The following is a 72,089-nucleotide window of genomic DNA, read 5'->3' as shown; positions in this document are numbered from 1 at the left end:
CCATCCCATCACAGATTTTTGCTGTTTGGTTCTGTGTGGTGGATCTGTAAATAAAGGTGTGATTGATAGTTAAAGTGTAAAGCGCATAGGAACGCTCCAACATGGCTGTTCTGTTGTACGGGGTTCATAAAGGGGGTGGGGCTCCAGGGTGCTGTTGTTCTGTGTACGGGGCTCACAAAGTGGGGGCTCCAGGGCGTGGCTGTTCTGTGTACAGGGGTTCGCAGAGCTAGACAGCATTTGGGACCGGGCAGGTGTTCGAGTTCAACCCACTGTGTGATGTTTTTATTTGTGAATCCATCACGTTAAATGCTTTTACAGAAGGAAGAGGATTAGAGGTGCAGCTAGCTCTGTGGTGAAAAGCTTTCCGGAATGCAAAAGGCAGTCAATGCAAAGAAAAAGTTGTCTGATGACTTTTGTTAACTCTCCTGCCGAAAGAGACAGTCATAGGGCTCACGGCTATCCGTGCGCAGAGGGGCAGGGTTCCACCGGCTAATGTTTATGAAGCACTTAAGAGCAAACATGCAACCGATAAACTGAAAGTTGAAAGCTTGAAAGCACAGACTCCCCTGCGAAGTCTATAACGTCATGCATTCCTGATGACAGGTCCAGAGCAGGTTCCTCTCCTGCCCCATTCCATAGGTGGAAAACCGGCAGCTCAGGCATGCCTTGGAAACTCTCATAGAAACTCTCATAGAAACGGCAGGCATGCCGCTCATAGAAACACTCCCCTTGACCAAACTTCAGGCAGACTCCTCCTCGGAGGCCCAGGGGTGCGTTCTCTTCACCCAGTTCTAACTAGAACAAGTCAGTTTAGCCACAACCCCCATCATCCCATGTATGATCAACCCCTCCCATGCCTGTCGGCTGCTTGTCCTCCCATGGCTTTCAAAGCAAGGTCTGATCACCCCAGTCTATCCGTACAGGAATCCAGTTAGATCAGTATATCTGGTTTTCCCTCTGGTCCCTGGATCCCCCTCGGTCATTTCCCACCCGTTGACCCCCATTCTGCCTCCAGGCTGTAAATCCCCAGTGGCTCAGGCTGTACTGGGAGTTGTGCCCGACCTGTTTTCTTACCCCAAGTCCTACCTATCCCAATAGATTCTGCCTGGCAATGTCCCTCTCTTCATAACTTCAACTGCCATTTTTAACAAAATCATTCTCAGAAGTCTGAGGCTGTAAGATTTGGGCCCTACTGTAAGTGGGATTCCGTGTGCTTCTCAATCCAATGAGAGGCTTGTCTCTCTTCTGTGAGTCCCTACAGCGGGAGGCAAGACCGAACATGCTCTGAGGATGGTATTTCCAGAGTGTGACCTGAGCCCTCAGCCAGGCGGAGGGTTATTAATAGTCTGGCTTTAGTGCCCTGTGGGGCACTGGTGCCTGGAGTGGACTCTGCGGGAGGCAGAGGGAGGGCGGGGCGGAGCAGAGCAGGAGCAGGAGGAGCAGGAGGAGGAGGAGGAGGAGGAGGAGGAGGAGGAGGAGGAGGAGGAGGAGGAGGAGGAGTGCCTGATAGGCTGCCTGGATTCGGAAGCCACGGCCACTCCTAGCTCCCCACCCCCACTGTGATGGGACAGTGGGGCCCTGTGTGGTACAATGGGGCATTGTGATGGGACAATAGGACACTGTGATGGGACAATAGGGCATTGTGATGGGAGAGTGGGGCATTGTGATGGAACAATGGGGAATTGTGATGGACAAGTGAGACATTGTGATGGGACAATGGGGCATTATGATGTGACAATGTGTCATTGTGATCGGACAGTGGGAAATTGTGATGGGACAGTGGGGCACTGTGATGGGACAGTGGGGCATTGTGATGGGACAGTGGGGCATGTTTATGGGATAGTGGGGCACTGTGATGGGACAGTGGGGCACTGTGATGGGATAGTGGTGCATTATGATGGGATAGTGGGGCACTATGATCAGAGAGTGGGACATTGTGATGAGACAGTGGGGCACTGTGATTGGACAGTGGGACACTGTGATGGGACAGTGGAACATTGTGATAGGACAAAATAACAGTATGCCAACACAGAACACAACAAAAGTGTTTACAAATGTGTAATGTTTCCAAACTATGAAGACCCCTTGTGTATGGCTCTTGCCTTAATAGCCTTCTGTTTCTCTGCATTCACAGCTGTGGTACTCTGTGTCTTTGTCAAGCACCATGACATTCCTATTGTGAGGGCCAATAACAGAATCCTCAGCTCCATATTACTCATTTCCCTCATGTTCTGTTTTCTGTGCTCCTTTTCCTTCATTGGCCATCCTAAAAAAGCAACCTGTATCTTGGAGCAAATTACATTTGGAATTGTGTTCACGGTGGCTGTTTCCATAGTTCTGGCCAAAACAGTCACTGTGGTTCTGGCTTTCAAAGTCACAGACCCCAGAAGAAGGTTGAGAAAATTCCTTGTATCTGGAACATCCAACTACATTATTTCCATATGTTCCCTATTCCAATGTATTCTGTGTGCAATAAGACTAGCAGTTTCTCCTCCCTTTGTTGATATGGATGAACACTCTGAGAATGGCCACATCATCATTGTGTGCAACAAGGGCTCAGTTACTGCATTCTACTGTGTCCTTGGATACTTGGCCTGCCTAGCACTTGGAAGCTTCACTGTTGCTTTCTTTTCAAGGAATCTGCCTGAACATTCAATGAAGCCAAGTACTTGACCTTCAGCCTGCTAGTGTTCTGCAGTGTCTGGGTCACCTTCCTCCCTGTCTACCATAGCACCAAAGGCAAGGTCATGGTTGCTGTGGAGATCTTCTCCATCTTAGCATCCAGTGCAGGGCTGCTTGGATGCATCTTTGTACTCAAGATCTACATCATTTTAATAAGACCAGACAGAAATTCTATCCAAAATGTCAGGGAGAAATCATATTTTTGAATAAATAATTCAGGAACTCTATCAAATGTTGACACAAACCTATCAATTATTGGATTATAGTGCATGTATCTACTTTTGAAATCACTCTCACTGGCTCCTCTATTGATGACTAGAAGTATCATATCTGACAATCTTGTGTACATTCTCCATAAAATCTTTACCCCTTTACTTGCTTTGTTTACTCTGGAAGAAATAAAATTCTCAAATCCTTATTACAAATTTATTCATCATATTGCTTTTGCGGATATTTCCCCCCTTATAACTTCTAATAAAATTTGATAAGGCAGTTGAATCTATGCCCTTATATAGGAAGTGAGTTCCAGAACAGACATGTCTATAAGTAGAAACCATCTATCAAGTCAAATAAACAAATTAACTAAATAATTTACAAAGGTGAAATCAGATCACATTTTCTTATTTCCAGTAGGACCACATATATGATAATGCACTGCCTATTTTTTCACCTAGTCTTCAATTTATTGGCCAGTAGTCTGAGGCAGAAAATTTCTTTTTCTTCTCACAAGTACAAAATATTATATTGAACAATGGATAGAAGCTGTGGAACCCAGTGGTTGAATTATGGAATAGTTGGAATAGGCTGACGAATAGGGTGACCCATAGGAAGACCAACAATCTCAAACACCCCATACAGCAAAGATCTCTCTCACATTATACCACTAACCACGCAGCATAAACCAGCTGACATGAGGCCCTCACATATATGGTATAGGATGGCCTGGTTTGGCCTCAGAAGGAGAAGACACATTTACCCCCTGAGAATTGTTAGGACCCAGGAATTGTTAAGGTCTGAGAGTTGTGAGGTGTGGATATCCTCTTGGAGATGGGAGAGGTGGTATGAGAAGAGGAAGTGTCAGGGGTAAAACAAGGAGGGGGGATAACAACATAAGTTAAAATAATAAAGACTGAAGAATTAAAATATACAGAATGAAACAAAGAAGATTGTAGATATGTGAACATGCTATTATAATGTAAGTATGGAAGAGATTGTTAAAACTACTGATATAGGCATGTAGCTATTTTTTTTTTCTCAGAGCATGCCCTTGGTGTGCAGTTCTGACTGAGGTCCTTAACTCAGAAAATTCTGGGAGGATGGAATGGGAGCCACCTGCTCCCAAGACAGTGATATTCCCAAAAAGACAATTGAGTGTTTGTGATTGTATTAAATCCATAACATTCATCAACTCTGTTCTCATAATGGAATGAAGAATGGATCTAAAATGCATCAACATTAACAAATATTATCACTTCTCTAAGTAAGTCTTCATGCAAATATGCAAATATGATCATTAACAATGTCCCTTTAAGACCCATTCTTCAGTAACATCCACATTGTATTCATTGAAAATTCACGGAAGATGTCACTTCAAAAAGAAATATATATATATATATATATATATATTCAAACTGGAGTTTAAAGGAAGTCTACACAACTTTATTATAATAACTGATCTCCTCTGAAATTACATTTATATTCCAACATTGAATTTTAGTAACATTTACTTATTTTTTTCATATTTAATTTTGTGTCCCTAAATATTTTCTAGTCACCATATAAGTGCAGGAGATGGTGGAGAAGAGAAATTGGCAACAGGTCAACTGGACTGTAGTAGTTGGATGGTGGTATTCAAGATTCAATGTCTCTGTGTGATTAATGAAGAGGACAAATGATTACTTGTAACATTAAAAATAAACTGATAACGAAATGACTAAAGATGTTATTCATGAGCTAGATCCCACATTTTAAAAATTCACATGATTTTTTATCTATGAATTTGTGGATAATTTTTGACTCATGATTTATAGAATGTGAAGAATCTTATATTTTATATTTTAATACACATACAGTTGCTGCAATGTTATGAGGTAAAATGTTATTGCACAGTTAGTCAAAATTATTAAAATTATGTTGTCAACTACAGAACCAGTAGTACTCAAAAGATTATTTGTTTACAAAAATTGCTCCCTACATAAAAAAGGGAGATTGGTAGATTTAGCTTGTAATCATTTACAAAGAAATCAATGTCTTTAAAGGACACCTGTGGCCAGCCATGGCTAAGCAGCTATATCCATTAACACTAAATATGATAAAATGAACCCATCACCAGGATTATATAATAAGTGAGATTACATAACCCTAGGAGGTGTCTGCTGAAATCCATACATTTTCACATAATACTTGCTCAAAATTATTATGAAATGAATTATAAAATTATTTCTAATAAAATGAGTGATAATCAACCCATTTAGAACAATAAATTTAACAAAATTTCAACAAAATGTTTATATTATTTTACTTATGTGTATGTGTGTGCTATAGGTACACAGGTGCTTGTAAGTGCATACAAGTGTAGCTGCAAGTGAGAGGCATTCATTGATCCTTGAGTTAGACACAGAGACAGCTCTGAAAAACCTGACATGGATAGAGGAACAGAACTCAGATGTTCAGAATGGGCAGTACATTCTCTGCACAGTTGAACTGAATGCCCAGGCACATAAAAACATTAACCTATAATTGCTTTCCAAAAATGCATTTCATAGAGAAAAATAAACAACACGATGGAAGCACATCTTCACTCTCTGCACATATCCCAAGATTCAGTCCAATTGAAATAATGTTTCTCTTTTTTCCTGTTTTAATTTTCTTACTTTAATCCTTTGTTTTATAGGCCAGATTTTATTTCCCCTCGCGGCCTACCTTCTGACTGTTCCACATCCAATAACTTCTCCCCTTCTCCACAAGGTGGCGCCACCCCACCCACATCCCTCACCCTACCAAACCTCCCCACTTCCTGGGGCCTCCAGTCTCTTGAGGAATAGGTGTGCCTTCTCTGACTGAGTCAGACCTGTTAGTCCTCTGCTGTATACGTGTTGTGGGACTCATATCAGCTGGCGTGTACTGCCTGGTTGATGTTCCAGTGTCTGAGAGATCTAGGCGTTCCAGTTTACTTGAGACTGCTGGTCCTGGAAAATAATACACATGAAATTAAAGACATATTAATGATTTCTAAATTAATTGATTGGTAAGTAGAAGTTTTCTGGTAAAATTGAATAGTTCCATGGAAAATATTTCTGATTAAATTAAAGAAATATATAGAAAAAACTAAACTACACGGCAGTGGTAAGTAGAAATAATTTCAAATTGTCAATTTTAAAACATTTTCTCAGGATATTTCTTCAATTTTATCAGAATTATTTTACATGTACCTTTCATTTTATCAGAAAATGTGTGTCCTTCCTCCTTCAATTTATTTAGAAATGTGTTTTAAATAAACAAATTTTTCGCTATTATTATCCATGAAAATGGTCACTTTTAACACTTAAAAATACTTTCCTTGTTAACCTTCAATTTTTTCATATAATGATTTTTCTTTCTTTTTCAATTAATTTAGTAAAATATTTATGCCTACATTTTTATCAGTATAATTTTCCATGAAAATTGACAATTTTAACAGGATTCTCTACATATTTCTCCCATTTTATCAGACACACTCTCCATGGAAATGTTGCATTTTGATATAAAATGTTTATTATTTCACTTTCAATCAATTTACTAATGCTTTTTGTCTAAAATTTAATCTGTATAATTTTTTTCTTTTTTTGAATTAATTTAGCAATGATTTTTATTTTTACCATTTTATCTGTATACTTTTCCTTGAATTCAGAAATTTTAATGTGTTTTTGATATATTTCATCAAATTTATCTGAAATATTTTCCATGTAAATCTCTACCTGTGTCAGTAAATATTTATAATTCCACTTTCAATTAATTTAGAAATATTTTTATGCCTTTCATTTTATCTGTATAATTTTCTATGATATTCTTCTATTTTAACATGTTTTCCTATAAATGTTTTCAACTTATCATAAGTATTTTCTAGATAAATCTTCAATTGTATAATAAAGTGATTCTACTTCATTTATCAACTAATTTAGCAACGTTTTTTATGTATACCATTTTATCTGTATAATTTCCCTAGACAATAGTGTATTTTAATTTGTTTTTCGATGTATTTCATTTTTTTCTGATTTTATTTCCATCTAATTCTGTAATAGTGTCAGTAAATACTTATAAATCTACTTCAATTAATTTAGAAATATTTTTATGCCTACCATTTTATCTGTATGATATTCCATGATAATCTTCAATTTTATTTTTTCCTGATATTTCTTCAATTTTTCTTCAGTTTTCATAAATATTTTTGATGTAACTTTTCTATTATTTTAGCCATGATTTTATGTATACCATTTTATCTGAATAATGTGCCATGAAAATCATCAGTTTTTCTGTGCATTTCTTCAATTTTATCTGAAATATTTTCCACTTAAATCATCCATTTTATCAAAAAATGTGTATTTCCTCCTTCAATTAATTTGGAAATATTTTCAATTCAACCAATATATCCATATTATTTTGCATACTAATCTTAATTTTATCAGAAAATGTTTATAATTCCACTTTCAATTAATTTAGAAATGTTTTTGATGTCAAACAATTTATTGATATTATTTTCCATGAAAATCGTCAAATTTAATACCTTTTTCTAGTTTACCAAGCATACTTTCTACATAAATAATCTATTTTTTCACAAAATATTTCTACTTCATTTCCAATTAATTTAGAAAAGTTTTTATGCCTACCATTTTATCTGAAAATTTTTCAATGAAAAACATCCATTTTAACATGTATTTCTATGTTTTTTCAATTTATTAAAAATATTATCTATGTATCTTTAGCTTTATGAGAAAACGCTTTACTTCCCCTTTCAATTATATAAGCAATGTTTTTATGTCTACCATTTATTTGCATAATTTTCTCTGAAAGTTGTGAAATTTAATGTATCTTTCTATATATTTCTTTAATTTTGTCAGAAATGTTTTCCATGTAAATCTCTAATTGTGTCAGGAAATACTTATAATTACACTTTTAGTTAATTTAGAAATATTTTATGAGTACAAATATAATTGTATAATTTTCTATGATAAGCTTCAATTTTTAACATGTTTTCCTGTGTATTTCATCACTTTTATTTTCCACGTTTCTTCAAATCTGTCAGAAAATATTTATACTTTCTTCCTCAATTATTGTCCAGATGTCAACCAATTGATCTATATTATTTTCCATTATAATCTTAAATTTCAATATTGTTCTCTATATTTCTTCAGTTTATCAGAAATGTTTCCCTTTACTTTTTCAAGTTTATCAGAAAATGTTTATAATTTGCTATCAATTAACTTAGAATAGTTTATATCATCCAATTGATCTGTATTACTGTTCAAGAAAATCGCAAAACTTAACACTATTTCCTATATTTTCTTCAATTTTTTCCAGAATAATATCCATGGAAATCTTTAGTTTTGACACAAAATATTTCTAATTCCACTTTCAGTTAATTTAGTAATGTTTTATGTCTACAATTTTATGTGTATAATTTTTCATGAAAATCTTAGATTTAAATATGATTTTCTATTAATTTCTTCAATTGTGTCAAATTTTCCATGTAAATCTTCTTTTTATCACAAAACATTCCTACTTCATTTTTCAGTTAATTTAGCCATATATTTTATGTCTACCAAATAATCTGTATAATTTTGCATAAAAATTGTCACTTTTAACATGTTTTTATATTTATTTTTTCACTTTTATCAAAAATATATGCCATGTAAATATTCAATTTTATCAAAAATGTTTATAATTCCTCTTCAAATTAATTTGGAAATGTTTCTATGCCTACCATTTTATTTGTATAGTTTTCTGTGAAAATTGTGATTTTTAATGTGATGTCTATATATTTCTTCTATTTGATCAGAACTATTTTCCATGTAAATCTCTAGTTATGTCAGTAATATTTATAATTTGACTCTTGATTGATTAAGAAATATTTATGTGCCTGCAATTTTATCTGTATAATTTTCCATGATTATCTTAAATTTAAAAAAATTCTATATACTTCTTCAATTTTGTCATATTTTCCTTGTAAATCTTCTATTTTATTACAAAATATTTGTACTTAATTTGGCAATTAATTTAGAAATGATTTTAGGCCTACTATTTTATCTGTATAATTTTCAATGAAATTTCTCAATTTTAAAGTTTTAGAGTTTCATTAGGGGAGGGATGTGGACACTGACATGCTTCATAGCAACAAAAGATTGGCTCATCCACTAGGATTTCTTATCTTATTTCCCAGTAAAGGGCAGAGTGGAAGTGTGGGTAAAAGTAGCAGGGGTTTGGGTTGTGGGGATCTGTGGGTTCTGCAGGTTACATCTACAAGAAAGGAACAATTTGAATTCAGAACTTAGGAACTGGCTACAAAGAGAAGACAGGATATCAGGTCCAGGCAAGAACAAAACACTTCCTTTAAGCCACCATCATTTCAGATGTTACTGTGTAAGGTTGACTGCCAGAGCCATGAAATGGGGCTCATGGAGGGTATCCGAGGAAGAGCAAAAGGTCTCTACGGTTTGTAATTGAATAAGGATTTCCAGAGCCAGGCATGCTTGTGCACACCTTTAATCCTAGCACAGTAGAGGCAGACAGGTCTCTGAGTTCAAGGTCAGTTTGGTCTACAGAGTAAATTCTAAAAGAACAAGGACTGCATAGTGAGACACTGTCTGAAATGAAATTCCTATATATATAAGATTTAATTATTAAACATAAGTACACTGTAGCTGTCTTCAGACACACCAAAAGAGGGCATCAGATCTCATTACAGAAGGTTCTTAGCCACCTTGTGGTTGCTGGGATTGGAACTCAGGACCTTCAGAAGAGAAGTCAGTGGTCTTAACTGCTGAGCCATCTCTCCAGCCCCAAGAGATTCTTTTCATGTTGGGTAGACAGATTCACTGATAAAATTTCAGGTGGTCAGGTTCTTTGATGATCCAAGCACTCACAAGGGTGTGGGGTGGTGAGAAGGTGAAGGTGGGGCAGAGAGAAGGAGAAGAAAAGTATCAACTCTCAGAACAAGGAAATAAATCCCTTAGGAAGTAGATTTTAGAGGAATGGTCTGTGAGCTGGTCAGATCAGTGAAGGAATAGGACACAAGGTAAACAGCAACAGAGGCAGCTAATCATACTGTCCCACTCTAGGACACACGTGAGTTCCACGTCTACAGGAGTGAAACAGCCTAGGTCAGTTGTCAGATAGGATGTAGACATGGCCACTCCCTCTGCAACAGCAGCCTCTGGGGTTTGACAGTTCAGAGATGCTTGACTTAGAAGGGGCCTGGAACTCCACACACTCTGGTTGCTCAGATGAGATCTGCATACCTGGGTTCTGTAGGTGGGTAAATTATTTTGTTTTGTATTTGTTTGTATTATCTCTGTGTGTCCTTGGTTGTCCTGGCTGATTTTTCTCTAGAACCTTTTTTTAAAAAACAAAATCCCCTGGCAGGGATTGCAGCCATCATTTAAAGGGGCAGGAGCTTGCTTCCATGAAAATCCTTCCACTTGCTCATGAGAGTCCTGCCTACTTCTCTCTATGTTCTTGATGGATGGCTTTCAAGATATTGCCTTGACTGTCAGAGGAGACTTTAGAACTTTGAACCTTGCAAGAGGTCCTAAAGACTGTTAGGATCACAGAAGACCGAATGCATTTTCACCACAGGATTAGCATGAATCTATCATGACCAGGGCCACAATGCAATTGATTGAAACAAAAAGCATCTAGATAGAATAATGTCTTTGAATGCTTGCATGTCCTGTCTGTCTTTCTTTGTGGAGTTTGTGGAAAGTCATGTATGAGAGACTTTGCCAGAAATAAATTAATAAATAAATAAAATAAATAAATAAGTAAATAACCCCCTTAAAGAAACACAGGAGAACACAGGTAAACAGTGTCTGCTTTCAAAGTCACCACCTGAAAAAGTTGCTCAGGTGAGGAAGGATGGAGAACTATTCTGCACATCAGAATGAGTTTTCCTTTTACTTTATAGATTGTTAGGTGCTTGATGTGGGAATGTTAGGGTGGTAGTAGCTGGGCTGGGAATGGTATCTGAGCTGCATCCCACAGGTCTGTATCTCTATGTGTAATGTGTATGTTTTGCCTGCATGAACTTATATTCACTACACACACAGGAGTTCAGATGTGGGAATAGGATTGAATAAATGTTGAGTTCCACAGAGCTGGAAGGATAAGAGCCTACAGGTTGGTAGCAGGAACGAATCCTAGTGCTCTAAAAGCATAGCAAGGGCTCTAATCTGTTGGACAATCTCTATTGCCTCTAAGGTGTCCAATTTTGAGGTAGGATACACAACAGAAAGCACAGTACTCAATCGTATATGAATAGTAAATGAGTTTGCTCTATAGGCTGGCACCATCTGGACAACACAACCTAAAACACATTATGCATGTGCTTGTGTAACAAAACAGTCCTGAGGTGCTGAGTCAGAGCTACAATGCTGAGGAAACAGTTTTGACATGGAGCTGTATCCAGAGTCAATGAACCAGAAGATGCAGAATGAATTCCCTCCATAGAGGACTTCATTGCAAAAATCATGCCATTGTCTTTTTTTTTTTTTTTTTTGGTGGGGGATTTTGATTTTTTGAGACAGGGTTTCTCTCTGTTGCCCTGGATGTCCTTGAACTCACTCTGTAGACCAGGCTGGCCCCAAACTCAGAAATCCTCCTGCCTATGCCTGCCATGTGCTGGGATTAAAGGCGTGCACCACCACTGCCCACTGCCATTGTCTTAAAAAACACTAGTAGCCCCTTCTCCATTTTTGTCCCTGCAGTTCTTTTCTATAACTGGGGGGCTGGGGTGCAAGCCAAGGCTAGATTATAAATCAAGAAATAAAATAATATAATAATGATAATAACAACAACAATAATAGGACACTGTTAGCACATGGAGAACATCAATCCCCAGTGGGTTTGAGGCATAACAAACCTGCTTATCCTGTCTCTACCTTTCTGTGGGTGAAGTGACCTGGAAGACAGACAGCCCTCAGGAGATGGATAGAGTATGCATTCTACTTGTGGAATAAGTTGTATTGTGGGACCACACTTTCACAGATAAAACTATTCAACATTATGGAAGAGCAAGAAGATAGACTATGGTCATAGTAAGTCTTATGATAGCCCATGTCTGGGAAAAATGATACTTTTAACAACTCCCCCACACCCCATTTCTAGAGTGTGTGTGACTTCAGGGTCTAGTGTAGGAATGACACTGAGTCCACAATCACATCATATCACATCACAAGGAAGGTTCTGGACAGATGTTGGTTTTCAAGAGCCACTCACAATTAGTTTGACAATTCTGCGTACATACCAAGGAGCCAAAGAGTGGGAAGCAAAGAGTAAAATACAATGTCTTAATTGACTTTAATGCTACCAATATGTCTTACATGATAATTTCTTTGATCATATATCATGATGTCATAGGATAATATGAACATAAACCTAAAACTGAGGTCAGTGACTCAGTAGCACATGAGAGGAGAACATTCATAAATTGGCCATATATTTACAACATGGGGAAGTCACTGGCGATTCTGTCCCGATGGGGGCACATTTAGAAACGCAGTACCGTCTTTCTGATTCTACAAGACACCTGATGTTATTATCTTATTCTTCATTTCAAGTGACCCTTGTGGTCTCCATACACAGAACACCATTTTGATTCCAATGGATTTGAAACCACAAAGTTCCGGAACCCCATGATGAACGTACTTCCTCAGATATCATGTCCTAGCATCTAGAATCAACCTCTTCTTTACCGCCAGCAACGGCAAAGTCTGGTCTTCATATCATAGATGCAGCGACTCCAACAATAACGGCAGGTTTCTGAAGCAAATGTGATTGTCTTGGGCTGCCTTCTGGCCCTGAGAATGTCCATGAGATTTTGACACAGTTGGGAAAATCTGTCCACTATAAGATAACCCTCGTGATCATAGCACTCTAGTGGGGCAGGGTACTGCTCAACAACCAGCTTGCTTTGATTGGCCATGCATTGCAGAAGGTCCTTTATTACAGCAGTGGAGAAGTCATTCTCATAGAAATTGACAGAGGTGAGCTGTGAGCACTGGCCCAGAGCAGGCAAAAGGATTTTGAGCTGAGAGTCATTCATCCTGCTGTTCTCTAACTGCAGGGTTTGCAGAGTTTCAGATTCATTCTCTAGGAGAATTCAGAGACTCTTGGAACAGGACTTGGGAAGCACTACATCATCGAAGTGCAGGTGTTTCAGTTGATAGAGCCTCTGACACACTGACGTGTGTTTCAAGTCTGACTTGGAGAGTTGGCAGACAGTCATAGACAAGGACTCCAAGGGACTCTTCAGGCATCTAGAGAAAGAACAAGAAAAATTTTCTGACTCATGGTGCTGGAGGACTCTAGTAAGATTGATACTGACACAGAGAATCCACATATGTAGAGTCAATCTATGCTTATGTTGAAGGTCCACCCTGGGGAAACAGCATGTTGGTGTCTCCTCATAGCATTGTTTACTGAAGCATATTACACTCAGGTAGGGTGGGATCAGACCGCATGTCTGCAACAACCCTTCCTCACTCTGTCAGAGAACTAGAGTTTGCACCATCAAGCTAGGAGAGCACACCTAGAAAGAACTAGCACAGAAGGGTTCTGGCAATATCTTGGCCTATGTCCTGCAGACTTTATCCATGTCCCGGCAATCTCCACAATCTTTATCCCTGATCACAGTGTTTCACCTCTGACACTGATGACCCCCACCACAGTGTCACAGATTTCCCGTCTACTTAGTCATAACTTGTGTTCAAATCTTTATGGAGAAGTAGAGGCTTACTGACTCCAATAGAGGAACAAACGGGTTCCTGTTCTCACAAATCTTTGTAGAGGGTAGTTGTGGAGCCTCCCCATATCTGTCCATTTACCTTGAATCAGTTTTGCCTGGATCCCAAAGGGTAATATGGAAAGCACACTTACAGCATCTGACCCACACAATGGACATGCTTACAAGACAGCTTTCTCAATATTCCTTACCCCAGCCCATACTCTTCCACATAAGTGGGGACTGAATCAAGTGAGCTCCATTAAGAAGGAAACAGTCCACACATTGATAGTGTAATAAGTGCATCACTGTAACATCCTCTATGACCGTCACACCTGAGATGCCCACAAATGATTGAAGTAAAGGGAAAGGTTGTTGCTATAACAGAAACAGATCACTATCCTTCCTTACCTGAACAACAGTTTCATGTTGTCACTGGAAAAGTAGCCACCATTCATGGAGAGGTGTTGGAGATAGTTGAGTTTGGAGAACTGAGAAAGGAGTTTGGCAGCACAGTCCTTTACATCTGCAAAATGAAGCACACCACTAACTGAGATCCTCAATCTTATTTCCCTTAGATGGAATTTGCGAAGATTTCTCATCAGGCCAAAGCAAGGTGCAAAGCAACCTAGAAAGGATAGGTCCTGTTTTGTGTATATTTCCAATTCCTCAATATAGTTTGGCTGAAAAATGTTCAAGATCTCCCTGATAATCTCCACTGGGAAGTGACAAATCTTCATCTTCAGACAGCATAGCCTCAAAGAGTCTTTTCTCTGCTGGGCCCATTGTAGTAAGTATGTTTGATGTTGTTGCAGAGAGAAGTCAAGGCTCAGGTCAGTGACCACCTTCAAACACTGCCTCAGTGCATATCTAGGAATGTGCTTTGCAACTTGTTTCTCATTCCCAGTCTTTGCTGAGCAGACTTCATCCTTTCTTCCAGCCCATACATCCCAAAAATCCTGGTGCACATCTCTCAAGTCCAGGACTTGAAGCTTCCTGCTTCTGTGAAAGATAAAGGCAAAGTTTCATAATGTAAAATGAACCAACATGGAGTTAGCCTGGATCCCACATGTCTAAGATCAGCTCCATCAAAGTACATTGCACCAAGCAGGCAAGGAGCTGCATCTGGAGACATGACCCACATCCCTTCATTCGTTTGCTCTTGACTTGTGTCTATTCCATATCTAGTGCCTGTAGGAAAGGCACAGAAAGGTTCATCCTAACATGGTTCCTTGTACCCTGAGCTGTCCTGACCTATGACTATCATTTAGGTCAGTTTTCAAATTGAATAGTATTTCCACATATCCCCATGTCAATGGCATCATTATCCCCTGTGCTGTTTCCCCCATTCTTCCTGCCCTAATGTTTGTCTTACCACTATCCCCATGATTCCCCATTTAGCCTCCTTGGGCCTTGCTTACCTGGGACTAACATTCTGTGTCAGCACTATATCTATGCCATCCAGCACAGCTTGCAAGTCCTCCACATCAGGGGTTTTCATCAGCGCCCCCACAGGGAGGCAGGTAAAGGGCCAGGCTGCCACCATTGCCTTCAATATCTGTGTGTGTCTTCCATTGAAGGCCTCTAGGAAGAGTGGTGGGGAAAGCACAGTGGGCAGGTAGACCAGATCAGAGGAGTTTATGGCATCTTTCCTCAGCAGCACATCCAATGCCAGCTACTGGAGTGTGGGAGGGTTGTAGGTGCTCATCCTGCTAGATATTCAGTCAGAAGCAACCTGGTGAAGCATTTAGGAGACATAATTTCAGGCTAAGTTTTCAGAAGTCCTATTTCTCACATATTGCATGAACCAGAAGTATAGAGCCCATGCTCTGGCAATAATGGAGAACACAGTCTGCCCAATTATACAGTCCTGTGGTCTCCAAGCCACAAATTCATCACCCTCAGCATGTGGATTCTCTTTTAAGCACCCACAGTAGAAAAAGTTATCCACTGTTGCATGGAATATCAACCCATGCTTCTCTTAATCTCATGTCTAGTATAAAGCAAAGGTTCAGACTGGACAAAGTCTTGTGTCAGGAAAAAGGACACTGAACATCTTTGCAGGCCCTGAAAAAAATATTCTGCTTATGTCGCAGATGCAACCAGGCTTATTGTCCTTGCAATAGATTGATCCCTCCAGGGAAGGGCTAAGGAGATCCTATGAGATGCCTGTATGTATGTATCACTTAACTCTTTGAAGGCCAGGGTGAGAAATCTGGGCTATATTATATTGTTTTGGGAAATGAGGTAAAATTCATAGCCACCTGGATATATAATCAGACCACATCTAAAATGTAAAACCTATGCCAGGTGGTTCTGGCACATGCCTTTAATCCCAGTACTTGGGAGGCAGAAGCAGGCAGATATCTGAGTTAGAGGCCAGCCAGGGCTACACAGAGAAACCCTGTCTCAAAAAACCAAAACAAATAAATATAAATTAATTAATTAATTAAAGAAGTAAATAAAAATAAATACATAAATACATAAAATGCAAAACCTAACTAAAACCTGCAACTTTCCCCAGAGATTTGAAAAGCCATGCTATTGAATGAGAGCGCCTGCTCATGTGAGTCTTAGAGGAGAAGCCAAGTTTACATAGGCTACAGGGAGGGGAGTTTCCCATGACAAGTTAGAGTTCAGACAAAGAAAGAGATGAGACATTATACCTATCAGTACTTCCAAATGTTTGTTTATACTTTAAAATATGTTATTGCCTAGAAAAGATGCTTCCGTTCAGTTGGCTCTCCTTCCAATCTTGAATGGAACTCATTATGTAGCCCAGGCTTACTGTCACACACTATGCTCCTGTGTGTGGTTAGCAGCCTTGGATTTTCTTTTTTTCCTCCACTATACATGCCTAGAGCCCTTTGCTTTTAGAACTCTGCGTAGATGCCAAACAAGCCTCTAAAACAACATAACTGAAGCCCTTTAAAGGAAGAGTTGGGAGAATTTCACACCAGTCTAATCTATAAAGTATATTTCATGCTAGTTCAGGTTCAGGAAAATCAAGTAAAGTAGGATTTTAGGGGCTGGAGAGATGGCTCAGTGGTTAAGAGCACTGCTCTTCTGGAGGTCATGAGTTCAAATCTCAGCAACCTTATGGTGGATCACAACCATCTGTAATGAGATCTGATGCCCTCTTTTGATGAGTCTGAAGACAGCTACAGAGTACTCACATATAATAAATAAATCTTTAAAAAAATAGTATTTTAAATGTCTTCATTGAAGTTATTCCGTAGTGGGGTCTGTTTCCACTACACAAATGCTCTTCCATTCAGCAAAAATTCCAGATAATCTACTTCTTTTTTTTTATTTCATGTAATGATGAGGTGTCTTCTTGTAGCCAAGTCTTGCCTGCATTGTGATATTTTGCACCCAGTACATTCATTTGGCTTCCAGGTGTGGTTGCTATATACATTTTTTTTACATTCCTGGATATTTACATACATACACACATACATATCTTACACAATGTCTAATCATCTGGACAACAATGAAGCAACCACATTTCCACAGCTTTACATCCTGGGTGAGCTGTGGCTTCAGGGACACAAGCCAAAAGCCAGAATTTCCGGCTTGTGTTCCTGAAACCTTCTCAAGTGTAATTTGTAAGGTCTACTTTAGAAGAAATTCTAGTTCATATACTTGCAAAACCATAATCTGTGAAACATAGTTTAAGAGACTACAGACGGATTAAATTATAAAGATGAACCTAACTGAAATTCCAGATAAAGTCTAGAAAACTGGATGAAACCAGAAGGACCAAGAGTTCCAGCCCTCCTATGGAGCTCTGAGGGATTAAACCACCAATCAAGAGCACACATGGAGGGACCCATGGCTCCAGCTGCATATACAGCAGAGGATGGCCTTGTTGGACATCAATGGGAGGAGAGGTGCTGGATCCTGTGAAGGCTCAGTGTCCCAGTGTGTGTGTGTGTGGGGGGGGGGGGGAAATGACAGACCAGGGAAGCAGAAGTGAGTGGGTTGGCCAGCAGGGGGAGGGGAATGGATAGGGGACTTTCAGAGGAGAAAAGAGGAAAGGGAATAGCCTTTGAAATGTAAATAAACACCAGGCAGTGGTGGCACATGCCTTTAATCTCAGCACTTGGGAGGCAGAAGCAGTGGCAGAGGCAGGCAGATTTCTGAGTTCAAGGGCAGCCTGGTCTATAGAGTGAGCTCCAGGACAGCCAGGACTACACAGAGAAACCCTGTCTCGAAAAACCAAAATAAATTTTTAAAAAAGTAAATAAACAAAATATCTAAAATATCTTGTAATAAAAAAAGAGTTCAAGCCCAGATTCTTCAATGACATTCTATCTTTAAAACCTCAGCAATTCCCATGTAATCCGATTTCTCATTAAAACTGAAGTCTATCCTATTTAAACAATATACACTGGAAATGAAGTTATAGCTAGATCATGATAAGGCTAGGCCAGCTTGCAGGAAACCTCCTTATGGAGGTAAATTTCTTACCTGATATGGACACTGGCTCCAGGGTTCCTACTCCCAGCAGGACCAGGCAGTGATCCAAGCTTGAGGACACTGACATCTCTTTGCCTTCCTCTGAGCCTTTTATACAGTTTTCTTCTCTCACCTCCCCATAGCCCTACCTTCCTCACACAAGCTTCTTCTTTCTCATTGGTCCATTGAATCCCCACCCACTCAATCCTGTTAAAGAATTCCCCCACCCCCCACCCAAGACAGGGTTTCCCCCTGTAGCCCTGGCTGTTCTGGAACTCACTTTGTAGACCAGGCTGGCCTCAAACTCAGAAATCTGCCTGCCTCTGCCTCACAGGTGCTGGGATTAAAGGGGTGTGCCACCACTGCCTGGCTTTTTTGTTTGTTTGTTTGTTTTTGTAAAGATTCACATTTCCTGCTGTTGGTTGATTGAATCAGAGTTTCTGATTCAGTCCTCCAAGGAGGATCTTCTTGTGTGAAATCAAAAACACAGAATTAAAAAGTCCAGATTCCACTGTCTGCTTGACTGACTTATGTTGTGTTAGTTCATATCTACACTTGTTTATATATGGATATAATTACTCTATGTGGTTTTAATGTCTCTGTTTGTGCATTTGTTTCAGTGTATTCATTACTGTGAACATGTACTTGACTGTGTAGGGAGTTGCATTTTAGCAAAAGTTTAAATACCGAGGTTTTCTCTCAAAACAACAAGACCACAATAATTAAAAGCCAAATACAAAACAAAGAAAGGAAGAAACAAAACCCATATGCTCATGTTGATGACGTGAAAGTGTTGCAGTTGGTTGCATGAACCTGCAAGCCTTGCTACAGAGAAGTTTAGTTGGGATAATGTTTGGTCAAGGAGTTTAGAACCATCATGATCAAGATGGGTACTTAGTTATAAGTGTGAAAACCAAGATCAAAGCATTATGAGATGGAAGTCAAAGAAATAATAAGGCTCTAACAACACAGCTGTGCAATCCCTGCACGTGGTACACACCATTGAACTCTAGCAGTAAAGGCAGGAACATGTCTATGAGTTTCAGGGCAGCCTGATCCAGACAGTGAGAACAAATTTCTTTAGCCATGCATAGAGGTACACCCCTTTAATCATAGCACTCAGAAGGCAAAGGGAGGTAGATCTCTTTGAGTTCCTAGCCAGGATGCTCTAGAGAGAGAATTCAAGGACCCCCCAGAGCTGTACAAGGTGATACTATTTTAGAGATGACAGGGGCCTGGGGGCTGGCAGGCAAAGCTTTAATAAGCACCCATGCATTCTCAGTATTTGGTGCCTACCTTTGATTCTAGTAGTCCAAAAGCAAAGACAGGAGGATCTCTGTGGGTTTCAGGCCAACTGGATCCACACAGTGAGAACTTGTCCAACAACATCAAATTCCAAACACAAAACAGTGGTACCTTTCTCGAAGAAAACTGTAGAAACCTCAGTTCATCAAATGGACCTTGAGAACCTATTTAACCAGTGACCCTAGACAGGTTTAGAGTTAAAAGTACTGGTTCCAAACTCGAAGACCACAGTTGTATTTCTAGATCCCAGGAAGATAACACATCTGAAAGGTTTTCTCCCACCTCCACACGTGCACCATGACAAATGGCCCAATCACCAGTAATTAGAAATCAAAACTTGCTGGGAATTTGGTACCTGCCTTTAGTCTTAGAACTTATGAGGCAGAGGCAGGCAAATGTCTATGAAATATGGATCCCCTGTGTATTATCTTGGGTTCTCTAGAGTCAGAGAATGTATGGGCAGACTCTATATAGTTAGAAAATTTGTCGATGACTTACAGTCTGTAATCCAACTCCCCCAAAATGGGCAGCAGCAGCTGTGGATGGAAGTCCAAGGATCTAGCAGTTGCTCAGTCCCACAAGGCAAGCAGGCAAGGAAGAGTGAGTAAATCTTCCTTCTTCCAATGTCCTTATATATCTGAAGTAGAGGGTATAGCCCGGATTAAAGGCTGTAGGTCTCCAACAGAGTGTGTGGACAAGATTAAAGGCATGTGGGTCTCCTACAGAGGGTGTGGCTTAGATTAAAGGCATGCACCTCTATGCCTTTAATCCCAGATGACCTTGAACTGGGAGATCTACTTGTCTTAATCTTCTGGAATTCATAGCCTGGACATCCCTTCATTGAAGGGGTTCTGCATCTGTAAACTGGCTCAAGACTGTAAATGGATTCACTGGCTGAGGTTGCCTTTTGCCATGATCCAATGCAGCCTTTCTATTATTTGAGGATTTTTCTGCTTATACAGATCAAACAGATATGCAGTAGGTTTCCTATGTATTTCATCCCTGGAAACACCATGATTGATTAGCCAGCACCAAAGGTTCAAACGACTTATATCATTATAAATTCCACCTCTCTGCCCATTACAGGGTATGTTATTATAAACATTGTTTTGTTTACGCTGTCCATTATAATAACTACAATCACCTTGTCTCTGGCAATTCAATGCTGCCACCTGGCCCTTGTTAACTCGGGGCCCAATTAAACCCATTGAATTTAATTCATCTAATTGAGCAGCAGCATCTCCAACCCTAAGTTCTGGCACAAGGAAAAGGGCAAGAACAAAACTCTTTAAATGTGCTGGTGCCCCTCTCACCAGTTTGGGTCTTATAGGACTGGTGAAGGGCATATCTTCAGGACCTTCCCACTGTGGAGGATTGGGGTTTACACAATGTATCCACTCTAACATTGAAATTTCCCTAAGCCTTAAAATACCTTCATCAACACTAAGCCAAGGGATATCAGGCATCTCCAACTCCTTTTCAGTAGGCCATCTTTTGATAAATACTTCAACCAACCCATCAAACAAGCTTTTGATACCTTTTTTTTAACTGTGCGAACTTCCATGTTAAAACTAGAATCTCCACTCAGAGGGCCCATGCCAATAAACTCAGCCTGCTCTACTTTTATGTTCCTTTCACCATTATTCCACACTCTTAAAATCCATCCCCATGCATATTACCCAGACTTCTGCTTGAATGAATTAGCAAACTCATTAAGCTCCTTATTAGTATAGTGTATTTCCTCATGGACTACACTTTCTATCTCCCCTTTAGGGGCCTGCTTTGCCTTGAGTCTGGTTATAGGTCTAGAAGAAACTATTGGTGGGCCCTGAGAAACATTAGTATTTTCAGCAAAAGTCACTGCTAGTTTATCAGGCTCTGAGGGATTAATATCCTCAAGTGGAGAAGGCATTATTTCAAGGGGTGGGGCTGAGGGTACTACTTCTTCAGGTGGAGCAAATTCTTAAAAATCTGAAGATTCAAAGTTCTCAATTTCAACAGGGTCTTCCCACACATCCCCATCCCAAGTTATAGGATCCCATTCTTTGCCAATTAATGCCCTTACTTTAACTGCTGACACCTTCTGAGGTTGAGACTTAAATTTTCGCTGTAATTCAGCCAACCTTATAATGAGGACTTCAGTTTGATTTTCTGCTACTTGAGGTCTATGGCTGCTAGAGAGTAGATTCTTTTCAAGGGCACACTTAGCAACTTTTAGATTGTTTACTTGAGTCTGGAGTTCTTCAATTTTATCACACAACTCCTTCCTTTCCTTCATTGTTTTTTCCCCCCGGGATGCTAAGAGCAACCAGCCAGCAAAATCATTTTCTGATTTTTTTCCCCAACTTGGAGAAAGTATTGTATACCACCAAATCACCTAATTCATCAAGATAATCAAAGGCATTAGCTTCTTTAATCTTAAGATATAGTTTCATCCATGGGTCTTCAATATTCCCCGAGCTCCCAGGAGGGAGAGAATCTGGAGAAGTTTCAGTAGTTGAAGGTGATATTGGATCAACCAACCAACTCCAAAATTTTGAAACATTCATCCTTATACTTCTGCTTCTCTAGAACCACTCCCGGTACCAACTTAGTTTGGGTTCTCTAGAGTCACAGAACATATGGATAGTCTTTATATAGTTATGGAATTTGTCAATGACTTACAGTCTATAGTCCAACTCCCCAACAATGATCAGCAGCAGCTGTGGATGGAAGTCCAAGGATCTAGCAGTTTCTCAGCCCCACGAGGCAAGCAGGTAAGGAAGAGTGAGAGAGAATCTTCTTTCTTCCAATGTCCTTATATATCTCCAGCAGAGGGTGTAGTCCAGATTAAAGGCTGTAGGTCTCCAACAGAGGGTGTGGCCCAGATTATTAGCTTGTGGGTCTCCAGCAGAGGATGTGGCCCAGATTAAAGGCATGTGCATCCATACCTTTAATCCCAAATGATCTTGAACTCGGAGATCTCCTTGTCTTAGCCACTATGCTTCAAGTTCTCCATGCCAAGATCCAGATCAGAAACTTATATCTCTGAGCCTCCAAATTAGGTTCATAGGTGAGCCTTCCAATTCTAGTCTGTAGTTCATTCCAGATATAGTCAATTTGACAACCAGGAATAGCCACTAAAATATCCAAGATTATTTTATAGTTTCTTATTCAACTGTACTGTAATCTAGTTAAAGGGTGGCATTGAGAGATAGAACTACGTATCAATTTACATGTATAGAAAATTTTTCATATCATATCTAGTGTCTTACATCTATGAATTCTTAAATTATATTTATCTCTAAAGATCCCTCATTAATTATGATTATTTCAAGACATTTATTTAGAAATTTAGTATGTCTCATAGTAAAAACTTTATTGCAATTGAAATTTTAAGTTTCAAATATCTTCCTTAATGAGTATTATGCCTTGTTTTAGAATACCAGCAAGAAGTTATGAGCTTTTTCTGGTAATGTTTTTTGCTACTGATGAGATCAACAAGAATCCTTATCTTTTACCCAATATGTCTTTGATGTTCTCCATCATTGTTGGTTTGTGCCAAGATACATTGGGAGTTCTGGATATATTATATTCACAACAAAACAATAGCATGGATTTTATTAATTATATCTGTTTAAAATATGAAATTTGTGATGTAGATATTAGAGGACCATCTTGGAAAACACCCTTAAAACTTGCCGTTCATTCTAGGACACCAAAGGTAAGAATGTATGACACTGAATAAATCAACAACATTAAATTCCATTTAAATGTGCCAACAATAAAAATTTTAAAGCATGAATTTATGAGTGTTCTGCTACAAATACACACAGACAGACACAGACACAATATATATCACTATATAAACATATCACAATATAGATAGATAGATAGATAGATAGATAGATAGATAGATAGTTATAAAGGAATTAAACAATCAGGTCATAAATGTACAGGACAAACAGTTGAAACTGTGTTCTAGAAAATTCAGACTTGTTAGGAACAGACTAGAATATAAATGGAATAATACATGCTATTTAGAATAAAATCATACTATACTTGAGAGGAGTTTGGAAAGGTGTGCAACATTATTTCTATATAATTCCAAAGATTCTAATAATCATATTCCACATGCAGATATTTCATCTACTCTTTTACATCCTTTAGGTTTTCTTTGGACCATTTAATCCTAACCTAAGTGACCATGACCAGTTTTCTTATGTCCACCAGGTAGCCTCCAAGGACACACATTTGTCCCTTGGCATGGTCACCTTGATGCTTCATTTTAGATGGACTTGGATAGGACTGGTCATCTCAGATGATGACCAGGACATTCAGTTTCTCTCAGATTTAAGAGAAGAAATGCAAAGTCATGAAATCTGTTTAGCTTTTGTAAATGTGATTCCAGAAACCTTGCAGACATACCTGACAGAGTCTTTGATATATGATAAGCAAATTATGGCATCTTCAGCAAAGGTTGTTATCATTTATGGTGAAATGAACTCCACTTTAGAAGTCAGCTTTGGAAGATGGGAATATTTAGGTGCTCAGAGCATCTGGATCACAACTTCACAATGGGATGTTATCACAAATAAAAAGGAATTCAGTCTTGATTTCTTCCATGGGACTGTCACTTTGGCACATCAAGGTAGTGAGATGACTAAATTTAGGAATTTTATGCAAACTGTGGATACTAACAAATACCCAATATACATTTCTGAGTCTATACTGTGTTGGAATTATTTCAATAGTTCAATCTCTAAAAACAGAAATAATATGGAACATTTCAAATTCAACAACACATTGGAATGGATAGCACTGCACAAATATGACACGGCCCTGAGTGAAGAAGGTTACAATTTATATAATGCTGTTTACACTGTGGCCCACACCTACCATGAACTAATTCTTCAACAAGTACAACACAAATACTATACAAATACAGATACCAGCAGAATACAAAGGAATATTTACTGACTGTCAGCAGGTTAAGTTTCTTATATTTCATTATGCGTAGTTATGCCAATATGATCTTTAAAGTGGACCCAGAGAAACACATGTACATTTGTTAGAGATTATTCTCTCAGTAGAAATATTTCTACACTACAAAACTCCCTAATTAATCTTTTACATGGATGAACATCATGCACAAGGAGAACATTTAATAGGAAACAATCTTATTTTAAGATATCAGAGAGTTCTGTGAAAACACATCTCAACATTTCATCAAATTTTTTCAAAAGTCAAAATAATATCCAAGGGTTATATAATAAAGACTTATGTGATGACTAGAGTAGAATATTTTTCTAAAGAGTGATTTCTCCAGAATCAGTACATGTGCTGTAACTAATAGTTACTCATTTAAATTAACAATGATTTACAAAGCCACAAATGATTAAGACTGTACACATTATTAAGTTTATTTTTATCTCATATTTGTTTATTGACTATACATGAAAGGTCAACAGACATTCTTTATTTTCACACATATTCAGAATTCCTGTTCATTTGCTCATTCATGGCTACATTTTTAAAAATGTATTTTAGACTAACATGGACATACACATGCACTCATACACATTCACTCACACCATGTTACTTGTTATATGGTAATCATTTTTCTAGACCATTTAAACATGCATTATTAATATGAAGTATATGAATTTTCAGATATAAATGAGTTATATTTTACTACACGGGATCACTTCAATGCAGCTGTTTTTGTGAAAGTCATTAAGAAATTGGGGGAAATTCTCAATTTGGCTCTCCCTTTATTGATATGCATATGTAAGCATCTAATGAAGGATTTCATTTAGGTGTCTTCCTTGCTGAAGACCAGGGTATTTGTTAACCCTGTTGGAGAATTGGTTAACATGAACCATAGGGAATATCAGTGTACAGAATTTTCATCATTTGGAATTTTCCACAAGGCTTTGGATTAAAAGTGAAAATAGGAAGCTATTATCCTTGCATCCCACAGATGCAACAACTTCATATATCTAAAGATGTGGAGTGGGCCACAGGAGAAACTTTGGTTGGTATTCTACAATTTTTAGCTTTTTTCAAGATATTTAATTTTTAAATATGAGGCACTCGAGTAATATCTCTGTGGTTAAGACCAATTGCTACTCTTGCAAAAGAACATTCTCAGTTATAAGCATCAGAATGTGATTACTCCTAACTTCATGTAAATCTGGTGTTAGGGATCAAAGGCCTCTGGATTCCATGTTTGTACCCAAATGCCAATTTACCCCTTGCCCGTCCACTGTCACTGCCCTGAGCACAGAGAGGGTTTGCACTCCATCCCCCTGCAAACTTTCCTGAGCGGTTAGCCCGTGTCTTGCCAGGCCTCTCCAAACTCACAGACTTCATCTGCGGAGACGACAAGAGGACAGCGTGGAGTTACTCCAGCGTTCAAAAAAAAAAAAAAAAAAAAAAAAAAAAAAAACCCGCAGCATGGAGCACTATCTTCATCTGAATGCGCAAGTGAATGCGGTTCCATTCCACAATGCTTGGAGCCCGGGAAGCTCAGCAATCGCAGCAGTCGCTAAATGCGCGCACTCACCTCCTTCTCGCCTCTGCCAGACCTCTGACCAATGCGCACATTCAAACTCCCAGCCCACTTTCATTCACAAAAATTAAAGACAGGAAATGACAACAGTCCAGGAGGCTGGATGCAGGGCGGGCGCTGTGGTGATGTCAGGGGTGGTGCCAGCAGTTGCTGGGTGACGGACAGGGACGCCAACATGGCGCCTGCCAGGGGCTGAGGTTCACAATCACGGGGTGGTGGCGGGGCTCGGTGGACATCAGGGGGCATGGCCAGAGGTTGCTGGATAACAGTCAGGGAATCCAACATGGCTGAAAAAAGCACATGAAACAAAATAAAAGAGCAAAAGGGAATGAGGGGGTGAAAATATGTGTGGCCATTATGGACGAAGTATGGAGGTTCTTCATAACCTCAAAAAATAGGACTGTCCTATCCAGCTACATCAATCCTATGTATATACCCAAAAGAATCCAAAAACAGCATTACCACAAAAGGTACCTGTGCGCATAATACTTACTGAAATTCTATTCACTATTAAAGATGCAAGTCAGCTTAAATGTCCATCAATAGATGAAGCCAAATAAAATGTAATTATGTTTACAAAATGGAATTTTATTCAGCTATAAAGGATACAATGGCTTAAAGGGCAAAGTACTTGTCATACAAGACCAACAGCAATTTTAATAAGCAGAATCAACATGAAAGTGAAAGAAGAAAATCAACTTGACAAACTTGTTCTCTGACTTCTATAGGCACTCTGTAGTACAACTGTGCAAATACTTACCCATAAAATATAACAGTTTCAAAAAAGTAATAATTTAACATTTTAAAAAAGGAGTGAAATATGTAACTTGCAAGATAATAAGGAAATAGAACCCATCATATGTTGAGTGAAATAAGCTAAACTAAGATAAATATTTAATGTTTTGTCTTATAAATCTCTCAAGACTTTATTATGCATGTATTTGTGCACATAAGTATATTTGCATGTGTTTGTATATCATGAATATAGAAGGAATACTATTTGAGAAGTGGAAGGAAACAAGCAGTAGGGGAGAGGAAAGAGAACAATAGAAGTGGTCATAGTGCAAGTGCAAAAACCAAAACAACTTAACAATGAGCAAAGCCATAAAAAAAAGCACACATTAAGATTGTTTTCATGGGACTGGAGAGATGGCTCAGCAGTTAAGAGCATTGAGTGCTCTTCCAAAGGTCCTGAGTTCAAATTCCAGCAACCACAAGGTGGTTCCCAACCATCTGTAATGAAATCTGATGCCCTCTCTTCTAGTGTGTATGAAGACAGCTATAGTGTACTTAGATATAATAAATAAATCTTTTTTTTTAAAAAAAGATTGCTCTTATGTTAGCTCAGTGGGCTCATGCTAACATACATAAAGGCAAAACACACATACACATAAATATAAGCCAAAAAAAAAAAAAAAACCCTCAGCTGGGAGGTAGTGATGCAAACCTCTATTTGCAGTACTTGGGAGGCAAAAACAGGCCTATATCTTGAGTTCCAGGCCAGCCTGGTCTACAGAGGGAGTACCAGGACAACCAGGGCTACACAGAGAAACAAACACTGTCTTGGGGGTAGGGGAAAGGAGATTGTTTCTATGCAAGAGAAAAGTGAAGGTGAAGATGATTTACACATTTTCTGAAAACAAGTGGTAATTTGCCCCACAGATTTATAGACACAATCAATATGGACACTGCTGAGCACTGCATGAAGAACAGTTGTTCAGTATCTTCATAGTTCTAAAAGACAAAAGATAAGTTGCAAAGCAAGCCATGAATTATTTGAGAAGATTAAAAATTATACCTGGAGGCTAAGAGGATGGTTCCACACTTGACTTATAAGCACCAGAACCTAAGTTTGATCCCAGAACCCACAAAGAATTACCAGGGTTACAAAACGGCACATAGTTAGTTGTAATCCCAGTCTTGAAGAGGCCGAATCCCTGTGGCTCTCTGATCACCTATCTCAAAGGAAATAGAAAGTGTCCTGAAGACAACATGTAAGGTTGTTCTCTGGCCTTCACATGCACACATATGCACTGGTATGTTATGTGTACATACACATATACACTTTTTTTAAAATAAAAAAAAAATATTTTTTGAGACAGGGTCTCTGGCTGGCCTTGAACTCAAGAGATCCACCAGCCTCTGCCTCTGAAATGTTGGGATTAAAAGGATATACCATCATCCCCAACCTTAAGATATTTTTAAAATAATCCATAAGGGAGACTGGACAGATGGCACATTGGTCCTTGCTGCTCTTGCATAGTATACAGCACACACATGGAAGCTCACAATCACTTGTAATTCCAATTCAAGGGAACCCAATGCTCTTTTCTGGCTTTCTTAAGACACTAGGCCTACACATGGTATGTATGTATACATATATACACACATACATGCAGGCAAACCCTCATTGTTAACAAATAATTCTTAATATATAATTAACTTTTAGAAACCTACAGGTAAACACTGTAGCACAGAAAGACCTATAATTCCAGCAACTAGCAAGCCTGATGGAGAATACCTAGGCTTCAAATCCAATCTGGGCTACAGAGTGAATTCAAAGCCAGTTTTGGCGTTAGAAAAGAGGAGGAAGGAAGGAAGGAAGGAAGGAAGGAAGGAAGGAAGGAAGGAAGGAAGGAAGGAAGGAAAAGAAAAGAAAAGAGAGAGAGAGAAAGAAAGAAAGAAAGAAAGAAAGAAAGAAAGAAAGAAAGAAAGAAAGAAAGAAAGAAAGAAAGAAAGAAAGGAAGGAAGGAAGGAAGAAAGAAAGAAAGGAAGGAAGGAAGAAAGAAAGGAAGAAAGGGGAAAGACAGAATGCCCCTCTAGCTCTTGCAAACTTGCCTAGCATGTTTAAGGACATAAGTTCAACCCCTGGTACCACAAAGCAAACAAATCTACAAGAATATTTAAAAGTCAGTGATAAAGCAGTTTACACAGTTAGCACAACTGTAATAGACTTCCCAGCTAACTATAGAAAACAATTATTAAACATGAAAATATTTAAAAAATAAATTTGGGGAATCTGGAGAGATGGTTCAGCAGTTAAGAGCACTGACTGCTCTTCCAGAGGTCCTGAGTTCAATTCCCAGCAACCACAGGGTGGCTTACAATTATGTGTAATGGGATCTGATACCCTCTTCTGGTGTGTCTGAAGACAGCTACAATGTGCTCATATATTAATTAATTAGCTAATTAATTAATACGTCTATCTTTTTTAAAAAAAGGTGAATTTGAAGTAGTGAGATGGCTCAGTAGACTGCCACCAAGTCTGATGATCTGAATTCAAGCCCTGAAACCATTACATGGTAGAAGGAAGAGTACCAATTTCCACAAGTTGTCCTCTAACCTCCACATGAGCACATTAAACACACAATAAAAACATTGGGGTGGTTTAAACTAAAATGTCCCCAACAGGCTCATGTATTTGAATACTTGGTTACCAGCTGTTGTTGCCATTTTGAAGATGTTATGAAAACTTTATGAGGTTTGACTTTGCTAAAAGAAGTCTATCACTAAGAGATAATTCCTATTTTGGCCATGTGCTGCTATGTTCCACAGCCCCACACCCTTGACATTATATTCTTCTGGAACCACAGTCAAAATAAATTCTTCTCTAAGTTGCATTTGGCCAAGGTATTTTATCACAGCTAAAGAAAACTAATACATGGATAAATATAACAAAAAAATTTAAATGAATTTACAATCCCAACAAAAAATTTACAAAGTCTTCTAGCGGAAACACATGTGGAAATAAACATAGTCTAAGAATTTGAATAGGCCACCATAAACCAAGTTAGAGTAAGAAAGGAAAAAACTTGCACAACTTTTTTAAAAAGTAAAGGACTTTCTGTGCCTCTATTCTCTTATGGGGTGTAACCAAATTTCTTTGACAAACCAAACCCGTCCTCTAAGATTTTACTGTATCTCAATCCTATTCATCCTCTACTGATCTGGACTCCTGACATTCTCACGTTGCCTCACAGTTTCTTCCATCATTAAACCCTTCCAAATTGGAGGGCAACTCTTCAAGACATGGAATGAGACAAAAGAAAGTGAAACCATATGATTTAAGACAGGACATTTATAGAGAAGTTAAACATTGTATGCAGCAAGGACACTCCTTAAATTGTGGGAGTAAACTACTCAAAACACCTTCAAGAAGTCCTTGAAACTCATTAGATTCACTAGGCTCCTCTTTTCCCAAGCATATGTATAAGGTAAAGACTGCTGAGAGTTACTCTCACACATTCCGAGTTACCTAGAAGAGGCAGACACCAGCTAAAATGAATGCCCCCAGGGGGAGGGGGACGACGACTAGAAAGGACACCCCCAAATTGCTGAACTGCTATCAGGTTATACAATGAAGCCCAGGTTTACAATTTTCATGAGCTGTCACCCGTCTGGGAAGGCTTTACTGATATAGTGTCTTCTGAGTCATTTCTGCTTTATCACTGACTTTTAATTTAAATATTCTTGTAGGTTTGTTTGCTTTGTGGTCATTTTTGAGCCCCCATAAAATTTTTTTTAAAAGCTAGGGTGGTAGTTCATGCCTGTAATCTCAGCACTCAGGAGGCTAAGACAGAATGATCTCCAAGCCAAAGCTGAGAGCTACAAATTAAGTTTTGGGCCAGCCTAAGCAAAGACTTTCTTTATATTTATGTGAATATATCTATGTGAGTTCCTCCTGTAGCTTCTGTGGCACTTCTCCCTATGTAAAATGTTCTTTTTTTTTAAGATTTATTTATTTATTATATGTAAGTACACTGTACCTGTCTTCAGAAGACACTCCAGAAGAGGGCATTGAATCCCATTACAGATGGTTGTGAACCACCATGTGGTTGCTGCTATTTGAACTCAGGGCCTCTGGAAGAGCAGTCAGTGCTCTTAAACACTGAGCCATCTCACCAGTCCCAGAAAGGTTCATTTTAATCTCATTGATAAAGACATTGAAAGCAGAAATAACTTCACATGGATACAAACATTAAATTCCCCTAACTTGCAAGCCATTCTTTACAGAGTGAGGAAATCAAAGCCTCCATTAGAATAATGGTGGTTACTCTGGCTGTCCTGCTAAGAAACAAAGCTAGAGTATTACAATGCTGAGCAAACTTAGAAACACATTTTATAAATTAATTTTTAAATAAAAGTAAATAAATACATATTTTTAAGTAAACAAGTAAATTATAGGATACTCTTTCAACATATTTGGGTATCTATTAAAAGTACTTTAATACCTTGTGGGTATTGTTTAAAAGCCTTCCCTGAATTGAATGATTCAGTAAGCATGATAATGGTAAGTGTGCAGTGGCCTAACAAATATTAACTAACAAAAGATACAACAATGTCTAAGATCCTGTTCTAAATTCATTGTCCTGTTCCCTGACCATAAGAGGTGCAGGTGAAAAAAACAGAAGCAAAGGAAGCTGACCTGTAAAACCTTTCTAAAGCAATCAAAACTTTTAAAGCCTATTTTCTTGACTTAGAAATGGCTATTCCTAGAAGAGAAATAACTGGAACATAAAATTATTTTCGCTGGAAAAATTCAATAATAATTCAAGTAATTTTAATTACAACTTTAAAAACTCAAAATGAAAGAAATATTATAGTACCAGGATATGAAAAAAAATTACATACCTATTTAGTATACTTTGAAAGAGTAGATGCTGGCATGAGAAAATTTAATTGTTTGAAGAATGAAATATGGCAAATATATCATCTATCTCTTTAAAAAACAGAAAGTGGGGTTGCAGAGATGGCTCAGTTGTCAAGATCACTTGCTGCTCTTGCAGAGAACCTGGGTTCAGTTCCCAGCATTGGCATAGTGGCTAACAAGCATCTCTAACTTCAACTCCAGGTCATCTGACAGCCTCTTCTGACTTACTTGAACTCCAGGCACACAGGTGTACAGACATACATTCAGGCAAAGCATTCATGTATGCAAAATAACAAATCTTCAAAACATTTTAATAGCAAAACAAAAACTAAATTCTTCAAGTGTATACATATAAAAAAAAAAAAACCCTTTGACCTAATATTCTAGTCTATTATTCAAGACTTCCAAAGTGCCAATATGAACCTAAGCCAATAAAAATTCTTAATTTTTTTTTCAAAAACTACATAGTTTGCCCATGGTTCTGAAGGATGGAGACAGATGGAAGAACATGAACTGGTCAGCAAAGTGTAGGGAGCAAAATCCTCACAGAGGGGCTGAGGCGAAGGAGGAAGGCTAAATCTTCTGGGCAGAACCCCAGAGAGGCGCCAAGTCAGTGACCGATGAACAAGGAAGGTCAGTAGTGAGAAGTGGGACTGAAAACATCTGTCATAGCAAGAAGTCAAGAGAGAATGTCTAAAGTTGATAAACCAAAAACACAGACACTATAAACATATCATTTAGAAGCATGGAGTTAAATCCCCAGGAAATCTGAACCAAAAATATTTTATGAAAGCAGTTGTCCCTAGGGAGCAGCAACAACTCTTTAGTAGCAGTTTATTAGTAGAATTTTAGGTATTTAATTTTTAAGCTTTTATTATTTGTAATTTACATTTTATTCATTTTGTCTGAATATACAACCATAATTTTACTTATTAAGTCAGGGCTATAACTTATTTGACAGTGTTAGTCACCAACAAGATGTGGAATCAAACAAATCTACTGTAATTTGACCAGAATTACTTTCTCCTAACAGAAACAAAAAATAGTATTGTTAGTAAATGTATCGTTTCAGTTATAAAACATTTGCTTATATGTGTATACTAAAATGCTAGCCAAAATACCTTCCTGTTATTTTGTTTTGTTTATTTTATGAGACAGGGTGTCTGTGTGTATCTCTGGCTGTTCTAGAACTTGTTCTACAGACCAAGCTGACCTCAAATCCAGAGATCTGCCTATCTCTGCTTTCCCGAGTGCTGGGAAGACTTCCACTTCCACCTAGCCTACCTTACTGTTTCTATGATCAATTTAGCAGCCAGAGAAACCCCTATAAACCTAAATCGTGTTGCTGTTCATATGGAAGCCTAATCTCACTTGGTGAGGGCCTTAAAAAGTCCTTCAGAATTTACCAGTATCTCACTCTCACCTTCTGTCTCTGGGTTCAGCTACTCTATCATTTTCCTGCAACATTCTCATCTATATCCCCGTTGCAGATGCTGCACTTGTGGTACCCTTCACACATTCACATTCACTCCCTCACCAAGCATTCTTAAATGTCACCCTAACTTTAATTATGACTCCCATGTTCTTAGGAAATGTAAACTTTTCCTTTCCACTTAGTATTCTACTACATTTTATTGATTGTGTTTCACTCCTTTACTTCACCTAGAATGCTAGTTTGAAGGAACATGAATTTTTGTTTATTAAAGCCCCAGGATCTATTATCTATGGCAATAAGTGTTTGACAAGCTAATGGTTGGTTAAAAACAAAACAAACAAACAAACAAACAAAAAAAAACCCAGAAACATCACAGGAAGCAGTCACAATATTGATAATTAAGCAAAATAGTTTAGAATCCTTAAGAGATTCTGAGATGTATATTTGCACCTCAGGGGGAAGAAGACAGAAAATTAACACAAACTTGCTCATGAGAGGACCTGCTCCATTAACAAGTGAAATGGCCTTTTTTATTCAAAGTCAGAGTAATAATCTCACACATTAACAACAACTAGTCACAGTCCCATTGTCCACTACAGCCTTCAAGTCTGAATAAAGATCAGGAGCACATTGTTCACCATCTTCAGTTTCCCACCCAGAACAAACACAAAGAACAAATTGGTACTCTGGAGAAATTCTTACAAAAGAACTTTTCATTGTGGTACACATGAGTGATAGAGAATACATCAGTCATAACGTCAAAGAATTTCATCTATTCTGCATGGTAACTTACTCAATAAAAAATAACCTTTATAGACTTTTAATGACTATAAGTAAAAAGTAATTAATCATAAGTAAAAAGTAATTAATCATCCTTTATTGATACACAGAAACATACACAACAAACAGAATTCTACTATGTGCAAGCAGTTTATACATCTTCAGAAAGAATTATCATTGAGCTTTTACCAAATCTCAAGTCATTAACAAAACACAAAATCTGACACAAAGACTTAATCAAAATCATTTGTTTTTGTGTTCACAGAGAATAGATTTTGACATGGCTACTCTACAACTGTTTTGAACCCATCTTCTCAAAAACAACATAGCTTCACCTTTTGACATTACAAGTACTAAAAGCATTTGTAAATAGAAGGTAAATTGAAAATCCTGCTCACAGACATACATAACAAAACTGAATGAAGTGGTGAAGCCACTATCAAAATGAAACTAACAAACAAAACAAATCCACATTATAAGTAGTAGTCCTAATACTGAAGAGAACAAACTTAGTAAAGATTATCAAGAAAATAACATATCAGAACAGAACAAAGGAAGCATTTAGTAAATAATGAAATGGAGCCGGAAATGAAGATGGGCAATTATATAACTAATGCTTAAGAAAGAATTCCAAAAATTAAAGCATATAAGATATCTAAGAAATTTTCCTGAACCCACCAATCGAGATGGCTTACCACTAACAGGAAAAATGTAATAGAGAATCACACCAAGAGCGAGATAAAAAAGAGAGTCTAATAAAGTTACCGAACTTCAAGGATAAAGAAAGAAATCTGCCAATACTCAGGCAGAAGTAGGTCGCCTACAAAGGGAAAAAAAAAAGTCAGGCTGGTCCCAGACTTCCCTATAGTAACCCTATAGGCCAATAGATAGGGGAACAGTCTGTTGGGTTTTAAGGAAAAAGAAGTGTAGCTCCAATTCCGACTTTTAATTTAAATATTAAAATATTGTCAGACAAAACATCCTTTCACTTGAAAGCCATGAATAGTACTTCAAAGCTAAGAATGCTGAGAATATTGCCTTCATGCAACCGCTCTCAGAAAAGATACTTGATAAATATAATAGACTGAAGTGTATTAAGGCTTCGGCTTTTCAGTAACAACAGGTTACTGTAAAGGTCAAGTACAAACAGCAAAGGACCATCATTCTAAAATGCACTCAATTTCACGTTTTAGCTTATTTGAAATCAGCATCCATATTACAACTGATGATGTCATGGTTTGACAACATTTATCCATGTTAGCAGTTTATTACATGTTGGCTTTATTAAAGGAAAATAAAACATTAAAACATTGATGGTATCCTAAACAAAATGAAATAAAGTATTTTTGTAAGATGAGAAGAACAATGAGAGCAAATTAAAAAGTAATTTTAAAAGATGATAAAAAACCAGGCAGAAACACAAGCAACAACAACAAAAAATGACTAATATTACAGAAGTAAACCCACATTATGTGAACCAGTAAAAGCATTTTAAATTGGGTCCCCCCCCCCAAAAAAAAAAAAAACGAAAAAACAAAAAAAACTAATCCTGATCCATCTACATGGATCCATCTACAGGGTCTACATGAGACAAACCTAAAAAGGTGACTTTAAGAAGTTAAAAGTAAAGGTTAGACAAAAAAAAATGTATCAGGCTGATATAAACATTTTTGAAACTCATTAAAGAAAAAAAAACAATGAAACATTGAGAGCCAAAGGACAGAGTTACTTTTTCTAGTGATCAAACTCCAGCCAGACATCGTGACCAACACCTCTAATCCCAGACTTCTAGAAGGTAGAAGCAAATAGATTCAGAGTTCAAGGCCAGCCAGGGATACAACATGGAAAACTTCCAACATTTTTTAAGACCCACAATCTAAGTCCTTTCAACTGATCATAAATTAAAATTAAGTACTGAGCATTCAATTAAATGTTAGAAAATAAAAAGGCTAAAAAACAGAATAAAGGAATTTCAAGATGTCTTAAATTACTTAGAGAACAGATGCCTCCATAATTTTAACTCTCACTGGAGCTGAAGCCAGTGAGAAGTCTAGGCAGGTAAGGGTGTTTTGTTGCTAAACTTTGGGACCTGAGTTCAAAACCGACAACTGATTTCCACTACACATGTGCCCATGGTACATATTAGCTCACATACACACAAACCTACACAAAATAAATGTGTAATTAAAAGCAACATGTGACAGCACACACCTTGAATCCCAGTGCTCTGGAGGCATAAGTAGGCTGATCTCTTTGGGGCCATCTCAGTCTAACAAAGGAAATACCAGGCCAGCCAAGCATACATAGTTAAGACTCAGTGTTTCAAAACAATAAAGGAGCTATATTTGATGGCTCAATATTTGAGATGGCTCAATATTTGAGAGCACTGGTTTTTCTTCCATAGGACCGAGGTTCCATTCACAGCACCCACACGGTTGTCTGTAGTTCCAGTTTCCAGAGAATCTGACACTCTCACACAGGCATACATGCAGGGGGAAAAAATCTAGGTGAGGTGGTACACACCCTTGATCCTAGCACTCAGGAGGAAGAGACAGGTAGATCTCTGAGTTAGAAGCCAGCCTGGTCTTGAGTAAATTCCAGGACAGCCAGAACAACTCAGAGAAATCCTGTCTCAAAAAAATAAGTGTTTTTTTTTTTTTTTAAGTTAAAGTTCATCATTAGCTACATAGTGGGTTGAAAGTCAGTCTGAGCTATATGAGACCCTATTTCATATATTGATAAATAGAAAATACAAATATCAACTTATTGCCCATCAATTTGATATTGTAAGGGTGGAGTGTTTACTGAATCATGAGAGCTAGAAGTTCAGATCATAGTCACCCACATAACAAGCCAGGTATCCTGCACACACATGTAACTTACCCCAGCTTCAAAAGAATCACTGAAGCTTACTGACTTACACCCTGGCCAAAAAAACATGAGCTCTAAGTCCAAGGCCTTTTTGGAATAAGTGTGGTCTCGTTAGAGGAGTGTGTCGCTAGGGGTTTGGCTTTGAAGTTTCAAATGCTCAAACAAGTCTCAGTGTTTTTCTCTTTCTGCTGCCTGCCAATCCACATGTAGAACTCTCAGCAACACTTAACACTATGTCTACATGCCTGCCTGCAAACATGCGTCCCAACATGACAATAGATTAAACAAGCTCCAATTAAATGCTTTTTTTTTATAAATAGTTGCCATGGTAATGGTATTTCTTCACAGCAACAGAAAACTGACACAGGCATACAATGACAGACACACACACGTGCACACACACACACACCCCTCTTTAAAAATTCTGTGAGTAAACAGTGTGTAAGAGCATCTGATGCGCAAACATGAGAACCGATGTTTAAGTCCCCAACACCAACAAAAAAGCCAGGCAAGAGCCAAATGTATCTGAAACCTGAGTGTGGAGTAGAGACAGATAGGTCTAAGAAGCAAGCTGGCCAGATAGCCTAGGCAAAAGAAGAGATTTGTTGGGCTGGGTAGCACACATCTTTAATTGTAGCACAGCAAAGACAGGCAGGTAGCTATTTGTAAAAATCTAGACCAACTTGATTTGCACAGAAAGTTTCAGCTAAGTGAGGGCTACACGGTGAGAACCTGTCCCCTCCCATCATAAGAAAGAGAGAGGGTGAGGGAGGGAGGGAGGGAAGAGAACAAAGGAAAAAAAAGAGAAAGAAAAAGAAAAAGAAAAAAACCTCTTCATGCCTGTGGTACATTTTCACTTTGCTATTTGGTCCTTGTGCTGATTAAGTTTTTAAAAAAAATTATTTTAAAACTTTCTTTCTTTAAGGACTGTCTTAAAGTTTGGTTTGATACTGCAATTTTTTGAGGAAAATATTTGCTTTGATTCACACAGTTTGAAAGCATAACATCCATTAAGATTTAAAAAAAAAAGTCAGTGGCAAGAATCTAAGGTGAGGAAGACACAGTGGGAAGAATCTAAGGCAACTGGTCATACATACAGTGTCTACCACAGTCAAGAAATAGAACAGAGAAACATTAATGCTATAGTTCCTACAATTCTTTAATAAAATTTTTATTCACAGTATTTCCTTCTATACTTAAACTTTTTACAGTCTATGTTCCTGAGCTTTTCAAGCATGTTCTCTTCCATAATTTTATTAAAGTACATTTTATATATGTTTGTGCTTCACTTTCAACTTTTCCTTTACATAAACCATAAAAATTTTTTTTTGAGACAATGTTACTGAATACTCTTGGCTAGCTAGAACCTTGACATGTAGACCATTTCCTTCTGCCTTTCAAGTGCTGGTTAACTTACAAACTTGTAAGAACTCATTGGGGGATTGAGATATATACGCTGCTTTGAAATTTTTCCTTTATTTGTATTTAATTTTAACTTGAACTATTCATATCCTGTACAGACAGATACTACGCTTTCCTATCTAAAAGAGCACACTGTTAACTGAAATATTGCCTACAAATGTAGTCTCCTCATTAATATTGGCATTGTAATTTTTTTGTCTTCCTTACAGCCCTTCCCTTATATTAATGTTTTTGTAGACTACAGGATCCATTTAACTCATTTACAATAAATACTGTTTTTCAAATGTTGACTATTTTTATTAACAAATGAAGTATTTTGGAAAGCATTAATTCATTAAAATAATTTAGTTCTGTGGGTATACTTAAAATACTATATTTTACTAAAGATTGTTTGCTTAAATTATTTATATTTACTTGTGTCCACCTGTGAAAATGCAACTTTGAGTGTGTGGAGGTCAGAGGACAACTTGTGGAAGTTAGTTCCCTCCTTCTACCATGAAGGTTCGAACAAGCTATGATTTAAACACTATAAGGCTTGGTGACAAGTAAGTGCCTTTATCTACTGATCCATTGGTCCCTCAAATAGCATTTCACATATCTTTAACTACTTTTAAGTTATTGGCCTTTGATTCAAATCCAATTCTTCTCTAATTGTCCTCTTTAAGTTTCCAACCTCTCTGTGTTTTTTTTTTTTTTTTTTTTGAATTTGGTTTTTTTGAGACAAGGTTTCTCTGTATAGCCCTGGCTGTCCTGGAACTCATTTTGTAGACCAGGCTGGCCTTGAACTCAGAAATCCGCCTGCCTCTGCCTCCCAGAGTGCTGGGATTATAGGCATGCGCCACCACTGTCCGGCTATTCTCTGTGTTCTAAAAAGAGGTTTTGACCCTAGATCTTCTTTACAAATCTACCTTAGACCTATCACTTCTTTCCCAATAACCCAACAGAAACCTCACTAAGATCTATCTGATTCTCCTTTAACCACTATCTCTCTAAAATATGTCCTGAGCTTATACACTAAACTGATACTGAGTTTAACTTTCTACATGTTTTAAAAAAGACATTTAAAATTTTTATATGTAAGAGTGTTTTGCCTGCATGTATGTCGGAATAACACATGCTTATCTGGTACCAGAGGAGCCCAGAAAACGGTGTCAGATCCCTTGGGACCAGACTTACAGACAATTGTGAGCTATCCTGTATGTAGGTGGTACTGAGAATGAGGCTAAGTCATCTGGAAGAACAGCCAGTGCTCTGAAAAACTGAGCCATCTCTCCAGTCTCTTAAAAAAAAAACCTTATTTTTATGATGTTTAATTATGGGAATGGAGTGAGAGGTATAAGTGCAAGTCCCCAGAGAGTCTAGAAGAAACCATCAAATCCCCTCAATCTAGACTTACAGGCAATTATAAGCCATCTCATGTGGGTGTTGGCAAACTGAATTCCAGTCCTCTGAAATAGTAAGCACTCATAACTGCTGAGCCAAGTATCCAGTCCCTAATTTTCCAATCCTAGTTTAAAATAGGAATGAGTGCACGTATTCAAAGTCAGGGAGACTCTAGATAGACTTCCCAAGTATTTCCTGTTTCCAACTCTACAAAACGTATGTGACCTGCTCCAGCTTTACAATCAATCCTACAACTATAATTACAACTTTTTTTGTTGGTGGTGGTATTGTTTTTGTTTTTTGGACTTGGTTTTTTTGAGACAGGGTTTCTCTGTATAGCCCTGACTGTCCTGGAACTCACTCTGTAGACCAGGCTGGCCTCGAACTCAGAAATCCACCTGCCTCTGCCTCCCAGAGTGCTGGGATTACAGGCGTGCTCCACACTGCCCGGCTTATAATTAACTCAACTTATATGTAATTTCTCTACTACTTCTTTCTATTCAATACTGATAAGGAATTCAACTTTCTATTACACAGTTACAATTTCACTATAAGAACCTTTATTTAGATATTGAACACTAAACATCCTTTAAGGCCTTAAAAATCATCTGTTTCAGATTAAAACTATAAAACTCGTTGTCTTTCTGGGATATGCTTTAATAGTCTAGGTAGGTGGAACCTGTGGAGGCTAACACCTTGGGAAAGAAAAGATGACTTACCTACAAGTTTTGAACTCATTTACCTAACTTGAATGAATACCCAGTATTTCTGGAGTATTACAAGGGTGAGTAAAATAAACTAGCTATAGGAATCACATTGTAACTTCACAAGCAATACATAAAAAACTTGCACAATTTAAAAACCAATTCTTACAGTTATCTCTCCAAGTGATAGCTGTAGTAACTGAAGAAATCACTAAGTAATTAATTCTTGTGTTCAATAATGACTTTACAAATATTAACAAAGAGAAAGAATGGCTCAGCAGTAAAGAGCAGCAAGTGCCTTATTCTGACCCCTGTGGATGGGCAAACACACAAAAATATAAATATTTTAAAATGTATTTGTATTATTCTTATTTATGTACATGACCAAGACATGTATATGCAGGTATCCAAGGAGCAGAGAGGAAGGTGCCAGATCGCTTAGGACTGAGTTACAGACAGTTCTGAACTGCCTGGCCCTGGTGCTGGAGTGCAAAAGAAGCAAGCCCTCTTAATTATTTATTCATCTCCCTAGCCCCATAAAAATAAATCTTGGGGGAAAAGCAAATATTGACTAATTCTCATGAAAAGTCTCTATTCTTGTCCTAAACGGTTTCCACATTCTACACATTTAATCTTCCTGAGTCTCATATACTAACTACACCACCATCTTTCTTGTTTCAGATGAACTGATCATACTTAAACTGATCATAGCTAAATAAAGCTTCCAACACAGGCATTGATTAGAATTCCATCTTAAATTTTCTCAAAAAAAAAAAAAAAAAAAAACCTTCCAGTTCCCTCCTGTGTCAACCATTCCTTCTCCACTAAATTCAATCTCAATATTAAATATGCTAACAATTCTGCAATTTTACCAAAACAAAAATGAAACACCCTAACTTCAGGTGCTTCCTTTTGCCCTTTGAGCTACAATTTAAACAGTTGTTTTCATTTCCTATACTCACTTTCCTTTCATTCTTCCAAGCTCAGACCAAGCTTTGGCCCACTTCACTGAAACTGCCACCCTCAAAGTAACATTCATCTCGAGTGGCAACCTCATCCCTACCTTACCTGACCTCTATGTGAAACTTCCTTTGCTTTTCTGTGACTCTTAAAAAACTAGTGCACAAAGATTTAAGTTCTTTGTATCTACTACTTATTTCCTTATTGAACCATTTAGCCTCAAGAGGAGAGAGAGAGAGAGAGAGAGAGAGAGAGAGAGAGAGAGACAGAGAGACAGAGAGACAGAGAGACAGAGAGACAGAGAGACAGAGAGACAGAGAGAGAGAGAGAGAGTAAAAGCCAACATTCACCCCACTAATAACCAAGACCCCATGTGCCCCAGGCAATGTAAGTCCCTCTGCCCACTTCAGAGCTTCTGTGCTGGTTCTTTTCTCCACCAAGAAAGCTAGTCCCTCAGACAATCAACATGCTACCCGCAACCCATCCACATCACCAATCTTCTCACTCATCACTAATAGGTTAGAATTCCCAACTTAGGGCTGGAAAGATGGCTCAGTGGTTAAGAGCACTGACTGCTCTTCCAAAGGTCCTGAGTTCAAATCCCAGCAACCACATGGTGACTTACAACCACCCGTAACGAGATCTGACGCCCTCTTCTGGAGTGTTTGGAAACAGCTAGTGTACTTACATATAATAATAAATAAATCTTTAAAATAAAAGAATTTCTAACTTAATTGTCTAGCTCATTATCTCTCTTATGCTAGCAAGAATTTTATGCTGTTCATTCTTTGACTTTATGTTGCTATTCTTAGAAGTATGCACTCAAATTATTTGGTAAATTTGGAATTAAATCTAAAGCTTTCATTTTATATATCAGAAGTTTAATGCTAGCAAGTCAAAATTTTACATGATCCTATGACTTAAAATATTGAGACTATAACCAGGGCAAGCCCTCTTGGCCTACATAGGAAAAAGAGATAATTTCACTACTGTTTTTCAAACTTTTATTTTTGCAGGTGGGGAGGGAGATCCCACGAGTAAATTTCTCTTCAACTGCAACAGATAGCCTTTTGTTGCTAGAGTAGCTACCTCTGGGGGGGGGGGCAAATGATTATCAGGATTTAAAAAAAAACTAGGGAAAACAAATGTTAAAACTCCACTGGGTTTCTAAAATAACACTAATGCTTTAAGATGGGGCCAAGTCACTATTCAAAAGTAAAGTAGATTTGTTAATGTGAGGAATTAATAAGAAAGAACAAATATAACAAGAAACCCAATCAAGAAATATTTTCTTTTGGGGGGGTCGGTTTTTTTCAAGACAGAGTTTCTCTGTATAGCCCTGGCTGTCCTGGCACTCACTCAGTAGACCAGGCTGGCCTCGAACTCAGAAATCCACCTGCCTCTGCCTTCCAAGTGCTGGGATTGAAGGTGTGCGCCATCACCACCATATTTTCTTAATTTCTTAAATCAATTAGTGTCTGTGTGTGTGTGTGTGTGTGTGAGTGAATGCCACTAGAAAAGGATTTTTTTTGCAGTATAAAGTGCATACTACATGAGTCCTTTTCCTTTTTCACAATTTCACAAATTGAGTTCATTCCTAACCATACATCTAAATAACCTAAGCATATGATTTTCCTTTCCTAATTTTTTGTTTTTCAAGATAGGGTTTCTCTGTGTATCCCAGTCTGTCCTAGAACTTGGCCTGTAAAGCAGGCTGTCCTTGAACTCAGAAATCTGTCTGCTTCTGCCTTACCACCACCCAGTAACAGATTTTTATTAATGTAAAAGAGAGAGAGCGAGCAAAACACAAAACAAAAAAACAAAAAAACAGGGCTAGAGAAATGGCTCAGAGGTTAAGAGCACTGACTGCTCTTGCAGAGGTCCTGAGTTCAATTCCCAGCAACCACTGTGGCTCACAACCATCTGTTATGGGATCCAATGCCCCTTTCTGGTGTGTCTGAAGACAGCTACAGCGTACTTATATAAAAAACAGACATACATACTTTTTGCTCAAATGAAGTCCTTGGCAGGTCTTCTTTATGAGTTGCCAGCATCGCAGCTCTTAGTAAAGGGTTATTTGAACACAGGGATAAGGAAGCATTACAACTTAAGTGACTCCAGGCTACAGTATGAATACACCAAATAAAAGGATGGTTTGTATTATGGGTAAATAGAACAGGACAATTTGGGAGTTCATCCTAATATTCAGAAAGGTGTACAATTTAAAACTCAAAAATAGTCTACTCTGCAATTGTCCATTAACTTTCACATATTGAGGTTTATTTCAGGTAAATGCAACATCTGAAAGCAATGTGATGCTTCAGACTATTACATGATTCCGATCTTAGTTCAGAATCCCAGCACTCAATGTAACACCCGGGTGTGCAGTATACTCCTGCAATCTCTGTACAAATAGAAACAGTAGAATCCCTGTAGTTGCTGGGCAACTTTTCTAGCTAATCATAATCAGCAAGTTCCAGGTTCAGTGGAAAATACCATCTTAAAAATAAAAAAAAAAATAGTAGAAAAAAATTTAAAAGCTGGATATAGTGGTACATGCCTTTAATCCCAGCACTTGGTTCACTGAGGCAGCTGGGACTCTTGAGTTCAAGACTAGGCTGGTTTACAACAAAGAAATGAAGGTCCAGGTCAGTAGGGGCTACAGAGAATTCCTGCCTCCTCTAAAAAAAGGAGGAGGAGGAAAAGAATCAACAAAAAAAGAAAGTGGGAGAGAAAATTAGAATTAGGAGTATTGGGTACTCTATCAGGGAACCTAGGTTGAATCCCAACACATGGCTGCTTACAACTATAATTTAATCCAGAGGATACCTTTTTTCTGGCTCTTAGGCAGGAGGCAGAGGAGTAGTTCATAGAGGCACACAAGCAGGCAAAACACTCACACATGCAGAATAAAAGTAAACAGTTAAAAAGTAAAATGAACTAAGCATAGTGGATTGCACCTTTAATGCTAACCCTCAGGAGGCCTAGAAAAGTGGATCTATCTCTGAGTTCAAAGCCAAATGGTGCTTGAACATACTGAGTTCAGGACAGTTAGGGCTACTAAGTGAGACATTGTCTTCTTTTTTTTTTAAAGTGGGGTTGGGGGTGTGCTAAATAAAGTATTAAGTGACAGATGAAGATATTTAACCTGACACTGAAATCTGCCTATACATACATGCACATAAACACGTACACCGAAACACTTGGTTCTTTACTATGCCCTCAGATAACTTGATTCTAAAACATCTTAAGATGTTTAAGGGTGTTGTGCTGTTAATAACTTTATTGTTATGTTAATAATAAGTCATTGTGCTTCAAATCCCAGGAATTATTCTTTCATCTGCCCATATTGTCTCAGTATAATCTGCCCAATATGAAGTCTTTCAAGCTACCAGTACAGTGATGGTTAATTATTTGTTTGCTTTTACTATGACAAGGTGTTCTAAATATTTCCAGCCCTGGACTTATAGTCGTTGCTCTAGGTAGTACTGTTTTTTTCAGTGGGGAAAAAAATCAATATATTGTTGTACTTTGTAACCTATTCTCTTGAAATTGTTTTTTTCTTTTTTGGGGGAGGGTGGGGAAGAAGGGGGAGGAAGGGTATGTGTATTGGGTGTTTTGCCTGCTTTTGTGTCTGTTCACCAAAAGCCTGCATTGCCCATAGAGGGCAGAAGAGGACATCAGATCCTCTGAAATTGGAGTCACACAATTGTTATATCCTATGTAGGTGCTGGGAACCAAAACCAGGTTCTCTGCAAGAGTAACAAGTGCTCTTAACCACTAAACCATTTCTCCAGCAAATTTATTTCTTCTCTTTATTCCAGTCAACATAAAACACCCAGCTAACTAATAAGACAGCTTTGCACAAAACTAATCTACCCCATTCTAATAAAGACTATCCCAGATTAAGGAGGTAGAAAAATAAAAGGCAAAACTCAGAAGAAAATACTTTAACTTGGAAAGACAAAGTAAAGCTTCTTTTCTTTCTGAAGCCATCATGCCATCCAGACTAAGGAAGATCCAAAAATTACCACAATTTAAAACTCAGATAAGCATTGTTAGGTGCACTTAATATGGATACTAAAGATCAAGCTTCAACTTGCAAACATGCGCATTAAAAAATTGAATCAGTTTACAAACAAATTATTTCATTATTAAAGTGGCATGAGACATTTGGTGTTCTCCCAAAGAACCTAGGTTCTGTTCCCAGCATCCATTTCAAGGTTGTTCACAACAGTCTGTAACTCCAGCTCCAGAGAATCTGACACCATCTTTTTTGGCATGTAAGACATCTGCACCCATGTGGTGTACATAGACATAACCAAAAATAAATCTTTCCCAAAAAATGTCTTATGCAATCTGACACAATCCAGGTATCCAGAGGGGACAGGTAAAGTGACAATACTAAACAGCCAGACACAAATACAATAAAGTGCCAGATTTAATGGTATATGCCTTTAATTCCAGCCCTTGAGACACAGAGACAGAGGCAGACAAAGGCTGATGATGTCTATGTGTTCCAGACCAGCCACCTAAGGATAGTTAAACCCTGTTTTAAATTTAAAAAAAAAAAAAGGAAAAAAATTAAATCCTGGCCCCCAAGAGTATTTAGTATCCATTCCTTTATTATTTTCCTTACTTTTCTTTAACTGTATAGTTCGCTGAAGTATATAAACACTGTGTCTGGTTAATCTTATTATATAATTTTTAAATTTTATTTGCAATATTTTATCATACAAATCATGTACTATAATAAAATCATAAAATTAAAAAATAGTTGGGCATATCATTATATATACATGCCATAATATTCAGTAAAGATGCCATTTAAAATAAATATAAAGAATGAACGTTTTCAATCTAAGTCTTGACCAAAGTCTAGTGGCCTAAAAGTTTAAGGGTTGCTTAACTTGGATTTTAATTCTATTCAACTGTCATTTTATAATAAGAGATATAGTAGGGTTTTTTTTTATTTGTTTTGGTTTTTGAGACAGGGTCTCTTTATATAGCCATGGCTGTCATGAAACTCCCTATGTCAATCAGGCTGGCCTCAAACTCAGAGATCCTTTTGCCTCTGCCTGTCAAGTGCTGGAATTAAAGAAAGGCATGTGCCACCATCCCTGGCCCTTTTTTTTAAAGAGTTATTTATTTTACACACACACACACACACACACACACACACACACACACACACACACACAGTTGCTGTCTTCAGACATACCAGAAGAGGGCATCAAGATCCCTATTACAGATGGTTGTGAGCCACAATGTAGTTGTTGGGAATTGAACTCAGGACCTCTGGAAGAGCAGTCAGTGCTCTTAACTGCTGAGCCATTTCTCCAGCCCTCTCTTGGACACTTAAAAAGAGATTTAAAGAATTAAGTAGGCAGGTCTAGGACAGAGTACTTGCCTAGGAAGCACAAAGTCTTCTGTAACAATGCACAATAAATACATAGTAAATAAAAGTTTCTTCAGTCATAGCACCAACAAGCATTTGGTATTACATTGCTAGTGCTTGGAAAAACAAACAAACAAACAAACATCTCCAGATTTACCAAGACTTGTTTATGCCTCTAATAGTCACCTATTATACAACTCTCATCTTACAGGGGAATATCTCTTGCTGATCTTCAAAGCATGACAGCAGAGATGGCTTCAGTATGTTGACACACAAGTAAAAATAGAACAGATTTCAGGGACTCAAAATGAAAAAGGCAGAGGAAGAATATAACAAAACCACAAAATGGAGATGACTCTTCACATAATTTGCATTTAAAGTGCTGAATAACTCAACTGTACCTTTTAAATAAGTTTTACTAAAAGTAACACCTATTACTGATATTTCAACAATATAGAGTTCAGAATTGCTTGTCAATACAACTTTTACTTTTACTTTTAATTACATTATTTTTATGTGTGCTTGTACATGTGCAGCATACCACAGTCAGAGGACAACTTGCAGGAATAGTCTCTCCTCCTATCATCAAGTAGGTTCAGGGGATCAAACTCAAATCATCAGATATAGTTACAAATGCCTTTACCTGCTAAGTCATATCATTAGTTCAACACAATTTAGTTTTTATAAATTGATTTTATACCATTAATCTGAAGACTAATTTTAACTCTCATGGATGCTTTCTACTTTCTCAAAGGCTTTACATGAATTTTTTATACTAATTCAATAAACACTAAATATTAATAATGCTAGTTCACAATAAGTATATATACTAAATACATGAATTAGACAGCCAATCATGCTCAGGTCCCACTGTTCATCATAGATGAATTGCTGCAGTAAGTTTTCATATGTAAAGCTTGCAGTTTTGACAAGAACCAAAGTGAATACAATGAGGAAGATAAGGAAGCAGAGGTGAAGGAGAAGGAGAAACAAAAATGTCTGAGGGAGGGCTGGAGAGATGGCTCAGCAGTTAAGAGCACCGACTACTCTTCCACAGGTCCTGAGCTCAATTCCCAGCAACCACACGGTGGTTCACAACCATCTGTAATGAAATCTGATGCCCTTTTCTGGTGTGTCTGAAGAGAGTGACAATGTACTCACATACATAAAATAAATAAATCTTTAAAAAAGAAGATTTAAAAAAGAATGTTTGAGGAAAAAAAAAACACTGAGAATGCTAATTTGACTAGAAATTCTATTATCCAAAAGATTGCTTAGGTGGTGGAGAGATGGTTCAGTGTTAATAGCACTAACTGACCTTTCAAATAACCACAATTCAATTCCCAGCACCCATAACTAGCTATGTAATTCCAGTACCAGAGAATCTGATGACCACTTTTGGACTCCAAGAGTGAATATAAAACTTATTTACAATATAATGTGCCAGTAGCCCAAAACAAGTATTCCTTTTCTAACATCCCCAAAAGAGATTAAAATTAAGCGGATTCTTTTAAATGACATTTTGTTCTGTTTTGTTTTGTTTTGTTTTGTTTTTCAAGACAGGGTTTCTCTGTACCTGAAACTGGAAATCCACCTGCCTCTACCTCCCAAGTGCTAGGATTAAAGGCATGCACCACCACTGTCAGGGAAAATTAAACAGATTCTTATCACTACAATTCATTTAGCAAATATTTACTTAGTATCTACAATATGCCAAGTTCTACAAATACATTGTAATAAAATGTAGTAGTTATTAATGCTGCTGTTAACAGCTAAGGTTATCTTACTGGGCCTCAACATAATTGTGACTAGGTGTGTGGCTAACATAACACTGAGACTAGATGCAATTAACACCGTAAAACTCACAATGCATCAAAATCATTTGTAGTCAAGAGTATTTAAATTACTGTGCAGGAGCTTCCAGAAAGCTCTACCAACATTTCAGATGATGGTTACTCTGTTACTCAGTAATATCATGGATTAGAGATGCTTGCCAACTTTAACAAATAAAGAATCCCCTGTGTTTGAAGCCATTGAGATCTTAAGGTTATTTGAGGTTTCTCAAAACTTTTTGTTTTTTTGTTTGTTTGTTTGTTTTTGTTTTTTTGTTTTTATTTTTTGTTTTTTTGAGATAGGTTTTTTCCGTGTAGCCCTGGCTGTCCTGAAACTCTGTAGACCAGGCTGGCCAGGAACTCAGAAATCTGCCTGCCTCTGCCTCCCAAGTGCTGGGATTAAAGGTGTGCACCACCACAACCACCACCACCACCACCACCACCACCACCACCACCACCACCACCACCCAGCTTGCCTTTTTGATTTTTAAAGTTTGTAAGTCCCACACCCTTTCCTGAGCATTTATAAGTAGTTACCAATTGCTGGAGGAGGGCTTCATGAAGTTCCACCCCCTCTCTGAGGATTCATAGGCAGTTAGTGGTTGCTGGAGAATGGTGAGACATTTTCTTCAGTGGTGTAACCACTGGTAAGATATCTATGCTCCTGTAAGTAACACTGGTACATACATACAAATATACATACATACAGACAGACAGACAGACAGACAGACAGACAGATAATACAAGGTGCTGAAGAGATGACTCTGCGGTTAAAAATGCAGGCTGTTCTTCCAAAGGATCCCGGTTCAATTCCCAGAACTTCCGAGGCAGCTCACAATTGTCTGTAACTTCAGTTCCAGGGTACCCAACACCCCCACAGAGACATATATGCAGTAAAAGTACAATGCAAGGCAGAAGCAGGTGAATCTCTTTAGTTTGAGGACAGTCTGGTCTACAAGAGCGAGTTCCATGACAGCCACAGATACACCTAGTGTCAGTTAATTAACTAATTAATTAATTTTAAGAAGGCTCAACACAAGGCTATGTGAAAGTTACAAGGTTACCTATGACTAGGTATCTGACTTCTGACTGGTTAAGACACCCTAATACATCATTCTATTTAATTTTTAGAAAATGGTCATTCAGCTGGGCAGTGGTGGCACAAGCCTTGAATCACAGCACTTAGGAGGCAGAGGCAGGTAGATTTCTCAGTTCGAGGCCAGCCTGGTCTACACAGTTAGTTCCAGGACAGCCAGGGCTACACAGAGAAACCCTATCTCGAAAAAAACAAAAAGAAAGAAAGAAAGAAAATGATCATTCAAACCCACAGAAAACTTTCTAAATTCTGTTCAACTAACTTAGTGATTGATTATTCCCTTCCTGTTCTTGGTACAACCTTATTATATATAGCAATGTCATATTTTTTAAAGCAATGTCTTAAAGTAATTCCAAGTACTTTGAAAGTAAATAAACCCAAGTTAAGGAACATAGATACAAAGCTACAAATACAATCTTTTGGGAGTGGTGGCTCATGTCTGAAATCCTAGAACTGGAGAGGGTAAGGCAGACAGGAAGATAGGAAAGACTTCAAGAACAATCTAGGCTACATGGTGTTTTTTTTTTGTTTGTTTGTTTGGTTTTGGTTTTTTGTTTGTTTGTTTTTTTGAAACAACAATCAGGGTTTCTCTGTATAGCCCTGGCTGTCCTGGAGCTTACTCTGTAGACCAGGCTGGCCTTGATCTCAGAAATCCGCCTGCCTCTGCCTCCCAGAGAGCTGGAATTACAGGCGTGCGCTGCCGCCACCACCACCACAGGGCTCTACATAGTGTTTCTAAAGGTCACTTTTATAGGTGGGAAATTTTGCTCAGTTGTTAAAGAGTACTAGCTGCTCTTGCAGAGGACCCAGGTTCTGTTCCTACCACCCACATGGGCTGCACACAATCATTTAATGCAAGCAAACCAAACACTTGTAAATATCAAGTAAATTTTTAAAGGGTTCTGGGGGCTGGAAAAGTAGTTCATCAATTAAGAGTCCAGGCTACTCCTCCTGAGGACCCAGGTTTGATTTCCAGCACCCACTTGACAGTTCAGAACCATCTCCAATCCCAGACGATCTGAGCCTTCTTCAGGCCTCAGCAGCACCAGACATGCCTATGGTACACGTACATGCAGGCACCCACACACCAGAGCATAATTTTGTTTCGACACCTTTTGCTTTGTTTCAAGACAGGATGTCTCTGTGTAGCCCTGGCATTCCTAATACTCACTCTGTAGATCAAGCTGGCTTCAAACTCAGATTTTCCTGCCTCTGCCTTCTGAGTGCTAGGATTAAGACATGTGCCACAACCACCCAATTTATTTGGGTCCTTATGGCAGGTTAGGTATACAGCTTTCTGTCTTCTGGGGAAGAGGGGAGTTTAAGAGACTCCAAAACATGATACTTAAATTGTTGCCACAAGAGAGAAATAACAGGGAAGCAATAAGCAAGTGGTTTTCAAAAACTATCTTTTGGTCTCTCCACCAAAAGCATGTGGACTGTGATTGTTTCGAACAGATATTTATGTTAAACTAATAGAAATTCATGAAGCTTTCCATATTTTTACGGATTTGTATTCAGCTATAATGAAAAATGAAATTATGGATTTCACAGGAAAAATAGAGAAAATTAAAGTATATTGAGTTAACCCAGACACAGAAAGATAAATAGTACACTTTCATATGTAAATCTTAGTTTCTAGTTGTTAAATATGTGAATTTAAATGAAAGCAAGATGAGAGGCAATAGGAAACAGATATGAAAGCAGATGGACTGATGGGAATAGACAGGTTGATAGAGATATGGGTAAGAATCAGCCAAAACTAAGTATATATTAAAATTGCTGTAAGGAAACCTATTACTTTAGAAGCTAATTTTTAAATTAATACTTTTAAAACAGTATGTCACAGATCATATTGGTGCCAGTAGAGCCCAGAAGAGGGCATCAGGTCTCCTTGAACAGGAGTTACAGACAGTTGTAAGCCTCCCTCCCCTACCATGGGTACTGGAAATGTGGAGTCCTCTATGTAAGTACCTTTAACTATTGAGTCATTTCTCCCATCCTTTTTAAGTAATATTTTCTAAAACATGTGGACAATATTGATAAAAGTAAATGGTTTTCAGACTGCAGTCTTTATCCAAACACATCCACATATCTCTAGACTACAAAAAATAATTGGTTTACAAGAATATGGATTAGTTTAAGCCTTTGGCCAATTCTTTGGGGGTGGGGGGAAGTGGGGGAGGAAAAGAGGGAGGGATGGAGGGATAAAAAGAAAAGAAAAGCTAAACTCATCTTGGCAAAGCTGAATATGGCAGCAAATCTCAAACTGGGGTAGTGGTGGTGCACGCCTGTAATCCCAGCACTCTGGGAGGCAGAGGCAGGCAGATTTCTGAGTTTGAGGCCAGTCTGGTCTACAGAGTGAGTTCCAGGACAGCCAGGGCTATACAGAGAAGAAACCCTGTCTCAAAAAAACCAAAACTAAAACAAAACAAAACAAAACAAAACAAAACAAAACAAAACAAAAAACAAAAAACAAAAAAAACAAAACCAAAACCAAAAACAAAAAAGAAACGAACGAAATCTCAAACTGCATTTACTGCCAAGGATCTATAAAGCAGTTATATATTATCTAACTGACCTACTTAAAGTAAACTTAGGGTAAACATCTTCTTGAAATGAAGTCTTAGGATACTTAGGTATCACTTAGTAACAAAGGATACTTTCAAGAGCTTAGTGTTCTGCATTGGCTGGTGATCCATCTCCACAACCTAAGTGTGCTAGACCACTTTTAAGTATCCCCAAGCAAGGGTTGGGACAGGATTTTGCTTTTATTCTCCTGGAAAAAATAAAAACAAACCCCTGCCCAACTCGCACTTGTGTGTGTGTGTGTGTGTATGTGTGTGTAGCAGAGAAAAACAAAACATCCAGCTGATGTTCCTTTTCAACTAGTGTCCCAAAAGGAAAAACTTTCTCCTCCACACTGTCTTAAATACCCTTCAACGCAAAGACCCTCCTTCCTGCTTACTTATGTTCACTGCCTGTGGGCTGATTACTTGCTCACTGCCTCTTGACCTCGCACTGACTTTGGTTCTTGGAGTAAAGGAGTGTGATAGTGCTGAGATACACCACCACAAAGTCTTTTCAGTAAATATCAAAGTCTTTGGGGATTCACAGTATGATCAAATATCCTGCAACGCTTAAGTGCTGTGGGCCATTTCAACTTTACTGTTTTGTCTCACCCCTAGATGCCACAGCAATAATTTACCCAACTCTCTCTACTATACTATTTTATAGCAATTACAAAGATTGACTGCCTTCTTTACTAAACAAAAGCATTTTTACTAGTGTCTAATAAACCCAATATTTAAAGACAATTCAAATAAGAAAACTACTTTGAAAAAGAACTAATTCTTAGGACAATTTTCTAATTGTCATTCTAGTAATAAAGGACAGATAGGCAAGTAGACAGATGTTCAATATAATATAAAGATAACTAATTTAGAAAACTCTCAATGGAGTTAAATTTTACCTAAAAGTAGGCTGGAAAAAAGGCTCAGTGGTTAAGAGTACATGCTGCTCTTCGAGAACCTGTGTTTAGTTCCCAGCACCCTTGTAAGGTGGTAATTCCACCAATTTCAGCTAAAGAGGATCAGACACTCTCTTCTGGCCTCTGCAGGTATGTATACCAGGCAAACACATATATATGAGTACACATAAATACATTTTATACACATACACACAAATAAAAACAGCTGGAGGGAGGATGTGGGGGTGGCACACTCCTTTAATCCCAGTGATAGGGAAGCAGAGTCAGATGCATTTCTGTGACTTAAGGCCAGTCTGGTGTACAGAGATAGCTCCTGGACAGTCAGGTTTACACAAACAAACCCTGTCTTGAAAAAAACAAAAACAACAGTAATAGCTAGAAGTGGTGGCATACACCTTTAATCCTGACAATTGGGAAGAAGCGGGATCTCTGACTTTGAGGTCAGCATGGTCTACAAAAGAAAGTTCCAGGACAGCCAGGCTACACAGAAACCCTGTCTTGAAAACCAAAATAGATAAAAATATGAAAAAGCTGGAGATGCTTTAGCTGTTGGCAGCACTTGCTGTTTTTACAAAGGAACCCAGACTGGTTCCCAGGACTAACATGGTGGCTTTTAGGACATCTGCGACTTCAGTTCTAAGTGATCCAATGCCTTCTGACCTCTGCTAGCACCAGGTATGAATGTAGCACATAAAACATATGTGGAGCCGGGCAGTAGTGGCACACGTCTTTAATCCCAGCACTTGGGAGGCAGAGGCAGACGGATTTTTGGGCCAGCCTGGTCTACAGAGTGAGTTCCAGGACAGCCAGGGCTACACAGAGAAACCCTGCCTCAGAAAAAAAAAAACCAAAAAACAAAAACAAAAAACAAAAACAAAAAACCCATACATGGAGGCAAAACCACTCATTAACACTCACACACATTGGGCTGGGGAGATGGCTAAGATTTAAGAGCACTGTCTGCTCTTCCACAGGACCTGACTTCAATTCCCAGCACCCACAAGGCAGTTTGAAACTGTCTATAACTCCAGTTCCAAGGATCCAACACCCTCACACAAACATACATGCAGGCAAAACATCAACACACATAAAATAAAAAATAAACACACATTAAACAAACAAATCAAAAACATTATAATAAAAATAAATCTTCTTTGAAAATTTTATCTATAACATTTTGAAGTAATAAAGGATTCATAGAATATTTCACTTTGGGCATTGTTAATTCTCCAATTTAAACTATTTATAAAAATATGCACCCAGGGACTGAAGAAAACATTTAATTAAATTAGAGGATCAATGTTATCTACTCAAACCACTATAAAATAACCACATTATCTTCAGAGTATTGTCTTACCCTTCCTACAGAAAAAAAATAACTTTTTATCTAGCTCATTTTAAAAATGAAATTATGAAAGAACCATTTTAAAGGAAACCAGTCAGAATACCTCCCTTTTTGCTCCAATGTTATTTATTACTTGACCCATAGGGTCTATACTGTAATTTAAAAAAGACAATAGTCTCCAAGGGCCCCCTGGAATGATACACACAGTAAGTGAAAAGTATTCTAGTTGGAGGAAGGCTGAGAAGAAAAGGGAGTATACCAATCAAGACAGAGATGGGTAGGGCATATGTTTCAGGTATTTTGGCTTTTGATTGTTGTTGTTTCCCCTGTTTTCATTTTTATACAGAGTTTCCTAGCTGTCCTAACATGCCATATGTGCCTGGCAGAGTTTGATCTCTAGACCCATAGTAGAAGAAATGAACACATGTAAGCTTATATGTAAGCGTATGTGTATGTGCCCTTACACACACATTCATACCCACACCATATACACAATAAACAAAACTTTTAATAAGAAATTAGAAATGAGGACTGGGGTGATTGCAGAGTATGTAAAAGTGCTTTTTTTCTGCCAACTCAAGGACCTAAGTGCAATAAATTAAAAAAAAAAAAAAAAAGCAGGGCATGGCCATGTATGCTTGTAACCCACACATAGAGAAAAGACAGAAACAAGCACATATTAATGGAGCTCACTAGCCTAGCTGAGACCTTAATCTTCAGGTTTAGTAAGAGACCCTGTCTCAAGGGCTGATACATAAACCAGACAGCGATAAAGAAAATGCCTGATGAGTTTCCTATGCTGCACGGGCCTGTACCTCCATGCACATATTACATATGCAAGTACAGGTATACAAATGAGTGGTAGGGATGGGGAGGGGGGAGGGAGACAAAAGGAAAGGGGAAGGGAAAAAAGAAAAAGGGAAGAAAGCAAATTTAAAACGATTGCCAAAATGAAAAATTAAATGATCAGTCTAAATAATAAAACAGGCATAGATGAAAACCAAGCTACTAATCTGGAAAATAAAGGGGAGGATGAAGTGGAAATATCTGGTTTCTTTAACAACTCAGTTGTGTCGTGTTTTTTTTTTCTGCAAGCTGTCGTGTGAGAGAACATGCATGTGCTGTTTTGCTGAAAACAGACACTTCAGAGGGTACATGATGTTTAGAAAGGTCATAAATAGAACCCCACAATGAGGACACTCTTGCACTGCTACACGCCCGCAATGCTTTCCCGGTCTTAGAAACACACAAAAGAACTTCTCGTGGTATTCCAGCTCATTCTGGCCACTTTCCTGACTTGTGCCATTCGGCAGAGTCTTGCTGTTTCTGCTGGATCATGCTGCCACTACTGATTCATGTTTGGTACCTGCTATTGAAATGGACTGCTGATATCCTAACATCGAAGAATGGAATCGTCACAAGGAATTACTTCTGAACAGTCCACAACACCCTTTCCTATTATCCTATGTTCCCCATCCCCTGGTTGATGGGTTAGAAGAAAGGTTGAAACATTTAAGAACCCTAGATAAAGTAGATTTTGAAAAATCTAAGCCTTCAGAAGGAAGTCTATATGGGTAAAAAGAGCAACATTTAAATTTTGTCAAGCCTTCACAATCATGTGACCCAACTCTTCAATCCTTGGAAAACTGTCAACACACAGTTTATCCCAAAGTATAAAATAAAATATCAGGCTGTGAGGTAGTCGCCCCTGCCTTTAATCCCAGCACTCAGGAGGCAGAGACAGGCAGATCTCTGTGAGTTTGAGAACAGCTTGGCCTACAGCAAGGCTGTTACAAAAACTCTGTCTTGAGATAGATAGATAGATAGATAGATAGATAGATAGATAGATAGATAGATAGATAGATAGACAGACAGAGAGACAGACAGAAATATACAAACTCAGAATATAAGTATGTATATTCCACTTAGTTCCAACTAGGTGGAAGAAAAGATAGAAGTCTTCCCTTATAAAATTCTAGGAGTTAGCAGATATCCCTCTTCCCAAGTGGAGCTTCATAGTGTTTCCAGTATGTGAGCACAGAGAAAACTGAGTGGGACAAGGTGACACAGAGCTATAGTCTCAGCAGTTGGATGGCTGGGGCAGAAATAGCACAAGTTTTGAAGGCAACATGGAATATAAACAAGTCCCAGATCAGGATTGCCTATATAGACAGACCCATTTCAAAAATCAAAGAAGGGAACATGATGGTAGTGGCACACACACCTTTAATACCAGCACTTAGGAGGCAGAGGTAGGCTGATCTCAAAGTCAGTCTGATCTACAGGGCAATTCCAAAACAGCCAGGGTTACACAGAGAAACCCTGTCACAAAAACAAAACAAAATATCAAAACTTTAAATTCAGTCTCTTTAAAATATCCAAAACTCCCTCTAAAACTTCAAAATACCTCAACTGTAGGCTCACATAAAAATAAAAAAATAAGTTACATACTTTAAGAGGGCAGAATCAGGGCAGTTACAAATCAAATCAAAGTTCAAACGTATAAAGAGTCACTGCCTAATGTCTGGGACCCACTGAGGATCCACTACGCTTTAAGGGTCCTTGGCAGCAGCATTTATCCAGCTCTGTCTTCCTCAGGACATGCAGCTTTTCTTGTAGGCTCAGACTGGCTCCACTCCATAGCTGCTGCTATCCTGGTCATCTCACAGTACAGGCATCTCCAAAATGTTGGCATGTCCACTACAACTGTGCTGCACTGTCACCAATACCCTCATAGTTTTTTTCTTCAGGGACTCGAACCCTGCCACATAGTGTGAAACCTCAATTTCTCTCCATGATCTATCTCTACAATCCTAGGTATTCTGAGGATGTATCTAGCTCCCACTACGACTGAGTGCCAGATCTGCCAGCAGCAGAAACAAACACTAAGTCCAATGTGACACTATTCCCCTGGGTGACCAGCCAGCAACTAAGTGGCAGGTTGACTACACTGCACCATTTACATTGTGGAAAGGGCAATGTTTTGTCCTTGCTGAAATACAACATATTCTGGTTTTCAATTTGCCTTCCTGCATATAAAACTTCTGCCAAAACTAAACCCACGGAATTATAGAATATTTTATCCAACACTATGATATTCCACATAGCATTACTTCTGACCAAGAAGCTCACTTCACAGCCAGAGAGGTGCAGGCCATCTCATATAATTCACTGCTTCTTACTATGTTTGTCACTATCCTGAACAGCTAGACTGTTAAAAAAAAAATGGGATGGCCTCTTAAAGACATGCCTATAGGACCAGAGTTCTCCTGAAGGTGATATATGCTTTGACTATATGCATAGTTTTTCTTAAAGTTAGGATTCATGGGTCTAAAATTAAAGTGTAAACCTGTGATGATTCATCTTGGTTATCAACTGATTACATCTGAAATAAAAACACAAATAGCTGGACATGCCTGTGAGGAATTTTTCGTGATCATTTTAAGTGGGAAGATCCACCTTAAATCTTATGCCCCACATAAAAGGACACATAAGGAGTGTTTGTTTTCTGCTTTTTGTCTGCTTGACTTCATTGAACTTCATCTCAGCTGTTTTAGACCCATTCCTTCATTGGAATTAAAATACATTCTTCAGGATTCCGACAAAGACTAAAGACCAGCCACTCTCTTGGAATCCTATACTCCAGTACCAGGTTGGAACTGCTGTGACATCTAGTCTCGTAAACTGAATAACTACTAGGATTTCTGGCCTTTCCATTAGGAATCAGCCACTGTTGAACTATTTGAATGAATCACCACCTGTAAGCCAGTCTTTCTTTTTTTTCCCCTCCAGGGACTAAACATGAGTATTTGCCTCAGCCACTTGAGGATGAAGCAGGAGTAGGTGGCACTAATACCAGGCCAGCTGTGCTTAAAAGGCATATAGGTATTGGAGAACTCACACAAGTAGTGGCATGTCAGCTCTGTTTAATTTCCATCTGGCTGAAGGTATAAGCCCACCATGCTGCATACCATCTGGTAGGATGATCATGTTCCTCAGGTAGATCTTCACCACCTCAGGCTTCTCCATGGGTAGCACCTCCTACTTGGTCTTTCTCAAATGCTTGAATAATGTAAGTACTGCTTCCACTGCCTCTAGAAAGCACTGTACAACTGCATCTGCTACTCATAGAACATGCCGAGTAATTGGTCCAGATCCATACCACGGCAGGCAAATTTGCAGAAGATCCACTTCTCCATTTCAGCCATCTTGGTGGCTGCTCAGAAACACTGGCTGCATCTGTACTGTTATCTTGAACTTCCTGTAAGCTATTCTTAATAACAAATGTTAACTACATTCTAGTAGATGATATAGATCATGGAAGAACCTATTTATTCCTAAGAAAGGAAGCATATTGCAAATAGTATCTGCTGTTCAGCTTTACTGAAAACTTATACTCTTCAAAAATAAATAAAGCTGCCAGGCAGGGGTGGCACAGGCCTGTAATCCCAGCACTTGGGAGGCAGAGGCAGGCGGATTTCTGAGGTCGAGGCCAGCCTGGTCTACAGAGTGAGTTCCAGGACAGCCAGGGCTATACAGATAAACCCTGTCTTTAAAAAACCAAAAATATAGATAAATGAATGAATAAATAAAGCTAATAAAAATTAAGACAGGACTTGCTGATGTGGTGCACATCTTTAATCCCAGCAATCAAGAAGCAGAGAGACAGGTAGATTTCTTTCCTGATATACATGGTGAGCTGTAGGCCAGCTAAGGCTATATAGTGAGGACCTGTCCCAAAAAATAATAAAGCAACCATATATGTGGGTACAGACAAAAAAGAAATGAAAGAAGAGTCTTAAAATTTTTGCATATATATTAACAGCTGCACTAATCACAAGAAAAGAAGTGGAAAGAAGCCAGGGCATAATAGCACATGTCTTTAATCCCAGCACTCAGGAGACAGAGGCAGGTGAGTCTGTAAGTTCAAGGCCAGCCGGATTACAAAGCAAGTTCCAAAACAGTCAAGGCTACACAGAGAAAGCCTGTTTGGAAAAGGCCAAAAACAAAAACAGGAAACAAAACGTAGACTAGGAGCCAGCTAGATGGCTAAATGGACATCAGTTTGATACTAAAGACTAGCATAGTAGGAGAAAAGAGACTCCATCCAGCAAATTGCCCCTCTGACCCCCACAAGCATACCATGACATATGTGCCCAAACACACACAAACAAAAATTTAATTTAAAATTAAAGGTTTAAAATGGCTACAATAAGAGGCTGGGGAGATGGCTCAGAGGTTAAGAGCACTGACTACTCTTCCAGAGCTCCTGAGTTCAATTCCCAGCAACCACATGGTGGCTCACAACCATTTGTATATGGGATCCCAAGCCCTCTTCTAGTGTCTGAAGCCAGGGACAGTATACTCATAAACATAAATTTAAATGGCTACAAGAATAAATATGTTTTGACAATCAAAGAAACAAAAATATCTTCTGTGTAGTAGCACAAGCCTATAACCCTAGCACATGGGAAGCAGAAACAGGAGGATCAGAGGTTCAAGGTCATCCTTGGCTACCATAGACTGGGAAGGGGAGAAAGAAAAGAACTACAAAAGATTTTCTATGATTGCACCACTCCATATTCCCACCAATAATATATAAAAGATTTTCTTAGTATCTTTGCCAACAACTGGTGACTATGTCTACTCACATCTTATTTTTAGCTATTCTAATAGTTAACATAGTAATATATTATTGTGCTTTCAATTTGTATTTTCCCTAATGTCTACTGACTAATGACTACTGATACCAAACATCTTTTCATTTGCTTATGCGCCATCTGTGTATCCATCCTTCTTTAGTGAAAGTTCTGTCTTTTGTTTGTTTCCTAAGTGACTGGTTTTTACTGTATAGTTCAGTTTCTTACACATTGGCTTTTGCCAAACATATCTTACAAAGACAGTGGTTCTCAACCTTCTTAATGCTGTGACCCTTTAATACAGTTCCTCCTATTGTAACCTCCAACCATAAAATTATTTTCATTGCCACTTCATAACTGTAATTTTGCTACTGTTATACTATGCTTTCTGGTGGTCTTCAGTGACCCTGTGAAAGGGTAGCTTGAGCCACCCAACCCCCAAAAGTTGAGAACTGATACTCTAGGACTACAGAGGATCACTGGATAAAAACATTTGTCATATAAGTCTGATGACCTAAGTGTGATATCTGAATCCAACACAAAGATGGAAAGGAAAACAAAGACTCTAAAAAGTTGTCCGTTGTCCTTTAACTCTCATATACATGACTTGGCATGCATGAACCCACAAACACATATCAAATATAATAAAAAAGTCATTCCAATTAATAACTAGTGTTTGTGTATATGTAGTATTATCTGTAAGTGGTGGTTATGTGAATGAAATGCATGAGGGTTTGTGGACTCATACCTTCACATGCTTAGGGTACAAAAGGATGCCAAGAGCCTTTCTCTAGAGACTGGGTCTCTCAGTGAACCTCAACTAAAGCTCCCTGTTTTCACCTGGCTAGAAGGGCTAGCCAAGGAACTCCAGGGATCCAGATATAAGCTTGTCTCCATCCACATCTATGCTTGTATTAACAGACATTTGCAGCTATAGGCTCTTGCATGGGTGCTAGGAGCTTGAACTCATACCTAAACATCAAGCATTCTTACTGAGAGCCATCTTTCTCAACCTTGTAGTCTATCTTCTCATCTCCCTAAAAGTTTTCATACACCCAAAGGTTTTAGTTTTGATAATGTCTAATGTATCAATATTTTCTTCTATGGATTATGCTTTCATTCTAGTAATAATTAAGGGATCCTTAATTCACAAACATGTGGAAATATCACAAAATATAATATGTATTATTTTAAGTAAGCTACATATAGAACTATTAGTATTGCTTTATAGTAAATATATTAATGTGCTAATAATTATCTAAAAGCCACAGATTAGTTCTACACTCAAACATATCAACCAGTATTTAAGATTTAGAACAGGTTATATAAGTATGGTGGCATATGCCTTTAATTTAAGTCCAGCACTCTGAAGGTACAGGCAAGTGTTTCTCTGTAAGTTTGAGTACCTCTATACAACAAGCATCAAGCTAGCCAAACCTCCATAGTAAGACCCTGTCTCAAAAACCAAAAAGAAAGAAATAGAAGTGAGGTCATCCATTTTAAAGACTAATGCAGAAAGTATACTTTGTTCTATAATATTTTATTTACATTTAAAAAAATTAAATTGTTATTTATAAATACCTAAATTTCCTATTATTGAAACGATTCACTATGTAACTATTGCTTAAAAACTGTTTTAGTCCTTAACACTAAGAAAGCTCACTTATAGCCCGTGGTGCACGCCTTTAATCCTAGTTCTTGGGAGGCAGAGGCAGGCGGATTTCTGAGTTCAAGGCCAGCCTGGTCTACAGAGTGAGTTCCGGGACAGCCAGGGCTACACAGAGAAATCTTGTCTCAAGGAAAAAAAAAAAGGAAGAAAGTTAGTTCACTCATGGACAGAAAATGGCTCTTAAACTAGGTCATACTAGCCACTCAAGAAAACACACACAGTATAACACATCTGCCATACAAACTGCACGCCGTAAGAAGTTCATTAAAAGAACACACAACAAGGGACTGATTATCATGAAAACAAATGTAATACATGAGGCTGAAATATAATACAGCAATGGGGTATTACTGCACACCCATGCCAAGATGTGCTCTTGAGAAATTACTACATGCAAGAGGTCAGGTGTGAGGAGGTTTACTGGGAGACGGCAGAGGGGTGAGGACCTGCAGACTGGGTAGAGGCAGACAAGAGCAGAGCCATGAGGGCAGATAAGGGAAGAGGGGGCCAGAGGACAGAAAACACTGGCAGAACTAAACTGTACCATACAACACCAGGATTACCAAACGCTGACACGTCTCTAGCTTCAGTTTTAGGGACTAACTAGTAAGCTCATTATTAGATTAAAAGAGGCACAAAGACAAATTTTTCTAGCCACAACTTAGGCTATCACTGCATTATATTTCATAAATTAATACAATATTTACAGTGCTTTCGGTAATTATGCATGTTTATATCAAAGATTATTATATGAAGTATTAAATACCCTATCAAAGTCAAATTAGCTTTTGTAAGATTTATAAGAATCTTTAACACTTAAAACATATTTTATCCACACACATGACTCTTTAGTTTTTGAAATGACCTTTGATTTGGTTTCTCTTTCTGAAATTTGTATTAATGACATATTATATACATGAAATATGGCTAAAGACACACAGAAGTTGTCAGCTAAGTCATAGGAGTAAAAAAGAAAATTTAAATGTTTTAGGGGCATATGGAAAAGGCCCTGAGAATAAATTACTAATTCTGCGAACAGAAGAGTTTTGCTTTCAAATTTGCTCCAGGCAGGTGTGAGGGTTTTCAATGGTGTATTCATTACAAGCCCAGAACTGCCATGTTTCTCTTAAATTCTCCTTAAGTAGCTTATTTGCCAGTCCTGAAGACTTTATCACTTAAGAGTCAGAGAAATTCCTATTAGAAAATTACTGTTTCCAAGAAACTCTGAATCTATACACCTACTTTTAAAAGCAAATGACTTGAGAATTCTGCTAATGTGTATGTCACAGTCATTAATGTAACTGAATAAGAATGTCCCCACAGACTCAGATATTTGGACACTTAGCTGGTGGTACTCCTTGGAAGGGATTAACAGATGCGGCCTTGCTGGAGGAAGTGAGTACCCAGAGGTCAGTTTTGAGAGGTTAAAGACTGTTGCCATATTCAGTCTGCTTTCTCTGCTTCACACTTTGTGCCTGAAGATGTGAGCTCTCTGCATTCTACTCCAGCTGCCATGCCTGCTGCTTACTGCATTGCTGCCCATCATGATGTCTATTAAACTATAAGCAAAGTTCCTTTCTCATGGGAAGGGGAGCAGGAAGGTCGCTTCCTCAGGTTTGCAGCTTGCTTGGGAGAACATCAGGTTCTCTGCATGAGGAAGTGTCTCCTCTGTCTTGGTTGGCTGAGAATGACAAAGACCCTAGGTTGCCTGGAAACTAGCAAGCTGGGACCAATCTCCTCATGCCATTTCTCTACAGATAATAAAATATATCTTCAAATTTGAAGCCAGGGATGGGGTATTACACCTATAATTTCAGTGTCTGGGAGGTAGAATGAGGAGAATCAGGAGTTCAAGGACAGCTTCATTTGCATAATGAGCTCAGGACCAGGCTAGACTACAGAAACAGTATCTGTTCTGAATGAATACATACATACATACATACATATATACATAAAAAATTAAAAATAGTAATTCATTTGATTGCTCATTTAAGAGCACCTATGCTCACCAAGGTTTCTGCTGTGAAAAGCCAGTGAGAAAATCCTTATTGATGGTGTAATAAGGAGGGTAGACAGGTCTGATACTCAGATAGATGCTTAGACTATAGATATGGATCAGGAGTGCAGTACTTGCCTGTCTTTCAAGAGGCTGTGAGCTTGGTGTCTATATTGAAGGAAAAACAACACCAAGCAAAGCCCACAAGAAACTAAAACTGTTTTCTATACAAAATTGTCCCAACCAAAGACACCTCCCAAGTAATGGAAATTAGTCAAGTATCAGAAGAGAACAAAATTTACAAAGATCTGCTACTTCTCCCCAAATGGGGTTCTTTCCACTCTGAGACCAATCTGTCAACTCCAGAGGAGTGGCTGAAAAGTAGCCATGTTTTTAACAAACACCATACTAAAAGAATGAGGACTGCAGTCTACAAATCTTCCAAATATTCTGATCTCTATATAAGGGGTTAGTATCTCAGAAATAAGAACAAACTAGAAGTAAACAAATCAAGTTTTCCAGAAATTAAACCCCACCTCACTTTAGTTTATCTGTGAAGTGGACTGAAGTAACTGGAAAGAAGCAACTGGCAAGACCAACTATATTCCATGTAGTAGCTATCCCTGGTGGTCAACTTGACTATATCTGGAATGAACTCTGACCTGGATCTTGGCTTAGAGATCTTGAGACACAGTGCCTATGAATCCCAGAAGATTTTGACAGGGAAATCTCTAAGTTCAAAGTCATCAGGGAGCAGGGCAGTGGTGGTACACACCTGTAATCCCAGCACTCTGGGAGGCAGAGGCAGGCGGATTTCTGAGTTTGAGGCCAGCCTGGTCTACAGAGTGAGTTCCAGTACAGCCAGGGCTACACAGAGAAACCCTGTCTCAAACAACCAAAAAAAAAAAAAAGGAAAAAGGAAAAAGAGTTGAACCTAACCAACTCTACAGTCTACTATCATTCTATACACTTAAAGAAAACAACACACACACATACACACAAACACACCCACAAACACACACACACACAAATCCCTTCATGGGCTAGAGAAATGTCCCACTGGCTCCACAATTTAGAGTACTGAATGAATGTTTAAAAAAAAAAAGGATTTGTATCTAGTACCTTTATAGGGGCTCACAATCACCTGTGACTACATATGAACAGATACCATAGGCAAAATGCCTACCATATTCTTTATTTTTACCTTCCCTAGTATAGAGGATCAAATTCCTGTAATCTTTTTTTTTTTTTTTTGAATTTTCAAGACAGAGTTTCTCTGTATAGCCCTGGCTGTCCTGGAACTCACTCTGTAGACCAGGCTGGCCTCGAACTCAGACATCCGCCTGCCTCTGCCTCCCAGAGTGCTGGGATTACAGGAGTGCGCCACCACCGCCCGGCTCTACAAATGTGTTCTTGATATTGAATTAACAAAACTTCCTTTAAGAATAGAGGATTTTCCCAGCACTCTGGGAGGCAGAGGCAGGCAGATTTCTGAGTTCGAGGCCAACCTGGTCTACAGAGTGAGTTCCAGGATAGCCAGGGCTACACAGAGAAACCCAGTGTCAAAAAACCAAATCCAAAAAAAAAAAAAAAAAAAAAAAAAAACACATTTGTAAAATGTTAACATCTGATGTTGGGTATTGGTTCTAATGCTTATTTCAGCTCCAGAAAAGCTGCACTGCCAGATCTGAGGGTCCCTGCCCCCCTCCCCTGATTCGAATGAGTAATAAAAAGTTGCCATACAGCCAAGGGCTGGGCAGAAAGACAGGGGCAGACTTAAATTTCAAGTGCAAGGGAAGGAGAGGGGGGAGGAAGAGAAGGATCAGATTTAAGAACTGAAAGAGGGAAAGCATCCTACACTGTAGGTGGAAAGTGAATGCAACCCTATGGGGAGGGGGCGCAGAAGATGACAGGCAGCAAAGATACAACATAAATTTAAAATGCATTAAACCAGGGATACTGGAGGGAAATGTGTGCTACCCATCAGCAGGATTACAAATGTCCAGCTATTGAGCTTAGTTAAGACATATCAAATGTGTGTGTGTGTGTGTGTGTGTGTGTCTGGTGTGTCTTTGATTTACCAATCAAGAGAACTCTTGGGCAGGTGCAGTGACTGCACTACATGTCAGAAGCCAAAGCAGTTTAATTAATTCAGTCTAGTGCATTGAGGTCCCAAGAGAGTTTCACATTACCCTGGACACAGGGGGTACAGAGCCCAGTCAGTCAATACACAGTTTAGTCAAAGTTTCAACTTTTTTAAAGACAAAGCAGAATAAGATTTACCCACATTTTCTAGTTCTCACCAGCTGCTGTTTCCTTAGCAATAGCATATCTCGGTTCAAAGTGACCCAAACCTCCTTGCAGACTGAGAAATCTGTCAGCAGTCCAACTCTGAGATGTGTTAGATGTGTTGTCTAATTAAGCTATAAACAACGTTACTTTCTCATGAAAAAAAATGAGCATGAAGCCACTTCCTCTGGTCTGCAGCTTGCTTGGCAGAACACCAGGATCCTCTGCTTGAGGAAGTGCACCTCCTCGGTATGCTGAGAGTGACAGAACCATCCTAGGGTGCCTTGCAGCTAGCAAGGTAGGAGCATTATCATGCCAGTTCTCCACAGTAAAGTAAAATACTTTCTACTGTGATCCCTAGAGATTGGCCTGTGGTCCTGAATAGCCAGAGAAATGTTGCCCTCTGTGGATTAGCTGCCTACGTTTGGACTACAACAGGCAAAAGTCTCAACATTGTTTGTATTGCATCCACAATCTTTTTCAGCAACCTAGCCTGTACCCTAATAAACTTAAGAACACTTAATAATTTTAGTATTAGTAATTTATTCTCCATTTCGGCTACATAATTCAGACTGTGCCTAAAAGGGGAAAATGAAACAAAGTATATTCTTAGAATTCTCAGATGTAAGAATGATGGAGTTTAGAGAATTATACAACCCTTGCTGTATAACTAAACCTTCAAGAAGTTTCTGTTAAATCTTGAGTGTGATCAAGCAAGACTAAGTCAGAAAGCAACATTCTGCTTCCCTTTTATACTAGGCTCAAGTACAATCATATACAACACACATATCAATCACAGACATTTTTTGTCCTCCTGCTCTCATGGAAAGCCTTGAGTCAGATACTCAGTCCAAACATAAGAAGCCAATTACAATAATAATAATAACAACAATAATAAAATCTGGTTTGGTGGCGCACACTTGTGCCAGGGAGACAGAGACTCCATGTCCTCCCTAGCCAGCCATCTGAGCCTACCTATCCAATTCAAAGCCAATCAAAAATCCTGTTTTACAAAAAACAGTGGATGGCACCTGAAGAATGACATCCAAGGTTGTCCTCTGGTCTCCACACGCAAGCTTACATGTGCAGGGCCACAGGACCAAACTATCCTGTAAAAGGATTTTCATCCGCTGCAGTAAGAGAGCTCAATGGGTAAAGGTTCTTGCAGCCAAGTCTGATATAACCTGTCCAATACCTGGGACCTCTATTGATGAGGTTTGGTCTGTTGTATGTATTGCCCCAGAGACAAGAAAGTGCACAGGTAGATCCAAGTGAGGCTATGTGACCTTGCCTCCAAATTATTTCTGATTGGTGAATAGAGATGACAACAGTCAATAGCTGGGCAGAAGAAACCCATGCAGGCAGGGTTTAGCATTCCAGGACTTCCAGCATCAGAGAAGAACCACAAGGGGGAAGACACCATGGGTTAGGTGAGTCGTAAAATAAAGACCATGTGGGTTGGCTACCTGTAAATAAGAGCAGTCCAAATGAAACATGGCACATTCTATCGTGGGATTAGTAGTGGGAAATAGACAACAGCGAGAGGTGCACAATCTGCCCAGCTCTTGTGCTGATTAAGGCTAATTGTACATAGAAAGATTGTGTGTGTCTTTTATCTGAGAACTAAGTGGTCAAAGGCAGGGTAAAAACCTGAGTTGTGATTAAATAATTTCTACAACATCCACATATACAACTCCTGCCCACCCCCACATACACAAATAATAAATGTAATTTCAAAGGGGGTTAAAGCACTTGTTAGTAAACATGAGGATCCACGTTTAATCACCAGAACCCATGTGGTAGGACGATAACCTGCCCAGTCACTATCCTCTGGCCTCCATAAATGCACACTAACACACACATACGAACACAGAATAAATTAATGTAGTTATTAATTAATTAACTAATTAAAGGTTTTTCACATCATCTCTTGTTGGCCCAGACTCACTTCTGTCTTTGGTTTACATAGCTCGCTTCCCCACATCTACCTCTCCTTATCTCATGCCTATCATGCTTGCATGTGTTTCTCCTCCCTAATCTCCATGTTTAAATCTATATTAAACTCTTTATAAACTACTGTTCTGGGGACTAGACCGATGGTCCCCAGGTTAAAAGAACTTATTGTGCAATCATGAGGCCTGGAGTCCAAATTCCAGCATCCTGTACACACCCATGAGTATAGCTTCCAGGAAACAGACATTGTCTTAGGAAGAAATAATGAAAAACTGCCAGTGATTTGGAGGAAAAAACACTTACAAATGTATGGCAAAAATGCAAAACTCTGTTCTTTTAAAATATAGCCTACAAAAGAGTTAGGACCTGGGTTATGAATGAAAGGGAAGTAAGTGAAAATCCCGGTTCCTTTCCTACCATGTAACCCAACCAAGTACCATTATTATCTCTACAAATCTGTTTCTTGCTGAGTGTGCCAAATTTATATGCTGCTTCTCAATATCAAAAGGGAAACCACTTAGCAAAGAGTCCTGGAACATAGTCCATACAGAGTAATTTACTAATTATTAAATTTTGGAACAAATGTTAAAAAGACAAGTAGTGTTTCATGTTTATTTTTAACTGTCAGGCACAAGGCTTAGAATCCTGACTTAAAGTTGAGACTGAGATATAAAAGGAATTACAAAAAGCCATTTTGCCAAGGACAAATGCTAAGTAAAAATATCTAGTACTATGGAAATATAATTGACATAGGCACAATCATAAGTTTATTAGAATAATTTGATGCATCACCTCAAAGTTTTCATTTTTACAAAGATATGGTTTCATTTTCATAAACAATAAAGGAAAAACAACACATTAAAAAAAGAGAGCAAAGGTAGGAATGAAGAATATTACTAGGTTGTTTTACTTTCCAACTTAAGAACCAAAATACAACATAGGAAAAACTCCTCGTACAAAAATGGTAGAAAACATCACACTAAAGATAATAAAACACCTCTCGTTCCTGAATACTTCAAGAAACAGACTTCCCTGAGATCTTCAAGTTTTCCTGTCTGGAAACAAGAAGCCCCAGTAAGTTATTTCATCACCACAATCCTATTTCCAACATCAAAGCAAAACCTAGGAAAGCCACTCTGGTGGCTTTCTCATTCTCAGAAATTTATTTTTATTTTATTCTAGACATACAGAGAAACTACTTAAAAAGTCAAATAAATTCTGATAGGCAGCAAAATTTCACTCAAAAAAAAAAACAAAATATAAAAACTAATTCTATTTTGTCTTATGACAACAATAAAAAATGTTGTCAGAAGACAGGCAATGGTAACACACCGTTTATTCCAGCACTGTGGAGACAGAAGTAAGTAGCTAGATCACTTGACTTGGAAACCAGCCTGATATATACGCTACTTGGGAAAAGCCAGGGTTTCCTGAAGTGCCTGCTCTGCAAGCATGAAGACCTAAGTACAAATCCTTATGCACATAAAATCTGGTGCAGGGCTGCACATTTCTTTCTAACTCCAACTCTTTGTCTCACAAGAGACAGGTCCAGGGAGTCTGCCAGGCCAGCTGAAATACAAGCTCCAGGTTCAGTGAGAAATCAAGGTAGAGACAACTGGAAGACACTGACCTCAGACCTCTGACCTCTACACAAAGCATGGGAAACTCAGGCCTCTGTTCTTTAACATGGGTTAACTCAGTTACTCACTGTAGGGCTACAGAGTAGGTAATACTATAGTCATCACACACAGCTGAATAAAATGAAGCCCCAGAAGTCACTAACCGGTCCATGGCCATGCAGTCAGTCAACGGGAGCAGGCAGGATCTGAACTGAAGATGTCAAGTGTTCGAATCATCTACAGCATTCATTTAGTTAGCAATTTTTACAAAGAGCCTCTCAGGTGCCAGACACAGTTCTAAGTACTAGGGATAAAATTATGAATAAATCTAACGAGATCTTTACCCTGTAATTAGGAAGAGAGAGCCAACAATTCTAATGGGAATAATTAACAAGTGTAAAGTGTATCTAATAATAAATAGGAATGAGAAAGGGAAAATAATGTTTAATTTAATGCTAAACAAAAGAGTCAAATGACAAAGAGAGGGAGACTTGCTTCTATGTTAGGAACCAGGAGAAGTTCTCTCAAGTAAAGTACAGCAATAGAAGTCAAGAACAACTGCCACCAGCCAGAGATGGTGTCCCGTACATCTGCCAGGGTAGCATCCTAAAGCCCTAGTGAGAGTGAGAGTCATGGGGTAAGGCTGAGGTTAGGTTGGAAGCTGCCCTAGTGGCAGGGAGAAGCAGCTTAGATTCAGTTCTGTGTGTAACCCAGGGCTTTTGGAGGATTTGAGCACAAGCAGTTCAATCCAAGTTCTTTTTAAAAACATCATTCTTACTGTTATGTGAGGAACAGCAAGCTGGAGAACTGCATCTGGGGTGCGGGTAGACTGGGGGAGGAGAGGAAGGGAGCCCTGCCAAGATCTGCAAAAGCCTGAGGAGCGACCAAGCACAGAACTATCAGGGAATGAATGGCCAGGACTGACCTGCGCTGGAGGAAGGAGGCATCTCCAGCGGCGGAACTCCGAAGCAGATCCGTGGGCGCACAAGTCAGCGAACCACGCAGCGCGGGTGGCAGGGCCGGGGTGGCCGTGCAGTCGCGGCGGAGGGGGAACCGGAGGTCACGGGTTACACAATTCTGCAGCCTGAGCTGCAAGAGCAGCGCAGGGGATCGAGGTCTCCAGGGTCAGCGCCATTCCCCGGCCCCCCGGCCCGGGGGTCGCCGCCGCAAAACACTGCACCTGGGCCTCGGAAGCACCGTAGCCACTCAGTGACCTCGCCCCAGCCAGGAGGAAGGCCGGAGAAGGTAGCAGGTCCGCAGGCCTCCTAGGGGCACCGAGCCGCACCCCTAGCTCCCTTGGTCAGCTCAGCCTCTGGCTTCACAATGGCTCCGCCCCGCTCCTCGCCTCCCCCACATCCCTCTAGCGCGCCCCGCCCCCATCCTGCCTGTGACCCGCCTGCTGGGTGAGAGCTGACACTTTCAGTAGACACAGTGCATGGGAGCTGCTAGCACAGAGAGCAAAGAGACCCAGTCAAGGTCCTTCTCCCGAGCTGGGGGTGACATAGCCTCGGTGGTAAATTGCTGGCTGGCAAAGTAGGCCTCTGTGATATCAGACCTGAGACTCCATTGTTATGACAATAGTCCTTACTGTTGAAATATTCAAACTCCTCTCCCAACCAACTCCTTTCCCAAAGTTCAACACTTTCTTTCCTCCACCTTAGAGACTTGAAAGTGTTTGCAATCACTTAAACAATCAGTACTGTTTTCAAAACTGACTTTGCAAACCTGAGGTGTTTTCCCCCAGAAAAAACAGGAGATACTCAAATAAAATCGCTCTCATTCTCCCTCCTTCATAAATTCAACTTCAATATTCCATCCCTATCCCTAAAAAGCAGCATGGTTCTCTGGACCCACAACTGAAAATATAGAAACAGCTTAATTTCAGGAGTAACAGACAGAGCTCCTAGCTGCCTTACCAGCAGGTCATGTCCTGAAATGTAACAGTGAAGAAAAAAAAGAAAATGAAGATTTGGGGGAATGATATTTTAAAAATTGTCTCTACACAGCTGTTATTTCCACTAAGAAAAATGAAAAAACTGTATTTTTAAGGCTGAGAAAAGCATGTTCCACCACAGTTCACAAAAATTCATTCTAACCAATAGTTAGTCACAGCATACATTCTGTCCACCACTCACTTTACCACATCTTTTGTGCCAATGGACAAACAGGTCGATTCCCAGTGTTTAAAACACATTTAGTGTGGTGAGAGAGGCAACAGCTGCAGGATAAGTTCAGAGCTACATCTGAGGGAAAGCTTTGGGGGGCACAGCTAGAAAATGTCAATAAAGTCATAATATGAACTGAATGATTAGTTCTATTAGGTAGAAAAAATCCAGAGCAGCATGTGCATGGGCAGAGGATGGAGGACAGCGTGTATTCTAGGAACTGTGAAGCATGAAGCAGAGAGTGGCATAGGCTGCAGAGTATCCAGACAGAGGAAGCTAGGGAGGCAAATGGAGGACTGAGAATGAAGGTCCTGCAGGGTTTGGAGACCTGGTGAGCCTATACTCCAGAGGAGGAATCAATGAAAGAGTTAAACAGTAAAAGTAACTTTAGTAATTCACCCTGGCTGCAGCCATGAGAGA

General features: G+C 38.7%; 1 protein-coding gene and 1 pseudogene across 1 annotated transcript; both read right to left on the bottom strand.

Moving 5' to 3' along the window:
• Nucleotides 1-12,207: 12,207 nt before the first annotated feature.
• Nucleotides 12,208-70,831, bottom strand: LOC127672326 (PRAME family member 12-like). Its single transcript, XM_052167419.1, is given in 4 exon segments — nt 12,208-13,190; nt 14,066-14,656; nt 15,076-15,389; nt 70,430-70,831. Coding segments are annotated over 3 exon segments (1,284 nt in total). The 5' UTR covers nt 15,201-15,389; nt 70,430-70,831; the 3' UTR covers nt 12,208-12,622.
• Nucleotides 56,813-58,878, bottom strand: LOC127672342 (40S ribosomal protein S15-like; annotated as a pseudogene).
• Nucleotides 70,832-72,089: the final 1,258 nt, after the last annotated feature.

The sequence above is a fragment of the Apodemus sylvaticus genome, chromosome 22 (assembly GCF_947179515.1).
Source record: "Apodemus sylvaticus chromosome 22, mApoSyl1.1, whole genome shotgun sequence".
In the NCBI taxonomy this organism is placed as follows: domain Eukaryota; kingdom Metazoa; phylum Chordata; class Mammalia; order Rodentia; family Muridae; genus Apodemus; species Apodemus sylvaticus.
Note: the sequence above shows the minus strand (reverse complement) of the source record. Positions and strands in the feature narration are given on the sequence as shown.